This window comes from Vigna angularis, chromosome 9 (assembly GCF_016808095.1).
Source record: "Vigna angularis cultivar LongXiaoDou No.4 chromosome 9, ASM1680809v1, whole genome shotgun sequence".
Lineage (NCBI taxonomy): Eukaryota > Viridiplantae > Streptophyta > Magnoliopsida > Fabales > Fabaceae > Vigna > Vigna angularis.
The window spans coordinates 8669202-8741290 of record NC_068978.1 but is presented as its reverse complement, the minus strand read 5'-3'; the positions used below and the strand labels follow the sequence as shown (position 1 = coordinate 8741290).

General features: G+C 32.4%; 7 protein-coding genes across 11 annotated transcripts in view; 2 read left to right on the top strand and 5 right to left on the bottom strand.

Annotated features, from left to right (window-relative positions):
• Nucleotides 1-299, bottom strand: part of LOC108347403 (F-box protein At4g22280) — a 1677-nt gene extending 1378 nt beyond the window's left edge. The window contains exon 1 of the mRNA XM_017586617.2: nt 1-299. This exon is cut by the window's left edge and continues 1378 nt beyond it. Coding sequence (XP_017442106.1) covers nt 1-236 — 236 coding nt within the window. The 5' untranslated portion in view covers nt 237-299.
• A 2016-nt stretch (nt 300-2315) lies between these two features.
• Nucleotides 2316-9075, bottom strand: LOC108347404 (AT-hook motif nuclear-localized protein 9). 2 transcript variants are annotated; one of them, XM_017586619.2, is made up of 6 exons: nt 8581-9075; nt 7378-7842; nt 4695-4762; nt 3898-4029; nt 3097-3258; nt 2316-2998 (listed from the first exon to the last, which is right to left on the bottom strand). In XM_017586619.2, exons 2-6 carry the CDS (start codon nt 7793-7795, stop codon nt 2759-2761), a joined length of 1020 nt encoding a protein of 339 aa, XP_017442108.1. In that variant the 5' UTR covers nt 7796-7842; nt 8581-9075; the 3' UTR covers nt 2316-2758. The 2 variants fall into 2 exon arrangements, with proteins under 2 accessions (XP_017442108.1, XP_017442107.1); XM_017586618.2 differs by having other exon boundaries at nt 8701-9074.
• A 19208-nt stretch (nt 9076-28283) lies between these two features.
• On the bottom strand, nt 28284-29408 carry LOC108347203 (uncharacterized). The gene is made up of 3 exons (XM_017586364.2): nt 29274-29408; nt 29125-29186; nt 28284-28524 (listed from the first exon to the last, which is right to left on the bottom strand). Exons 1-3 carry the CDS (start codon nt 29389-29391, stop codon nt 28408-28410), a joined length of 297 nt encoding a protein of 98 aa, XP_017441853.1. The 5' UTR covers nt 29392-29408; the 3' UTR covers nt 28284-28407.
• Nucleotides 29409-40527: 11119 nt separating this feature from the next.
• LOC108347587 (serine/threonine-protein kinase BSK3) lies at nt 40528-47139 on the top strand. Of its 4 annotated transcripts, none has more exons than XM_017586934.2 (11): nt 40528-40959; nt 41747-41897; nt 41985-42205; nt 42727-42862; nt 43802-43935; nt 44011-44116; nt 44277-44362; nt 44838-45026; nt 45739-45891; nt 46093-46206; nt 46582-47139. In XM_017586934.2, exons 2-11 carry the CDS (start codon nt 41816-41818, stop codon nt 46834-46836), a joined length of 1476 nt encoding a protein of 491 aa, XP_017442423.1. In that variant the 5' UTR covers nt 40528-40959; nt 41747-41815; the 3' UTR covers nt 46837-47139. The 4 variants fall into 4 exon arrangements, with proteins under 4 accessions (XP_017442423.1, XP_017442420.1, XP_017442421.1 ...); XM_017586931.2 differs by having other exon boundaries at nt 41633-41897; XM_017586932.2 differs by having other exon boundaries at nt 40528-40978.
• A 2412-nt stretch (nt 47140-49551) lies between these two features.
• On the bottom strand, nt 49552-53343 carry LOC108346290 (UPF0187 protein At3g61320, chloroplastic). Its single transcript, XM_017585330.2, has 4 exons — nt 52380-53343; nt 51557-51724; nt 50533-50739; nt 49552-50010 (listed from the first exon to the last, which is right to left on the bottom strand). Exons 1-4 carry the CDS (start codon nt 53061-53063, stop codon nt 49834-49836), a joined length of 1236 nt encoding a protein of 411 aa, XP_017440819.1. The 5' UTR covers nt 53064-53343; the 3' UTR covers nt 49552-49833.
• A 2391-nt stretch (nt 53344-55734) lies between these two features.
• On the top strand, nt 55735-58328 carry LOC108347096 (uncharacterized). Its single transcript, XM_017586222.2, has 2 exons — nt 55735-55959; nt 58057-58328. The coding sequence occupies exons 1-2, from the start codon at nt 55837-55839 to the stop codon at nt 58171-58173; spliced, it is 240 nt and encodes a 79-aa protein (XP_017441711.1). The 5' UTR covers nt 55735-55836; the 3' UTR covers nt 58174-58328.
• Nucleotides 58329-60213: 1885 nt separating this feature from the next.
• On the bottom strand, nt 60214-62609 carry LOC108346856 (riboflavin biosynthesis protein PYRD, chloroplastic). Its single transcript, XM_017585910.2, has 3 exons — nt 62172-62609; nt 61246-61544; nt 60214-61084 (listed from the first exon to the last, which is right to left on the bottom strand). The coding sequence occupies exons 1-3, from the start codon at nt 62532-62534 to the stop codon at nt 60466-60468; spliced, it is 1281 nt and encodes a 426-aa protein (XP_017441399.1). The 5' UTR covers nt 62535-62609; the 3' UTR covers nt 60214-60465.
• Nucleotides 62610-72089: the final 9480 nt, after the last annotated feature.

Genomic DNA, 72089 nt, shown 5'->3' with positions numbered 1-72089 from the left:
AAGAATGTATTAACACTCTTGTGGGATTTTATGATTGGTTTGGAACAGTGAATGTCAAGAAATGGAAGCATTCTCCATAGAAATCTCCACCTGGTAGACAACAAGGATGTAGCTATGGCTTCCTTGGTGATAAGGAACAAAAGGATGTGACACAGTACATCATCTGATAACTGGCTAATTCTATCCTCTCCTGATTTTTCCTCATTCTTCATCACTCCTGTCAAGTGTGCAATCATTTCCTAAGCCAGTGTTCAGAACGAACATAAAGTGTGTCTGAATTCCAAAGGCTTTAATTTTGGTTCACCCATGTGTTATCTTCTTATTTCTTAATACCTTAATCTTTTTCCTACAGAAATATCTTTGGCGTTTTCCTTTTGTTAACTTTTTGTGAAGATTTAGTAAGTAAGATACTCGTTTAGTGTAGAGTAACAGCCACCTCAAATGTGATTCACGACATTCTATAAAATCTAAACTACTTCAGCAGATAATATGGCTCCATTGGAACACTATGAACTCCACTTATCGTTTGCTAGTCATTATAAAAGATGCAAGTTAGTTTATAAATAAATTAATTTTTATTTTTATCGAATATAGATAAAGCGATTTCATAATATATAAATAAATACAAATATTATTTTATTAATTAATTTTATAAGATTGAATTAGACTTAAAATTTACTATTTAATTATATATTACAATTTATCTTAAGATTTGTTGTTTATTCGATCTATTATGTCATTCACTGTCAAAAAATTTATTATTTATTTGATCTATCATTTCACTTGCTAGTACACGCTTGACATGTAGATATCTTAACATAAGAAAAGTGTTAAAAATCTTACTATCAACTAAAAATAAAATGATTATATAATATATAAATAGATACAAATCTTTATAATTGTAAGATTGAATAGGCTTAGAATTTATTTCTTATAAAAAATATATTTCATTTTTTTTTCTATACATACTCATAATAAAAAAAAATTATAACTCTTGTCGGTCGTGGAATTATGTGGACGTGGTAGAGTAATTGATGTGTAGGGAAGCTGTTCTCTTGCTAAAATATCATGGATGGTACAAGGGTCACTCTCTAGCATTTCCCTTCACACACAAAACAAAAGGCATTGCATGATACATGCATCTTGGACAAGTAAAGCAACTGAAGTGCAATGCCACGAACGTACAAATTCAGAGTTTAGGTAAACATCACTTCAGTAGAAATCAAATCAACCACGGCAGAACAACAAAACAACAAAACCATAAAATTTGTATAACGCCATCCAGGACAGACAAACCCTTCTTTCTTTAGCTGGTGATAGTTGGTTTTCAACAATAATAAAGGTTTTAACTCTTGACCAGTGATTCCCAAGCCATTGGGTAAATCAGCACATCAGATAAAAGAACAAATTCTACCATTTTAGTGATGATGCAAGTGGCTCTACAATTCAACTACAAGTATGTTAGCTTTTAGAAGTTCAAGCAATGCAATGTCCAAAATTTTAGTAATTACAAATTACAAATGATACACAATTTAAAACCATTATGACACTTATCTTTCAATCAACACTGGTGCCAGTTACATTGTTGGTCGATGTTTCAGGTTGCTAAGTTGGGCTATGTGGTCATCCTTCACACCAACTAGTTACTTTTATCCTATGCATGTCTTCAATTTAATTCTATGTATTAGAGGGTGGATGTTATGCTGTAATGCAACTGCTAACTTCAGTGTTTTGTCCTCCAACTGTAGCAGTTTCCTGCATATTTCAGAAAACCTTGTTACATCATCTGTGCATGTATAAATTTACATGTTATTTCTTCCCATGGAAGCAAGTTGATCTTGAGAGTAACAACCTATTTGACTGTCTGTTTCAAGGGACTTAAGAGACCAATCTAACAACAATCAGCTAAGTTACCAAAAAAACTATTGCATTGCTGGTTATCTACAACAATCAGCTAAGTTACCTACAACTAGTTTAGGCTCCAAAGACTCCATAAAAGCCATCATTTCAAGGGAAAAACTTAGGTGAAACTTCAATTATGATAGCAGAAAAACATCAAAAACACATAAGGAACTGCATCCATGTTCTGCCCTTTCTCAAAAGCGTTTGGAGCCTAAACTGTTACAGCCTAATCAATGACCATTCCCCAGGGGCATGAATATCAATAGGGGTGAAACGAAAAGGAACAGATTGTTGGAGAAAAGGAGTAAGACGTGAACAGAGAATGTAAATTAGAAAAGTGCAGGATAACTCACTATTGGCAACAAGAATAAGATACACTAGAATTGAGAAGGGAAAAAAAGAATCACCATCCAAAGCATAACATCCACAGCTCTCAGACACAACACTATGCATTCCTAGTAGTAAATCTTCATGCACCCTTTGTCATTGCCTTTCAGGAGACCATAGTTCAATGACAAAAGTCACACTAATTTATATCATAATTTGTGCCTCAAAACCACAAAGCATCTACCTCAATTGCCAATTTCTTTCAAATAGGATATAAACAACAGTCTGTTTTCAACCAATAACGCAAAATCTTCAAATTAAAATTCCTCACAGCTACAAAAATATTGAGTACAACCCTACAGTCAATCATGGGTAGAGATAGGTGACATTTTATCAAATTTCCATAAGTCAGCTGGCTTCTACTCTGCTGTTGGTAGTTCCCATGCTGTAGTTACTACTACAGGAAAATTAGATGAGTGACCATGAATCTGAAATATATACGCAGTACTGGCATATGCTAAATAAATTGTCACCCGCGCATTAAATCAATGTCAATATGAGAGTTGCGCATATCCAATGATCGTGATGCTGGCCACGGACTTAAAGATGAGGTTGGAGTAAGATTTTGATTTGGCGAGAGGCTATTCATTGCAATGGGATTATGAACTGTCTGATGATCAGTCTCTATAGCAACTTCTGCCACTTCTGAAGGTTCTTTTTTCTTGATCTTTGTCTTTGATCCACCCCATGTAAAGCTTCCAACTATCACCTGTGGTAATAAAGCATCCAAATTTAAAAAGTTGCAAGTTTTGACATGATAATGATGATCTTCAACACAATATGATGACAGCAATAAAATGCATTTACCTGAACTGGACTTGCAGCAATAAGCACTCCACCAACTCCTCCGCCAAGGACACGGCCATCAGGACTTGCAAGGGAAACACTTAATCCACCAGTTCGATTGCGGGAGCCACCACCATCGGCAACCAAGTAAGAGCCTGACAGGCACAATATCTCAAAACGCCCCTATTGAATCCAAAGTCCATCAATAATTATAAATAACCAAAGTAAATAACTTCAACAAGATAAAAAGTTGTTAAAGTGGATAGGAAAAAGAAAGCATACTGATGAACCACTTCAAATGGTTCTAAATTTATGGTTGAGTAAAATAAAATTCTTCAAGAAAACACATGTCTAGCACTATGACTCGCAACAAGATAACTCGGTAATAATAGCTATTTCTTATAAAAAGTCTGACACTAGAATAACCAAAACATGTAGAATCATTGCCTTCAACACTTTTTAGCCGAATACTAAATCAAATTGAAATTAAGTAACAGCCAGTGCAGTCATGAATGTGAGTTGATAGCAGACATACATTGGAATGCACCTATGTACATGTTCTGCATACATAAAAAACAAGCTCAAAGTAACTAGAACAAAGTCTTGATTTCCAGGGGCAAAATATTTCTAGCATCCATATGAATAGAATATTTAAACTAAGTCATTCTCCAAAAATAACAAAAGAATCAGAGTATGATGGTGAAATTGTTATGTGATTAAGTAAATTTATTAAGCAAGAAGTGATATCAAGTGAAATTGTTTATTAGCTACAAGTCTATCCTGAACATAAAAGCACAAACACAACACTAGAAAGTTACAAACCTCATATGTGACTGTGCCACCTGATGTTGAAGGCTGGCGAAGAGTCACAGTAGACACAGCACCATTGGCTGACAAAATACATATAGCTCTTGGACCCTGCTGAGAAAATGCCATGATTTTTGTGGCAACGTCCTACAGAGATGGAAAGAGCACAATTTTTTAAAGAGTATTTCTTCATTTTTACAGAAAGAACCACCTTGGAGCACATTATGTTTCAAATGAAATCATTTTTAGAGTATGTATCATCTTACATTCATTGATGAGTAAAAATATAGTACTTTAATAAAACAATGATGACACACAAAAGATGAATTTCAAATGATATCAACATCTACTTAGAAATTACAGACGTCAATTTCCTTTCTCTATGGAGAAATTAATACAAGTAAGTTGATGATTAAGTCAAGAGACCAATTTAATGTAGAATCAATCAATTGATGCTTTATAGATCTTCATTCAAAATGAGAAAACACAAACAGAGTAGGTGTTTCATGTGTTCTCTCTTTTTATTATAGTTGATGCATTTTTACCAATTATAAAAGTGCTATCTAGTTACATTTTATCACCTGTTTTCAAACTTTAGTAAAGAAAGAATAGAAAATAAAAAAAAATAGTTTAACCATTTCCTTCACAAAGTCTAAAGACAGAAAACAAAATGAAAAACAAGATACTGTTGTGTAATTTATTACTGAAGATGAAAACAAATGCAGCCTATAAATATTCAGAACTTCAATTTTTCAACATACACAAAAAGAAGCAGAAAAATTGATACAACATCTTAAAAGTAAAAGGCATACCTCTCCAACTGCTATGGTAATGATATGAGGAGTGAAACCCATCCCAGCTGAACCAGACATCAGTTCGCCTAGCAATAACCACTCAACGTCAAACATGAATCACCCTTTACATTAATTTATAATTAAACAAAATTAATATAATTTATAATTAAACAAAATTAACATAATCACCCCTTACAGACAGAAAACCAAAATGATCCATTTAAAGAACATTTACCATGTATACCCTTGTCATGTAGGGAAAAAAAAATCTTATAAATATTTTATTGAAGTAAAAAAATTACATTTATTGGTTTCTCCCAAAAAAAACAAAACCTTAAAGGACACCTTAAAAAGGAAAGAGAGAGTGTTGCTTTATGGGGAAACCACTGTCAAAACTATCAAATAAGGCTGAATCAGTTTTTTGTAAAATTTTATTCTCAACCTAAACTCACCCAAACCAACTATCATGTAACACAAATATTTAAATTTATTACTATTCAGCATATAGTAAAATAAATAAAAAGTGAAATTCAAGAAAGAGAGAAAAAGGAAAAGTAGGGTCATGTGCAATGATTTTGAAATGTGAGTGTATCAATGAGGTTAGTGTATTCCTAGTTAGTTTTCTAAAGTAACAAAAAATTTGAAACAAACTAAAACTCATAAGTTAAAAATTGATTTGAAATTGACAGAGGAATTCTGCAGCACTTATGGAAAAGTATAAAGCTATAATGATTTCTGTTCATCTTGGATACAATCAGAAGTTTTTGATTCAATAGGATTACTCTACAGAATGAATTGGCAACTATTACCATCACTATTCAATCACTGCATACTTTCCATCCATACATGACTCAATAAACAAAAACTGCTTATCCTTCATAAATAACAATAAAAACATGATTTATTGAAAATAATGTAATGTCCAAAAATACAACTTTTATCTTAGGCATGGTAAAAATATCAACTTGTTGAAATTACGTTATAGGTATATTAGCTCTCACAATACTACCTCCAAATTTATATATAAGACAGAAAAAAAAACATAATTCATCCAGACCAATAGTTAAATTAGTTAATTTCAATTAATATTGCCATAAAATTAAACAGTACTCCAAGAATACCACTAGAGTTAAATAATTTAAGTGGCACTAAATGGCCTTTTTCTATTTCAAAGAATAATACTTTCAACAAGTCTGACTTATAAATTACAAAGGGTGAGTGGGGGAGTGACAAAGGAAGGGTGTATGGCATAGTAAAGGGGATGAGCATAAATTTTTTGAAAAAGCAATAAGAATAATTTAAATTGGAAATAAATTTGAAGGATAATTAAGAAAAACACTGGCAAAAATGCCAAATGAAGGACTATTTATTAAATAGGGGAGATGTAATAATCTTCTGCCTAATAATTTTACTGCAAATTTCACATGCTGCAGTAGACAGCTGCAGTAGATGTGCAATGAAATGCAAATTCAATTTCTGGTCCAATCCAAGCCTAGTTTTAAAACATTGATTTCATGTTTCTTAGAACTAAGATAAAAAAATTTTCCTTTCTTGTATAAATTATATCAGAGTAAAGATAAATAATTATATAATATTTAATTTTAATCATCAAATTAGTGTTAATATAAAAAATAAAAAAGTGATGTAAAGACTGAAGCAGTCAGATTTAACACTCAATAGTTTAATAGGAAAATCCATAATAATTTTTACTTGTACCATAATCTCTCAAGGAAGTAAAACTTTTGAGGGTTCAACTGTCTGCAAACACTGCATGTATCTTGTAATAAAAAAAATTATCTGTGCAAGGAAACTAATAGTTTATTATTATACCCAATTCATTGAAAAGTTGTAAATTTAGTGAGTTTGATATCATAATGTCAGTCTGAAAACAAAAATATAAACCACCAGAGAAAAAGATGAAATGTGTAATTTTGAATGTTGGCATACGCTAGAGCACTTAACACCTTAGCAATGATACTTTAATTTAAAAAGTTGTGTTAATATTAAGTAAAGCAAGTGATGTAACAGAAACAGTCACAAGTTCAACTCTAGAAAATTTAGTAGAAAAAACCCTAAAAAAATTTCACCTATTGCAGTGATCTCAATAAACCAAAACATCTGAAAGCTAAACCATTTACCTTGTAATCAGTAAAATTTTGATTGTAAAGAAATTCATAGGTAATACCAAATCATATGAAAACATAAAAGTTGCTGACTCAATGTTAACTCGGTCCATCTGATATTTCAATTCCAGCATGAAAAAACAAATAAACAGTTGTTATCTCAAAAAATGAAAACAACAGGTGCTGTGCTTGGATAAAAGCAATTTTGATCTTTAAAAATAAGCAAGTAATACAACAACCAAACAATCCAGCCTTTCAATACTCAACAGTTTCGAAGCAAAATCCAGATTTTGCACTAACACAGTAATCTCAATAGACCAAAACGTTTGAGAGCTCAACCATTCAACGCACAAACAGCATATCTTGTACTCAGAAAGAAAATAACAATTTATCCACCGCAAGTCTGCAACACAAAAGTCATTGTAAACTCAGTTTACTGAGATGTTAGAATCAAAAAACATCACTTGGATAAGGATTTAGACAGCCAGCAACATCTCAACTCAACTTCAAACTATCATTACTTTACGTTTATCTTTCACTAAATGCACAACAACACAAAAGCTGAGATGGGGATTTACCAAGAGAAGCCAACTGCTGTTTCTTCCCTGATCCTGGTGGGCGCCCTCTACCTCGTTTCTGGCCTTGTGCCAGGGCTCCAGGATGACTTGCTGGTGTTGGAGTCAATGCCAACGACACAGTTCCGTCCGGCCCGTATTTTCGAGGCCTTCCTCTCTTCCTTTTGGCAGATTCCCCTGGCACAGCACCAGAAGGAGCACTCACATTGACACATGGAGATGAAATTCCTGTAGACTCCAACGGTAATGTGGATCCAATGGTACCACCACCACCAATGCTTGATTGAAATGGTAAATTAGGATTAGACAATGATCTAATATTAGGCGAGTTGTGCAGTTCAGATTGAGTTCCAGCACCAGGTATTCCTCTCTGCATATAGTAAGATGCAGAGCCAGATAACATTTGGTCCCCTCGATCCATGCATTTACTAGACCTTGAAACCCCTCAATATTCAATTCCACCTATCTCTGTTCCCACAGTCCATGGTCACAAATTTTGGAGGAAAGAAAAAAATGCACAGATCAGAAAACCATGAAATCCTATATCATTATGACAATTCTGTCAACAAGGTGCTTAAATTATACTAGCAACAACAATAACATGTCCTTCAAATCAGAAGCATAGGCTTCCCACAGACGAAGTTTCTCAAGGATAACACATTAACAACCTATTGAAATTATACATATGAAGGAAGAGAAAGGGACCCTAGACTCAATTGAAGGTACAAGACAAGCTGAAAACAACCAAAAAGTAGAAAGATAGATCAATGGAAAGAATGGAAAGCCTAGCTAGAAGGTAGTTCACACAAATATTCTAGTAGTAGACCAATTCCAGAGAAGACAAAAAGAGAAGCTAGTTTACATACAGCTTACCAACTTATATAGAAACAACAAAAAGGCTTCACATTGAAGATAAAGGCCGGGTGAACTGTAACAGGTCCACACTCACCAACCCATGATAAAACCTTAAACACCAAGCAAATTTCATGGCAACCAAATAACCATAACCATGTATTATATCAACTTCACTCACCCTCTGATGCCAACACCCAGAAAATCAAAACCCCAAAGATAAATTCCTTTACTTACTTATCATGAAGAACCAACCACTTAACTACTTCAATTCAAAATTATATAAATTTTAACCCAGTTTAGAACTCAAGTAAAGAGTACAAAATGTCACAAACACCACAGAGAAGTAACAACCTTTCTGAAGAGCAGAACAGATTTCACACCAGAAACAAAACTGATAAATGCTATGAATGCAAGATGAAGATCTCTTCAAATCATGGAGAGAAATAAAAAGGGAAACAAAAAAGTACTAACATGTGAGGAGAGAGAATCAAAACTTAAAAGGGTGTGTGTAGTGGTGGTAGAGAATTGGAGGACCCTTATGAAGGCAGAGAGTTGAAAAACGTTCAACGGTTTCATGCGGAATTAAAGAGCGGTGGGTGACAGAAGAGCACAGAAGAGAGAGAGTATGTGTGTGTGCTGTGTTTGTGTGTTGTTGTGTGTGCTGTGTGTGTGAAAGTGAGAAGTGAGAGTGTACAAAAAAAAAAAGAGTGAAGTAGCACAACAACATTAACTGAGAATGAGAAAGAAAAAAGGAAAAAACAAAACATGAGTAATGAACAGTGATGTCTCTCTTTCTCTCTCTTGATGTGTGTCAGCAGCACAAGTCCTTATCTCATTGCAAATATTTTCTAGGGGTGAGTGATGGGAGTTCTTAGATTTCTCTCTCCTAGTTGAGTTGTGGTGATGAACAATGAATGATGGTGAATTATGCTATGGAGCTAGCTAAGGTAGCTATGTGCCCTACTCACTGCATTACACAAACAAACAAAACTTCAATAGAAAAGCACCTTTCTCTTTCTCTTTCAACTTCAACTGGATAACTCCCAATAGTGAATATTTTCTCTTCTTTTACTTTGCTTCTTCTTTCCTTTCTTAATCACAATCTTTCATTTCATTCAGTTAAAAGTGTTACATCGATTAAAGATAAAACTAAATTATAATATATAAGTAAGGTGTAAATCTCATTTTATAAGCCAGTTTTGTAAAGTTAAATTAAGTTTAAACTCACTTTCTAATATATATTTACTTTTTATGCTTCCTAATGTTTAATCTACTTTCATATATTTCAAAAAGTAAAAATACTGATTATTTTAGTATTTGGTTAAGTGTTTCTTAAATAAACACTTTTAAAATAATCACTTATTCAATAAGTGTAAAGGGTTTATTTATTAAAGAATTAAGAAAAAAAACTGTTTATTTCTAAAATTAAGACTTGACAAACACAAAAAAGTTAGATTTTTCTAATTTTATTATAATAAACATAAACAAATTCAAGTTTATCTTTATATGTTAGTATTTTATTCAATATTTAAGTTATTTTATAATTTTTTTTTCTTACAATGATAACAATTTGTAAATATTTATCTTGCGGTAATGATTTGTTCAATTAATAAATTTTAAATGCTAACGTATTTCTTTACAAATACTTTCTTTGTTCTAAAATAAGTTTTTTTTATCTTTTACATATTTACCTTTTAACTTTTTGTAATCTGTTTTTTTCTACAATATTGTCATAAATAATTAAAAATAATTAATACATGTCCACTTACATTCAGGCAAAAATAATGATAGACTTAAAACATTTAAACATTACTCTCTCTTTATTCAAAAAACATTTAATACTATTAACAAAATAATATATTTAGTTTAACATACTCTCATTTAACATTTACATTTATAATTATTAGTTTACTATGTAAGAAAATAGGACTGTTACTATAGAAGATATAAAATAATAGTAATAATAATAATATAAACTATGAAAATTATAAAATATCAAAAATTTGTAAATAAAATTGAAAAAAATTAAACATCAAACAAGTAATGTTTGAAAAATTAAACATTAAACAATATTTCACTTGATATGTTACCTATAATTTCATGAAAATAAAATAAAAAAAATAAATAAAACTGATGAAAGAATAATAAAAATCAACATATTTGTGACGACGTGAATACAAATATGATAATAAGTGTGCACGCGCTAGAGTGGGCGAACATTCCTAAGGAAGTATTATCATTCGAACGTTTAAATGTCATAAATTCAAAATATCTTGGGGTACTAATTATTTAATGATATGTTTAAGCACAGTTAATTAACTCATAGTTAATGTATAATAAATTAATTAACAGTTAATGTATAATAAATTAATTAATAGTCAAGGTATCATAAGTTAAACAAAATATTTAATGTATCATAAATTATTTATTACTAATAATTAATGTATCAAAATTTAATTAATTAAGAGTATTTTGAGAATATTTTACAAAATAACAAAGTATTCCTATTCTTAAAAAAAATCAATTAATAGTCAAGGTATCATAAGTTAAACAAAATATTTAATGTATCATAAATTATTTATTACTAATAATTAATGTATCAAAATTTAATTAATTAAGAGTATTTTGAGAATATTTTACAAAATAACAAAGTATTCCTATTCTTAAAAAAAAATCAACAGTTAAAAATTTTGAATCAAATTTTAATAAAAATTAAATAAATTATTTATTTCATTAAGTTTAATTTATTCTTACAAATCAATATTATATTTAATTGAAACTGAAATTTTTACAACTTATTTAGGTAAGGGCATACATTTGTGTTAGCCATTATATTTTTTAATATATTATATGTTTCAATATATGATAGTTTATATTATTTAAGAATTGAGAACTAAAATAATTTAAATATATATTTTTTAATTATCTGTCTTTTAAAAATAAAATTAAAGTTTCAAAATATTTTAAACATAATAATTTATTTTAATAATCTTATTCTAATTATTTTGAACACTAGTACTAAATGGACGTACAATGCTTAACGCTCAATGTTGGATGACCAAGCAGCGAATGTTAAAAATGATCGGTGGCAATATTGTGAATAAAATCACACATTAGACGCGATTGGTTAAAGGAACAGACCTTAATTATTTTTTGAAGTCTGTTGGAGAAAGAACAGACGTCTTTTAGTTTTCAAAGTCATAAAAAATCGAGTGTGAAAATATTTTAAGAGACCCGTTAAACGTTGATTGGTAAGAGAAACAAACGGTAATTGTCTTTTTGAAGTTTGTTGAAGAAACAACAAACGTCTTTTAGTTTTTAAATTCATGAAAAATTGAGCATAAAATATTTTAAGAGACTCGTTAGACGTCGGTTGGTAAGAGGAACAGACGTTACTTTGAGCGTGAAAATATTTTAAGAACGCGAGAAAGAACATTTGTTTCACTATTTTTGTGTGCACTTTCTTCATTGCGGGTTGAATGTCTTTAGAGAAGCTTTCGGTGATCACCAAAGGTAATTTTTCTTCCAGTTAACACAAATTCGTTGATTGATGACTTCATATGTATGATTTCCTTTCATTTTAACTTATTAGTTTCGTGCATAGACACCATTTGGAACACCCTTGAGTTCTCTTCGGCGACCACCAAAGGTAATGTTTCTTCCGCTTAACACAAAAAATCGTTGATTGATGATTTTATGTATGATTTTCTTTCATTTTAACCTATTAGTTTCGTGCATAGACATCATTTGGAGCACCGTTGAGTTTTTTTTTTCCTCTTTGGCGGTGGTTGTCTTCTCTTCACCCTCACAGCAGCACCTGTCTATTGCCTCACCTTCACGGTCAGTTTCATTTTTAATTTTTTATGTGTATTGGTTGTTGCATTTTTATTAGTTATTGCACTTTTTATTAGTGTTGTTACTACTTCTAAAATTTTGAAAATTTTTGTGGTGTATTCTTGTGTTGTATATTGATTTTTCATGGTTTCAGTGGAAGAAAATATTGACGAATTTTTTTAAAAAAACCCATAAGTTAATGTCAGATATAAAGCAATATCCGACGTTAATTTGCTTTATATCCGACGTTTAATTGTTCTATACCGACGTAATTAACGTCAATTAATGTCAAATTTTTTAAATCTAACGTCAATTTAACGTCTCTCGATATAACGTTAGTCTCGAATTCGACGTAATGGACCAAAAATCACCGATCTTATATACTGTGTTTTTGTACTAGTGAAATGTAATAATTGATTTAAGAAATAAACCTGTAATAGTTATAAACATTAGTGTGATATGTAAAAATAAAGACTTTGTTAATCTTCTATTAGAAAAATTATTTCAGTCAGAATATTGATACCATCAAAATTCCTTAATATTTATCTGAACAAGTTTAAAATCATAAGTTAAATTTATTTGAAGAGAAGTATTTATACATAAATAAAAATTTAATAAATAAAGGAAAATGACACTTGAACAACCATTTTTGACAATATTTAGACACGCGCACACGTGTCTAAATTTGAGTGGTCCATTTTCATTTAATTTTTCCAACTGGACCACTCAAATTTAGATACGTGTGCGCATGTCTAAATGTTGTCAAAAATGGTTGTTCAAGTATCATTTTCCATAAATAAAATAGAAAAAGTGAAAGCATGTACGTTTGTAGGGACGGAAAGAGAGAGTGAAAAAGAGAATAAAGAAAGGCGCGTGAAAAAGAGGAAAAGAAAAAAGTGGTGACAAACAAGTTGTGACAGAGCTGACTCAAAACGGGTTTGGTCTCAGAAAGATGGCTGACTTTGTTTGCATGTGACCTTCTCTCTCTCAATCTGACTTTCTGTCTGTCTCTCTCTGCATCACATTTTCACTCCACTCAACAAAATATCTACTCAAACTTCCATTGCATAATGCATATTTTCCACACTTTCTCTCTCTTTTCTTTTAAATATTAATTTTAAATGAAAAGAAAATTGGAATTTTTAATAAAATATATAAAATTTGATCTTACATTATTTGAATTATTTATTAATTAATATATTGTATTCTTTTGTGTTTCGAATATCATTTTAAATGTAATAAAATTGTATCGGTTCTATACGTATGATCAATAAAATTTAGTAAACAGTTTTGTATGGATGTTTATAACATGTACATGCATATGCATAGATATGTTCAAAAAGTTGAAACTTCATATTAGATAAAACAATAATTTACGTTTAGTGTTGTCATGATCCAAGATATTCAAGATTATTGCATTCATTTATAAACATTGTAAATTTGATGCTTTTATTTTAAATCATATTTATCATCACTAATTAAAAATTCATATATATATATTTTTAACTTCTTAATTTTTTTCAATTACTAAAAAAATCATTCATCTAAAATATAATCTCTTACGTTACATGTGTCAAAACCAGTACTACTAAATTTGAATGATTTGAATATCATTAAAATTCATTTTTGCATATATTTGAAAAGGGCATGTCCAAATGAAATCAAATATTATTTTAATATAATAAGGCATTTTCCTTCCATGTGAATGTCATTATATAATTATGCAATTTTCTTTAGAGAAAATTGAAAGAAAGTTCATGCAGGAGGAAGGTGCAATGCAATTACTGGATATAATATTTGTTACACAAATGTTATGTTATTACCATAATTCATTAGACAAGAACATATTCTTAGGCATTCTTAAAACTGATATTCTAAACTTCTTGTGTTGAAAAAAAAAAATTCACATCATAAAATTTAATTCTAAACATCAATCCACAATTTTAAAATATTTCAATAAATTATTTAAAAATAAGGGATCAATATTTTTTTTTTCAAAATTTGACCCCACAGAAGTACTAAATGCGTTATCTAAATGGTATCTTTTTATTTAAAATTAAAATGTTGACCATGGTATTTATTCATTGGTCAATAATTGCGACACTGCTGCAGTGGTGGTAGGTACTGGGTAAATAAATTACTGAGAAACATGTCACTGAAATCACTGGAATGTATTTTTCAAAACCAAATTAATAAGTTCCTCAACTCAAATCATATACAAAATAGTAATAAAAAGTTATAGTTAATGTATTTTTTAAACATGACATATTTCTTCATGATTAATTTTATGAAGAAAAAAAAAGTTAATTAGCTTATTGTGATAGAGATTCATACTTAATTCAGTTTTACAATATGTATAAAGTAAAGATTATCCTTTTCTTATATATTGTATTTTTTTTATTAACTTTAGATAATATATGTGCATGCATGCTTTTTTTTATTATAAATAACTAGTTTAAATAAAAATCATTTAAAACAATTAAATCATAAATCATAATTTTCTTTTAAATATAATTAAATTTAAATTAACCATATTGTAAAGAATAAAAGGTGATAAAATAATTAATTTAGTTTAAAAAACAGTTATTTGAAAAATAAAATTGAAAAAAAATATTTAAGTTTAAATTAACAATAACTTAAAAGATAATAAGATAATTATTGTAGTTTAAAAAAATAATTACTTAAAACAAATTGTACACGCTATAATAATAATCTCTTAATAAATGGATTTGAATATTATATTAGAATGTATATTTACATCTAAATTAACTTATATAAGCATAGCTTATCTGTATACCATATATATTAGTACCATCTTTGGTAAATGTATAACTAAGATTTATTTTTCCTAATAGTATAGTTTTAATGAAACAACCAAATCAAGTTGGATATCTTAATTATGTAAACTTAACAACTTTTCAGTGAATTAAATATGTATTTACATGATTGCTTTGAAAATATAAGAAATAGTTTTTTTTTTTGTTGGGTTGCAAAAATGGGAAAGCATGAGATTATTTTGAACATGTGATGTGTTTCTCACTCTCCCAAAGGCATTAAGATGAATGATGGAGAATGCAGTGTGTGTGTGTTATTGAGTATATAAGTTGAAGAAGATAGAATTAAAAATGATGAAATGGTTGATATGGCCCACATGGGATCATGGATTAGATTCCTCTATTCCATATATGGAAGTACTTTATATCTGAGTTTATACTATAATGTCCTAACATTGGAACACAACTTTAACGTTTTTATATTGCTTTTCACAACCTCGTCTTCTGTCCACATGCTAATCCAATGTTGTCCTTAGTACTAAGGTTCTTTTACAAATTATAATTCCAAATATATAGTCATTGTCCATATTTATGCTTTCCTCATAACTTTCATGTGTATAATAATAATATATAAGTCTTTTGGGGAATGGTTCTTATTTTCAATTGACAAGGACAAGGCTCTTGTAACTAGCTTTTCTTTTTCTTTCATAATATTATATATGAGAGAGAGATACAATTGCATTTCTCTTTGATGTTTTTCTATCTTCTTCTTTTCAATGTCTCTATTGTTGATTTCTTTTAATATGACAAATGAAACATGGTATACATGTGTCAAATGGTAAGCTTATTTGTGTAAATTAATGGAGACAAACTATAGGATTTTCCTATGGTGAATTATCACTAGATACATATATTAGAGTCGTTAGCAAATACAACCTAAAAATTAACTCTCTTTTTCATATGGTCAAAAACCAAAACAGTATTATATGTACTCTCTTCTTCTTATGACTCATCTATATAATATTTGTTTTAGTTTTTTTATTTTATTGTTTTCTCTCTAACTCATCACTATTACAAACAAAACTTAAAAGAGACATAATTTTATGAGATGTTTGACATATTAATTACTTTATATAATATAAAAAAGTAAATATATTATTTCTGAAATTAATTTTATAAATATTATGAAAATACATTACTTTTTATTAAATTAGTCTCTAATTTAAAATAGAAAATAATTTATAATCAATAATAATGAATAATTAAGACTTTAGTAGTTAGTGTTAGAGACTAATTTAGATTTTAATTTCCAAATCAATTATAATTTTTTTATTAATGATAGAACCTTTCAAAAAATCAATTATAGTGTTGTCAAAACGGGTAACTCGGTCCAACCCGGTCAGGCCTACCACGAGTTGATCATTTAGTGAGTCAACCCAACCCGACTCACTTATTAGCGAGTCAGAAAAATTTGAATCCGGCTCGACCCACTACGGATTGGTGGGTTAAACGGGTTGGCTCACTAGCTCACTTAATTACATTTTTATTTATTTTAAAAAATAATAATTTTTTTTCTAATTCAAATTTAAACTTAAGTGATTGAATTAACAAGTCACTTGAAATTAAGAAAAATACTGCATTTAGAAAGTGATAAAATATGACATCATGCAAAAAATGACACAAAATGAAGGTATCTTGTTGGGTTAACTTTTAACACTGTATTCACCATAAGAAATTAGAGTAAGGTGAAGGGCCATATGTAGAAAGGCAAACAAAGAGTAGGGTTTGCTGCTTGTTACACGAAGTGGGAATGGTGTCTCTACGTTTTTTTTTCTTGAATCCCTTTTTCCATTATGGTTTGTAATGTTTTATTTTATTTAATTTTATTAAAAAAGTTTAGGTGGTGGGCCGGGTCGGCTCACGAGTTTCTGTAAGACCCGTAAATTTTGGGAGTGGTGGGGACATGGTGGGCACCACTTTTTCATTTATTGGGCTGCATTATTGAAGGGGCATGGAGGAAGCTGAGAAAAGGGGGTGTCTTCATTTTGGCATGGGAGAGGGAGCGAGAAAGCAGCCAGAGGAAGGGAGCCTTTCTTCCTCCATTTCCAGCCGTCCAAAGAACACCATGGGAAGCAGTACCGATTTTAGAAGAGCTGAGAGGAGGATCGGAGGTTGGGTCGCGGTGGCTGGTTCAGTGGCGCGGTGGCCGGTTTGGCGGAGATGGAGCAAAAGGGGGTGGTTATGGTGATGGAAGAAGCTGGAAGAGGTGAAGGTGCTAGTCCGGGATATGGGGTTGCGGGTGCTGGACATAGTGCTTGGAGAAAACCAAGTAAGGGGAGCTAGATCTTTTCCTATGGGTTGTATGAACAATACATGTGTTGATTTCTGTATGAACTGTATGCTGGAAATTTGTGACTGTGTATGTGATTGGGCTGAGATGATATTTGAGATTGGTATGTTGATGTATGTTTTCTGTTGGAGGGGTGATCAAGTGGAAGGTAAGGAAAGTATACACTGTTTTGAACAAGCTGATAGAGTTTTGGGCCCATTTGAGAGGAAGTGAGGTAGTGATTTTGGGAAGTAAGGATTGAGAGTACATTTGGGCTATTGGGATATCTTAGGTAAGTCATTTGTGACTTGTTAGAGTCATCAAACTGATCAAAATAGGTGAGAAAGGGTTGCTGTCAACTGGTATGGGGCTGGACGACTTCTGGTTCGCACCCGACGCCCCCGGTGGCGCCCAGGCGTGAGAGTCTCGCAGAAAGTCGCGCCCAAGCGCCCCTTTTTGGCGCCCGGGCGCGAGGTGTTCGGAAAAAGTGACTTTGTATTTGTTTTTGATAGTTTTTGGGGTTCCGGGTGTCCGTTTTGGACGTTTCTTAAGTCGTTTTGGAGGTTTTGGACCCTTCCGGAACTGTTGGTGATGGTTTCAAAGCCATTTTCTTTGTCTAAGTATGAGTTACGGGGTTTTGTGTTGTTTAGTGGTTCTTTTAGGATTGTTATTGTCTCGTAAGGTGTATTGGATTGATTATTGTTGTTTGCTGGTATGAGGAATGTTTGGAATGCATGATATGATATGATTTATGTGGGAAGTATGTGAATAGTACTCGTCCAAATAGTGTTCGACAATAGCTTTCGAGGGATAATGCTCGACAATAGTGTTCGGTGAATAGTGTTCGACAATAGCGTTCGGTGAATAGTGTTCGACAATAGCGTTCGGTAAATAGTGTTCGACAATAGCGTTCGGTGAATAGTATTCGACAATAGCTTTCGGTGAATAGTGCTGGACAATAGCGTTCAATGAATAGAGTTCGATATTAGCGTTCGGTGAATAGTGTTCGACAATAGCTTTCAAGGAATAATGCTCGACAATAGTGTTCGGTGAATAGTGTTCGACAATAGCGTTCGATGAATAGTGTTCGACAATAGCTTTTGGTGAATAGCGTTCGGTGAATAGTGTTCGACAATAGCTTTCGAGGAATAATGCTCGACAATAGTGTTCGGTGAATAGTGTTCGACAATAGCGTTCGGTGAATAGTGTTCGACAATAGCGTTCGGTGAATAGTGTTCGACAATAGCTTTCGGTGAAATAGTGCTGGACAATAGCGTTCGGTGAATAGTGTTCGACAATAGCTTTCGATGAATAGTGGGTACTCGGTTTAGCGTTCGACCTATTGAATCTCATAGCGTCCGTCCAACTAGGATAGTAGTGTTTGGCAGTTATGTTTGGTGAATGGTGTTCGACCAAATAGTGGTCTACAAATAGTAATGGGTTCTAAGTTCACTTTGCTGTTGTTTGAGTTGAATTAATTGTGTACAATGTTTGATATATATATATATATATATATATATATATATATATATATATATATACTCTGATGTGATTTATGTGAATGCATGAGATATAATAAAATTACTGTGATGACTGTATTTTATGATGTTAATGTGAGTTGAGGAGTATGAGTATGGTATGAATCTCATGGAGAGATTATGTAATATTATGTCATTAGTGTGTATGTTGATGTTGAGGGTCCCGTAGTTGGAGGTTATCCTGATACTCTAATAACCATCCAGTCTCATGTAGAGAAGGATGAATTATGTGGTGAGAGGAGCAGGAGGTCCTGGTCTACGTTCCGATTTGAACATAGTGAGGGGACTAACCTTGTGAATGGTATGAAGTATCTTGGAAGGGTATTTGTAAGAAAAAGTAGAAGTCATCACAAGTGCATAACCTCCCGTGACCGCTCATCAACGTATCATCCGGATGAGTGTCTAGTAGGAATTGTGGTATGATAGTATATGAGAATGTCTGACCTAAATATTATATGATGTTTTTATTGAAGCAATTATGCATGTTTTATAATTGTTGTGTTGCATGTTAGCTCACCCTTACTTGTTTGTTTGTGCCGGGAAAATTGTATTTTTGCGATGATCGTATAACGTATTTGTTATACGGGAGCAGAGGAAGAATTGTCGCATGATCTGGTGTATATGAAGGAAGATTTGGAAGAGCAGATTAGAGGGATTCAATGATATCTCTGCAGTCAACTATGAGCTTAGAACTTATGTATAGATTTAAGTTTGAGGTTGCATGGTGTTAATGTAATTGTATTATTACAATATTTTTAAATTTTGAATTTTAAAGGGAGAATTTTTGGGATGTTACAGTTTCAAACCATTTTGATAGCTGTAATCATTTATATACCCACAATGTATCCTTTTGACCTATTCACTCACGAAGTCGAGAGAAACAATTGAACCTCAAATTAGATTTTATTATACTTTCAAAATCAAGCTTGAATAATCCAAGTTAAATTGTACTCCTCTAACTTCTATGGACTTCAATATAGAAAGAATTCTTTGATAAGAACACTTTATGCGTCTAATGGAAGAAAATTCACAAGGAATATTCAACAACAGTAAGACTTAAATCTAAGGATGGAAAGGGGACACGGCGGGAACAAGTTTCACTATCTCATACTCATTCCAAAGAAAAAATTCATCCACATCCCCAAACTCAACAGGTATAAATTTTTTATCTCATTTTCATCTCTACCGAATAATGGGTATAGTCATACTTATACATGTATCCACTTTCTTACTGTTTCAATATCAATTAATTAATTTTTATAAAATAATAAAAAATTATGGAAAAAGTAAATTATCAAATATTTCAATATCAAAACAAGGTATTCTCATTCTTCAATATAAAATATTTAGAAAAAAAAAATATAATTGTATACATTGCACATTAGAGTACCAAATAAAATTTTATGAGAATCAATTATTTAATAAATTTACAAAATGAAACAAACTTGATAAAATAAAAAAAAATTATAAAAAAACATATATTCAAATTAAAAATATTTTAAATGTTTATTTATTCTCGTTTTTTAAATTCTACTGAAATCTCTTTTTTTTATATACTAATAAAAAATATAATTCTCCACTTCAATAAAATTACACAAAGAATAAATATTAAACTAATAATAATTGAAATTTAACATAAATATTTCATCTTTATGTTGAATAGTGATAAACAAGATTCATGATAATTACATTAAATTATTATATTATAGTAAATGAAATTTCTTTATAGAATTGAAGTGATAACATTATTGCACTTATGATAATGAGTCAGAAAATAAAAATAATTATATAAGAAATGTCAAAAGAGTATTCTATATGATAACAATAAACAGCAACTAAAAATATTAAAAGATGATCAAATGTGTTTCTTAGAAACAATTTGATAGACTATTGAAGTAAATTTTTTCTTCAAATAAAACAAAAAATTTCTTCAAATAAAACAAAAATTAAGAATAAGATAATAAAAAAAATCTATATTAACTAGTAAATGAAGAGTTTATGTCATTTGAACTCTTAAATTGTGAGTTAAACATTCTCATATGAAAAAAAAATACAAATATTAAAAAGGAGTAGAAATATTCAAATGAAACATAAAAGTATTTAATTGACATATATTATTTGAACATAATTGCACAAAGACGGTGGTAAAAAGATATCTCTGGCTCTCACTCTCATTTATTTTTTTTATCATTTTATGCTTGGGTTATCTTACCAATCAAAGCCTATTCATGAAGTATAATCAAAACCTAAACCTTCTTCTTTTTTTTCACTTTGCTTGGATATGCTTCGATTGTAAAAATGAAGTATAATGACAAAAAAAACTAATGCCAAAACTCTCTTCACTACAGTGACAATCATTAGTGTAAAAAGAACTTTTTATAACAACTTTTTATACCGGTTGTAATATACCTAATATAAAAAGTGACACGATGACATAATTATAAATATTATAAGACTTTCTATAGCAGTTGGACACAAAACTAGTATAGAAAGTGGTGTGGTGCTATGTAATAAATTAGAAAGCTTTTTTACATTGGTTTGGCACTAAAACAGTATAGAAAATGGTGTTGTGACAAAACTGTAATAAATTACAAAGATTTTTTATACTAGTTAGACCAAGAACCAGTGTAGAAAATGACATTTTTTACTAATTAGTCACTATAATCGGTATAGAATGTTTAATTTCCTTCTTCCAGAATTTCATGTTATGTCATTCACCTATGATCTTCTTCTTTGCACCTCTTCTTTGGCCTCTATGTGTAGTCTGAACCTCTATGTCGCAGTCTGCACCTCTACTTCATCTTCTCCCATTCATCTTCACCTCCTTCTCCACTTCCATTGTTCTCGACATAGTCTCTCCTTCCATCATTCTCGAAGGACGTTGTCGTTGTTGTCCTCCAACGTCATCGTTGTGTTGTTGCCATTGTCCTCCAAGACCATCATTGCATTACCGTCATTGTCCTCCAACACGATTGTCACGTTGTTGTCATTGTCCTCCAACATCATTGTTGCATTTGGTCATTCTCTAATGGTGTGTTGTCGTCACCATCGTGTGGTGTGTTGGGTGTTGTAATTCATTGTATCAACTGTAAGTAGTTAATCTATTAGATTATTGAAATACAATTATACATTTTATAATACTTTATGAATTTAAGTTGTAGTGCTCGTGTCAACTGATTATCTTTTAGTGCGAATATTATGTCATGAGGCACATGCAGAAAAATCATATTTGCAAACATTATTGACTCAGGAAATTTGGCAATATGAAGATTTTATAATTAACATCTTAAGTCATTATCATTATAAGTTGACTCAAATTATTCATTGTATAGATATTTGGTAACACTTCTCCAATTGAGCAAGAGGTCCTAAAGGATGTTCGGGAGTAGTGAGTTGCATTTCTTTTAAGTGTTTATAGATGATGTTAGGAAAACATTAGATGTATTTATTATACATTGAGGTTAGGAAGTATTATTTAATGTGTAAATAATATGAAGTATATTGATTATTTTGTTCCTTGTCTATATATATGGACTGAGACTATCTTGGAATTTTTTTTTATTCAGGTTTGTATGTGGATATAGCACATACAAACCTGGTATTAAAAAAATGCCACTTTTTATACTAATTGTAATACTAAGCAATGTAAAAAGTTAAGTTTTTTTATACTGGTTAGAGTCTTAACTGGTATAAAAAGTCAAACTTTTTATATCGGTTAACACTCCAACAAATATAAAAAGTCTGGATTATATACATATTTATCTCTCTCCTAATGAACTTCGTATATTAATTTTAAAATCGATATAAAAAGTAACTTTTTATACTGATTCTAAAACTGATATGAAAGATCTCGATATAAAAAATCGAATAACTTATTTATATATATATATATATATATATATATAAAGTATTTTTTAAGAGAATTATATCTCCATATTAAACTTTTCGAACATTAAAAAGTTAACATAATGAGGAAAATGACTTACTTTTTTCTCATAGATGCATTGAATAGCTAACTAAACATACCCAAACCGTAATAATCAAGAAATCCAGCATATAAACTAAATAACCAATTCAATAACACTAAGCATTAAAAAAATATAGTGTTGAAGAGTAGATGAAAAAAAGAAAACGATGAGATAATAATTAAAAGAGCAAATATTATGTTGGATGATGAAGCAACCCTCAACCTCTGTCTGTTGGGGGAATAAGTGGTGTCTTTTGGTATAGAAAAAGTTTTTCTAATGAAATATGAGTATTTCTTTGACTATAAAACCCTAATTCTTCTTCCTTAGTATAACTCCATCCACATCTTCATTTTTTCTTCTAAGAACAAAAAAGAAATTGCTTTAAAAGGACAACCTACCACTCCATTCATGAATACCCAACTATAATCCTATGATTACATTAATAATTAGCACAAAGTTCCGAGCAACCAAAGAAAGAAACCTAATGTTTTCTTTAAATGAATGGTTAAATTGATTTATTAAATTCTCCTATGTGTAGAGAAAGAGAGAGTGAGACCAATTATGAGAGCACATAATTACAATTGCACTTTACATAATTAAAACAGCAAAAGAGGAAGGAAAAATAGACTGAAAATGTTTCATAATGATTCAATTGGGTTTTGAGGGTAAAAAACAAAAACAGGAAGAGACAGTTTCCTAACTTTTTCCTTTGGTCCACAAAACAAACCTCTTTCATAATGTTAAGGATAAGTCTATTCCAAAGTGAATGAGATTATTATTTCTGACACAATTCATTTTCAGTTTTAAATATATTTTTAACCAATTTTAATAACAACTATTTTTAATAATAAAATGTGTGTTAAATATGTTGTAGATTTGTTTTATTTGAAAATGTGTTTTTATTTTTTTTTATATTTCACCGGCAAACTAAAAGAAATTATTAAGAGTCATTTAAAAGGATCATTTCATAGCTGTAGAGTGTAGCAAATAAATACATTGATCCCTACTTGTAGTATTTTATAACTCTTGGTTGGGTTTGAATGTTTGTTCATGAAATTTTGGAAAGTGTTTGAATGTTTGTCGGTAGTGAAATGGAATAGCATGTAAAAGAATGAGAACGTGGGGATCAAATTTTGCATTGAATATTTATTTTATATGAAATAAAGAAATATCATTTCCTTAGGTTTGAATTTGATTATTATTTTTTTATTTATCCAGTGATTTAGATTGTAATCTTAACACATAAAATAAAATTTTGATGATACATGAAGTTCTAGAAACTACGATTAAAAGTTGGTTTTACTTTTCATACATTTTAGCCTAAATGTTACTTAATTAAAAAAAAATCAGGATTTTAAATTAATTATCATAAAATTTCAAAATAATATAGTGATTAGATGATGATATTTAACTGAACAATTATTAAAAGTCAAATGTTTATTTTTTTACTTTTTTTGGTTTTCTCGTACGACCTCCTTTTTAAATTTTATCATAGGAAATATTTTATTTTACAATTCAGGCAAACATATTACCGTAAAAGCATTTTTTTTACTACGACGTCCAAATATAAATTTTTATGTGATTAATCAATTATATCAAACAAATTTTAAAATAATTTATTTTCATAACAAGTCCAAATTCATTAAAGTATTTTCTTTATGAAAACTAGCCTACGTCGCGCCTATGTGTTGACATATTAAAATATTTTGTTATTTCTAATTTTTCAAATTCAATTAATTTAATTCATAAATAGTAAAATAAGATGTTAAAAATGTTTTAAAATAAAAAATAATAAAATAATTATTATAAAAATAAAATAATTGATAAAAATTTAAATTAACAAAAGTAATTAACTATAAAACTGAAAATATGGTAATTACATAATTGCTATCAAATAAAATATAAATAATTTTTTAGTAAAAATTTTAATTTTAATTTGAAAGTACAACACCACAAAATATTACCAAATAAAATTTAAACAATTTTTAGTAAAATTTTTAATTCAAATTTGAAAGTACAACAAACTACCATTGTTTATTAGTATTTTTTTGTTTTATTTTGTAATTGTTTTCTGGTTATGGATCTCACAATAATAGTCTTTCGCTTATGAGGTGAATTTTTAATCAAATTGATCACTCTTTTTTTGTTGTATTTTTTTAACTGTCTTATGGTTATCATGTTATTTTGTTTGCAATTCTCGTATTTGGACATCATTTATATGTATTTTACTGTAATTTAATATGATAATGTATGGTTTTTAAATTCTCCTTAAATTACAATAAAATTTAATTTCATTTTTAATTTTAGTTTTGAATTTGTATCTTTCTCTATCTACAAATATTTTTTCTATGTTTTTTTTTATTTACGTAAACAACAACTAAGAATAAAATTAAGAAAAAAAAAACAAAAAATAACTTAGAAAAGAACAAATATAATAAAAACAGTAAAAAGTACCTATAAGTGAAGATTGAAAAAAAAATGAAGAAATAAATCCATTGAATGAATGGATAAAAAAGAAAAGAAAATAAAATTGAAACTTGTAACAATTTTATAATTACTTATATTATTAACAGTAAATTAGGAAAAAGTGTATATATATATATATATATATATATATAATTATATCCTCTATACAATACAAAAATTATAAAACTAAATTCTTTGTATAATTATGTAACATATGCTATTATAGAATTATTACATCGATGACATATAATATCATTGAATTATTGTGTATAATATAATTGAATTATCAAGTATATTACTTTTAACCCCTTTTTGATAAAGGGAAGATATTAGAAAAAAATATAGAAAATATTTAATCATAAAGTAAAAGTGAATAGATGAATTAATTTTAAAAGAATATTTTTAATGTTTTTCTTATATAAAATTAGATAAGTTAGTTAATAAATATAAAATGACATAAAATGATATATCAACATAAGTATTATTATACAAATAAAAACTGTACTTTTTAAATAAAACATGTTATTATGTAATTATATTATAATTTTAAAAAACTTTAATTTTTTATTAAACTTTTTACTGCTTCTATTTTGTTTTAATTTTTTGTTTTTTTTTAATTTAAAAAATAATTGTATTTAAACCACTCATTCTACCAAGTATCAATCAATTTTATTTATTTATAAAAAAGTAATTTGTTTTTTGATTTCCAATTTAAAAATTTCTTTTTTTTTATAATTTTTATAGTGTAATTTTCATATATTTAACTTGTAATATTAAATATTTTTCAATTTAAATTATATAAAAATTAAAAAACAACTAAAAAAACAATTTCAAATAATGATGAATACATTTTTCATCTCTTGGGTACTCTAGCTATGTTCACACAAAAAAAAAAACTCATAATTTTGTATTAACAACAACAAAAATCAAGCATACAAAACTTTTTGAATTACCAACAAGAAACAATTGTGTCTAAACATAGAGATAACTAAGAACATCTATAAGGAGATTGTTGTAAGTATGATTAGGGAAAAAGCATAAGAAGTTTAATATAAAGTGTAAGTGTCCTAATATAGTAGGCATATAGAGTGTGTACTTTCATTGTGACATTGATTATGTGAGGCAAGGCGTGTGATGAATATTGAACACAAGGAAAGAGGAATAACTGGATAACATTGTGTCATGTCATGTCCATGTGGTTTTCACAAATGAGGTTGTCTGCTATGTGTGGTCACAATCTCTTTAATGCAACTTGCCCCTCTTCACATTTGAATTTTGAATCACTCTCCACACAACAAACACTCCAATAATATCAAACCATATGTGTTTGGCTTCTGCTTCATTTCCATCAATTGTTCAAAATAATACAAAGATTGTTTTCCTAGTGTTTCATTTTTTTTTCTTCTTCTAAATTTGAGTCTCCAGAGAGTTTCTTGTGAGAATGTTTTAAAATTTTAACACTTCAGAAAATACCTTTAAATTATGGTCAAATTTTAACTCTCTGAAATGTAAGTTTTCCAAAAAATAAAGTGTTTACATAGAACTGACAAATGGAAATATTAATTGTCTTTATTTCATGGGGAGTTATTGGGTCACTGATGCTTGTGATTCTGGGCTGAGCCTCATTCACCCAAGTCTGGCCCAATACACCAAGCCCCAGACAAGACCAACAACAAGTGTTTGTTTATTGCTTTCAAAAATATTTTTCTTTTCTTTTAAATCTATTTATTTCTTAAGGACACTTGAAAGTATTAATTCCTTGAGCACACTTCTATTTTCCTTGGTCTGAATTTGTTTTGTGAAATGGATTTCAAATGAAAAAGTGAGTTTTCTTATCTTATGCTTAAAAGGCATAAATACGAGGGCCTATACTTTATCCATGAAAAGAAAAAAAAAATAATCTTTCTACAACTTAAAATCAATTTATTAAATAACTTTTATAAATCAATTTATGGATATATTAATTTTAATTAATAAAGAAAATGATTTTATTTTTCTTTCTTTTTCCTTATAAAATTCTCCAGACACAGTTTTAAACTATATATATATATATATATATATATATATATATATATATATATATATATATATATATGTGTGTGTGTGTGTGTGTAAGCTCATCAACCCTTCCACCATGGACAAAGTAGCATGGAGAAGCAACAACACATTTCATTTGGCAGCCAAATTGTCTGATTGAAGCATAAAGACTAGCATTCCACTAAAAGAGATTACAAAATATTTTGAAGTCATATACTATATTGCAAATAGAGAAAATGAAGAGACTAATAGTCTTAGTAAATTTAACTTCTATTCTCAAGTTATTTTCTTTACCAGTTTCTCTCATTTTCTTGCCACACTGCCTTCTGTTTCCACTTTTCTCAGAAAGGAATAAAATCTCAGAAGTCAATCTCCTTCGATGTGTTTTTCGCACGCATTACAAACAGGGCATATTCCAAAAAATGAATAAGCGAGAAATATAATAGAATCTACTGCTTAGAATATGCACATTGCTACCATAGGCATGGCATGAGTTCAGACTTTGAATGGTTTGATAAATTTAGGCAATACCTTTAGTAGTACTCATTAGTTAATTACTAATACTTTCTAACGACAATTTTTATCATTTTAAATAATCGTTACGAGGGAGAGAGAGACACACACGATTTGAACAAGATCTAGTTATGTTCAGATTTTACATGAGAGAATCCATTGCCTTTTCCAGGTATCTTAATAAAGAGTTTAAACCACAATCATACCATTTTGCCTCAAAATCAAATAGAATTGCAGAACTAAGGAGATTTTGTGGACATGAAACCTTTCAGGTGATATCTAAATCCATAAAACTTACATAACTGAAACCAAAAAAATGACATCAATTACACCTCACTAGTTCTTCTACACCATCCAGTGCACACAGAAAGCATAATAACTCATGAAAACAAAATGCCAAACTCTCTTCATCTCGGCAAATTACTTGCAAGACAGACATGCTGTGTAAGCAGCGAGCATAGCATAAAGAAGACACAAGTATAAAATCGTATCAATCAATTAAAAGATGTAGAAGTTGAAGCAAGCAGTTGACTGGACGAAAAATTTGTAAAAGAGAGATAAATATTATAACATAATTTGTCACATAATATACACCTTACACTATCATAGTTATATATATAGCTGAAGAGAACAGAACAGAACAAAGTATTATTAAACCTTAAAACAACACTGTCATCCACCAATTTCAATACATTGTAGAAAACTGCAAATGTAAAACCTCAATTGTCAAGCTCCATTGCCTGGGCAGCCTTAGCTTTAGCAAGGGCAGTCAACTTGACCTTCACTTTTCTCTTCCCCACCTGAAATCCACCCTTTTTCTTGTTTCTACCATCAACCTAAATACTCAGCAAAAACAAAACCAAACAAAAGACATTAATCTTCAAACACAAACACATAAAAAAATACACAATTCAAACTTCCTATACTTTTGGTTTTCCTTCAAGTCCAAAGTTAGAATCTAATATTCAGATCATATAGCATACATTCTGTTTATCGTATTTCAACTTTCAACTCTCTTTTTTCTCTCAACAGGTTTCAACCTTTTTTCCCTCAACAACGTATTCACCTTTGGAGGTAAACCTGGTCGAGTCAAAGTTGGACACTAAATGTGAGTAAAACATCAAACCTCTGTTGGTCACATTAGAAACTAACCCGTTCTGCACTAAACCCTAAATCCAAAAACCAATGGGCAGCCACCATTGGTTACTTCAGCATTCAATCAATTAAGAAGAATGACAGACTTTAAATTTGATCCATTATCTCAGTATTCAACGACCAATTTTTTTCGCATAAAAAAGCTAAAATCTTTTTACATAACAAAATTAAAATCCAAACGAAAAACAGGAAACCCAAAACCAAAAATCTTCAACTCTTTTAACAGTAACTAAATAAAAATCCCAGCGAAAAAAAAAAGGAATTGAGAAGCAAGCACTGACTTTCATACTGTTTTTCTTCGCAAGGAGCTTCTTCTCTTTCTTTTGCTTCTCTTGCTTCTCCCCTGAATGAAAATCAACACAAACACGAAAATCAAAACATGAATATTGAAACTGAGATTGAGTAAGGGAGAAATCGAAGATGAAAGTACTTTGGAGATCGAATTCGTATTGCTTCTTTCTCTTGGCGAGGTTGTTCTTCTTTGACATTGTTCCTCTGCTTCTCAATCTACTCCCAACAATGAAGAAATAAACTACGGTTATGATCATTTAAACCCTAACCCCTATTATGGTACATCAGTTATTTAATATTTTGTTCATGTTTATTTTTTCCTATTTCTAAAAACCGTTTTCTTTTTTAAAATAAAAATATATCCAAAGATTTATTTTTTAAAATTATCTTTGAAACAATATTAAATGTAAAACATTTTTAAAAGTATTTGAAAAACAATTTATGGCTATTTTATAACTATATTATCAATAAGAAAATCATTTTAAGATCAAATTCTCATATTATTTTACAGTAACTACTTTACGAAATAATTTCAATATGACAAAGTAAAAAATGTGGCCTAATATTTGTTTTGTTACGGAAATTTTTTTGGAAAATATTTCAATATTATATAATACAGTATACTTTTATCTAGTATAATTTCATTTAGAAATAAATTCTTTATTTATCATAGATTGCAAAATTATTATTTAAAAAAAATGTATTGACACCAATAGTATTAGAAGAAGAAATATGAATATGAACCTTACATTTCTTACTTACATGTAGATTTAATATTTGTGTTTCCTGCTCTATGACTTTTCGTCAACTTTTTAATTTACGCGTGACTAAATAAAAATTTGCAATTAACTTCAAAATCTTAAAGTAAAAATGTTTAAATAAAAATTTAATTGTATTCTAACTTCTTTTTAATTTAGGTGGACTTGAAAGTTCCAAGTTGATTAAAATTGAATAACAATCGAGATAAATAATATTCAAGCCCAATTCACTTGTAACTTTGGTTTAAAAAAGGCGATTTGAGAGAGTTGGGATTTTATCGAAACAAAGAGAAAATATAAGCAATTTCATTTTTCAATTTTTTTCTCATTTCTATTACTTCTTTACTTTTTTAAATTCATTTCTCAAAATAAAAAATGGAAACAGAATGAAAAATGAAAAAAAAACTAAAAAAATTGAATAATTTGATTGACCGTATAGATAAAATAATTGTTTTAATTGATAAATTTTTAAGATTACTATTTTTCTTGTTGTGTTTAAAATTAATGATAACAAGTTAGTTATATCTATTTGGTCCAATCATTCACGATCTTTGTGATCTCCATAAAATATAAGTCATGCATATATAATAAAGACGTCACACAGTTATAATAATAGAAAGCAGTTGGAAGCATGTAATATAGTATAGGAATTACAATCATCTTTAAACTACTGTGAAGCTAAAATTGAAGTACAAGAGTCTTCCAAAATAACATAAGTTCCACAGACAGAGTTCTAAAACGCATAATTTAAAGTACTAGTATCCTAAGGGAACTAGGATTCGGCATTCTCTTCCTCCAAGACTTGCTCCAATGGCTCCTCCTCGACATCTGCTCCCATCCAAGTGGATGATCATCGCAAGAAGAAACATACCCAAGCAACATACAACACAAAAGCAAGGGTGAGCTAATTATATAAAAAACATACAATAATACAAGATGTACATACAAGCTTTAAATTAAGTCAACCAAGGTAAACACACATCCTAACATGATGAACACTCTAGACTTGACTCGTCCGGACTTTAGAATGATAGTCGAGCTATGGCGGTTCTTGCACTCGTGGTGGCTTATGAAACTTGGGCTCCCCCGCCCTACCACACTCACAAGGTTAGCCTGTTCCGGGCCTTGAGGCATACTAGAAGCCCACAAGACTAAGACCTCCTGCTACTCCTCACCACATGGTCTAATCCTCTCTACATGAGAAGAAAGGTCATTGGAGTTTCAGGATGACCCCCAAGACTAAGCTCCTACTTACATTCTAAACACTAAGAATCTCACCAAGAGATCCTACACGGATGGAACTTGGATTACCACTTTGATCATCTTACCACCACTTATAACCATACACTTTTGATACCAACCACATACTTGTTTGAACATCACAGTACAATACTATTGATGCAGGGAAATACTTCACCAATCAACCATAGAACACATCAGTCAAACACAATAGAAGATGTAATTAATGGACCAGACTCCACACTTGTCGCACAGCGCACCACTCTCGCATGGCGAGACTAGCACAATTCGCATAGCGCACCCACCCAGGTCGCCTTGCGAATTAAGTCTAAACAAGCATCAGACTTGGGTCTCTCGCATAGCGCACCCAGGTCGCTATGCGAGAATCCAGACAGAGACCAACCCTCCCTAAACTCCCGTTATGCGCCCCACTCGCTCTTCGAATTAAATGGGCAGTGGTCCCAGACCACCACTAGTCGCATAGCGACAGGACTCGCTAGGCGAGTCCACAAACAGAGAGCAACACCCTTTGGTAATTCGCATAGTGCACCAGCTCGCACGGCGAATTACCCAAACAGTGAGCATCCTTTGGTAATTCTGCAGAATCACACACTCACACCAGTTCTTACCATTTCTAGACCTCTTGGCCAACTTCTAAGGCCTCCAATTCATATTATATACTTAGTTAGACTTTCCTAGGTGATGAAAAACATTGTTACTACACTTCTAAAGTGACTTAGACTCAATTTCCACTCTAGAACACCAAATTCAATAACTTAAGCACCCAAATCAAATTCTAACCTTTGCAACTCGTTTTGGTCTAGTTTTATGACCATAACAAGTCACAATTGACTTGTCTAAGACGTCCCAACAGCCCCATTGTGCTCCGAACCCCTACTTCTCAAAATCACTACCTCACTTCCTCTCAAGAGACCTAAACCACTACCAATCCATTATGGTGTCTTTCAAAACAAGGTGGTGACTTACTTTACACCACGAACCACTCTCAACTTGATTAATTACAATAAGTTATACTCATCCACCCAGTTCATTACATCACAGCACAGTCCATGGTTCTCACATAACAATACATATAATACAACGTGCTCAAACAAACATACCACTTTAACAACATACCAGTTCAATATTCACATGCATACACATTTATAAAACAGATTTAAAACATACAACTAGCTCCCCTTACCTTGTGGTTACAAGTACAATACATCTCACAACAGTAGCAAGGCTTTGATAACTACACAGTCAACACCCAACAAGACCCTACAATCCACTAAAGTGGAGACAACACAGCTCTTAGAGCTAGAAAAGGCAGAGAATAAAAAGGAGTACTACCAGTTGCATGCAACAGTAAAGTTGCATGCCCTAGGTCCGAGAAGAGAGTAGAAACCAACTTACCCGTCCAAAGGAAAATCTAATCGGATGGATAGGAAGTCCTCAACTCCGTGAGCGAAAGAACACCACCTAATCGAAAATGCAACGGTTCGAATGTGAGTAAGAGTAGAGAGAAGGCAGGGCTGACTTAGAGAAAACTGAGTTTAGAGAGAGGGAAGAATTGGATAATAAGATCAGAGTTCGAAAAGATGAAACCCTCTATAAGGTCATGGTGCCCTTAGTCCTTTGGGCTTGGCTGCCTCAGAAAATAAGGCCCAATAGCCCTTATAGTTTCGAGGACCTTACAATCTTATTTCACATAATTAAAAAGTAAAACACTAATTACATATTAAAATATGCAGATTTTTTTTTTCACATAATTAAAAGTAAAACACTATTATTAATATTTTATGAGTTTATTTTCTTAGTTATTATTTTTAATATTTTTATTATTATAATTATTATTTATGATTTTATTCTTATTTTTGTATGTTATTATTATTTTATGAATTTGTAAGATCATGTAAAATTATAATAATTAAAAGAAAATAGACGAGCTGGTAATTCATTAGTTTTAAAAGGATTTATTTAAAAGTTATTATAAGATATAATGATTTATTATTATTTTTATTTAAAAGATTTTTAAGAGATGAAAATAAATGTAGAAAAAGATATACCGGTATAATTGATATTTTGTTGTTATTAAAAATATTACATAAATTCTTTTAATTTAGGGTGTTAAAGGGTAAAAGTTAAGTTTATAAATATATATATTAAATAAGTGAATAAGTATTACATTTGGTGAGAAACAATGTTACATAGAGAAACTTTGAAGGTTTATGTATTAATTTTAGGTAGATAACAGAAGCTAACTAGTTTTGGTATTTTTTTAGGTGTGGTTTGAGTACATATTATTGTTACGTGGGTTTTTACTATAAAAAGGTTAATTGGGTTTTGGTTTATGTTTGATCATTGTTTATGTACAGCATACTTGTCTAGTAATAGTCGAACTATTAGATCCGAAACATTATGAAGATCAGTTGGTCAAACTAAAACAAATTAATTCTAAAACCATCTCATTAAAGGTTAAATCATGATTAGTCATGTTTGAGTAATAATTAGGCTGATCCTAATCAAAAGCCCATAAAAATTTTTATGAATGGTGGTGTGAGATAAGAAGGAAGATTACACATTAATTACACATTTATTACCTTTATAATCTAAACCATTATGACCTTTAATAGATACTCATCAACCGATGTTTGACGAATAGGACTTAGATTTGTGAGTGATTAGTTGAAGACTAATAACCTAGGCTAGAAGAATCGATCCAACACCCGAAATATTTTGGTGTCCACCGTGGGTTCGAGAGAACAACTTGTTAATCCCATGATGACTACAAGGAACATGACAAACAACATGGTTGTAGAAGAAACAAATAGCCAGCCTAATCTGATAGAAATGATGAGAAACTTGCAAAGACAAATAATGAGATGTAGAGGAATTATGAAGAATAGTTGAGGACCCTTCGTGTTGAAAACACAACTATGAGTTAAGAACAAAGTGCCAAGAATTTTGTGCCTCTTGCATCAACTCAACCCATGCAAACCAAGTAGCATGAGGAGTCTTGCTGACGACCCATGAGGGGAGTTCAGGGGCTAGAAAGGATCACCCGTCTATGGCAACTGTAATATGGTAAGGATGCTTGCATTCACATTAGGAATAATGGAAACGCCTTTGTTGGATAAATGGAGAATGCTTGTTTTTTTATAAGTATAACGACTCTATTGATTAACATCTTAGAATGTTCATGAATCAAATGACATTCTACACCTCGAGTGATCTCGTCTATTATAGATCCTTCTCCATCTCATTGAAGGGATAAGCTTTTACCAAATTCTCTTAGTTGATGCCAAACTCCATAGATAGTTTTGCCACCATCCGCTCTAAGTTTGGGGCATAACTTGCAATCAGCCGATTGCATCATCTTACATCCATTGCTTTGGTGAATGTTAGGTAGGAAAATGATGAATCTCTCTTAATATTCATGGAGAGGTTTGGAAAGGTTCCAAGACAAATCCTTAATCTTAGACATGAAGTGGCTATGAATCATATAATTAAGGCCAGGACCATTCACAGATAGTCTTTGCATGAAGCCTGTAAAAAATATGGATAAGCTAAGACAAAGAGTCACTCAATTCATGCAAGTGGAAGAGATGCATGATTTCAAAAAGAAAATGCGAGCAGAAGCCTTGTCAAGTGATAAAACAATTGTTAAAAAAACTACACAGTAAAAGGAGTGATACTTGATCTAAGAAGCCAATCAAAGCGCCATGGTTTCACTAGTATTCCCCTCTCAACGCACCCTGAGTTAAGATCCTTGAAAAAGCTCTTAGCGCTGAGTTAATACCTACTCCTAGGAGGAAGCCCGTCCCTCCAAATTGTGACAATAATATGCATTACTTATATCATAGAAACTTGGGACATACAATAGAAGAGTGCATCGCCTTGCATGACAAGATCGAGGAGTTGATCTGGAAAGGACATTTGAAGAAGTTGGTTAAAATCCAGTGGGAAGAGAGGAGTCCTCCTCGTAGGAGCAACCCTGAACGAAGATCCCAATGGGAGTCAAGAAGAAAGTGTTACAAAGAAGCATCTCGGTCTAGAAGCCAAAGTAGAAGTACATACCACCCTCTTATAGGGATATTAATGCAATCTTAGGGGGACTCACTGAAGGTAAATCTTCAACAAAAATAAGCAAAAAGCATATATGAGCATTGAAAATCGTGCATCTCATAGAGATGAGACCGAAAACCACACTCTCTATCACTTTTACTAAGGAGGATTTCAAGGTCTGATCCTGATCAAGATGATCCGATAGTGATTACTGCACAAATTACTAGCTATGGCATAAGCAAAGTATTGGTTGACCAAGGCAGTTTGATCAACATTTTATATTGAAAGACATTCTTAAAAATGGATAAATCTAAAGATCTCATTGTGCCTTACAATGAGCAGATTATAGGATTCTCTTACGAGTGGGTGGACAATAGAGAATACCTAGACTTGAGGATAAGAGTTGAATCTGGTTAGAATAGCCAAGAGACTTGTGTTAGATATATTTTTGTCAAGGCCAACATATCTTATAAGGTATTGATTGGACGATTGTGCCTCAATGCCTTCAAAGCCATCATATCTATGTCTCACCTTGTCATGAAGTTTTCTTTTGATAGGCGCACAATTTGCACAATGCATGCTGACCAGAAGATCACATAAGAGTGTTATGCTGCAAATTTGAGGATTACACCTTATGTTCCACCACATAAAACCCATTCTTGCACTAACACCAAAGATCGGATGGAACCACAAGCTGAGGTTAAAGAGTTGATGTTCGAAAAGCTTAACACTCAAAACAAGAAGCTTAGGAATGAGTTAAATACAAAGCAAAAGTGAGTGGTGACAAGGGTTTTGAAAGAAAATAGTGACCTGTTTGCATGGATAACTACTAACATGTCATGCATTCCCATTGAGTCATGTCTTATAAACTCGCAATCTTTAAGGAAGCCTTACTGGTCACTTAGAAAAAGTAGTGACTACGTAAAGAAAGGCGATAGGCTATAGAGGCAAAAGTTAAAAAATTGAAAGAAGCTATCTTTGTTTGGGAAGTCAAATATATCACATGGCTTCGAAATGTGGTTATGGTAAAGAAGTCAAACGACTAGTGGATGAAGTACACACTTCACTTATTTAAATAAGGCATGTTTAATGGACGCGTATCCACTCCTTAATATTGATAGGTTGGTTGATGGTGCATCAGGTCACAAGTTCTTAACGTCTTAAATGTTTATTCTGGGTGTAATTAGATATCCATGTATCATCCGGACAAGCACAAAATCGCTTTCATCACCAAACATCCTAAATATTATTATGCAATTATATCGTTTAACCTCAAGAACGTAGGAGCAACCTATCAATGTCTCATGAATAATATTTTTCATCACCAAATAGGGAGTTATATGGAAGTTTATGTGGATGACATGGTGGCTATATTCCAGTTATTCAATGAACATGTGAAAGACTTAAAAGAGGTGTTCGGCCAGATTGAGTGATACGATATGCGATTAAACTCTTACAAATGCACCTTTAAGGTTGGAGCGAGCAAGTTTTTAGGCTTCATGCTCACCGCTCGGGGCATAGAAGCGAAGCTAGATAAGTGCAACTTCATTTTAGAAAAGAGAAGCCCATAAAGCTTAAAGGAAGTGCAAAGGTTAGTTAGATTTCTGACATTCCTCTTAAGGTTTATTCTTAGATTGATAGAGAAGATCAAACCGATCCTAAAGATAATGAAGAAAAAAACTTCTAAAAAGTGGGACGATAGGAGCGAGCCTACCTTCACTAAAGTGAAGACCATATTGGCCAGCCCTCCAATGATGGTCTGACTTGTCATTGGATATCAACTGCAGTTGTACTTGGAAATAAGGCATAAGCATAACCTTGATTCAAGAAGCTCTCGAGCATAAAGTTTTATATTTCATCAACAAGGAATTGTAGGATGCAAAGACGTATTACCAATAAATTGAAAAGGTAGTATTGGTATTGTTAATAAACACAAGGCGATTAAAGCCTTACGTTTAGAGTTATTAAGTGGTCGTCCAAGATAAACTAATGATAGAATAGATAATTTAAAGAAAAATGATAATTTGAACCATATTTTACGACTATAGATAGAATTTGAATTGTAAATATTGTGTAATTTAATGATGTAATAAAGTTAAATAAAGCGAGAGTAAAAATAAAATCTCATTTTATTATCATAATGGATTTGTGTATGTTCTAAAGTTATAAATGACAAATTAGAGGTGGAAGAAAAAATACATCTAACCAAATAAAAGAACATGTTTTTTTGTTTGTTTTGAAAGGAATAACCTTTTACAAAGCAATGAATTATAATTTGAATTCCTAGCAGAAATGTTTCACATTTAGTTTGATGGTATATCACCTAATAATTATGTTTTCAATACAAGGCATTAGAAAAATACTTAAAGAAACTCCAAGATGATTTTTATCAAAAGGGTAAATGTCCTTGTTGTTTCTAACGTCTATATGGAGTAATTTTACTAATATATTTATAATTTGTTTAGACATATAATTTAAAAAATGTAATTTATAAAAGGTTGAAATATTTTATAATAAAATATATTGTTTGGATGTAAAATTTAATAAAATTGAAAATTTAAATATTTATACAAGTAATTTAATTACTTAATATTAGAAAATTTTAAAAATTTCCTAAAATTTAATAACTTTGAAATTTTTATATTCATATTTTTTCTTATATTCTTTCCCATTAGACCTAAATCATTAGGTGGGTATTGGTTAGGATGTTCCTTATTTTAACATAATTTTTTTTAATATTAATATCATAGAAGTTTCTTTCTAATTAAAATTTATTAGGGTTATTGTTCTTTCACTTTGTACTTTTATTTTTTTTAAAGTTTAATTAATAACATAGTTTATATATTTATATTTATAATTTATTTTAATTTTAATTTTATTTTTACTTAATTGAGTCTCAAATTTGTTAAATAGAATGAATTTAGTCTTTCTATTAAATTGATGTTAATCGAAATCTAGACAGTGTCATGTATCAAATCGTTTGAAATATATCACTTGTAAAAATTTGGAAATATAACATATAAAATTATATAGATATCTATGTAGAAGATGATTTCAATTTTGACAAGCGACGTATTTTAAATGATATTGATGTCAATTTAATGAAAAATGATAAATTAAATGTATATAATAAATATTGAATAAAAAATATAAAAATCAAAGTGAATCATAAACTTAAATATAAAGAAAAAATTACTAATTATATCTATTATTTTAATTTTGTGATTTTTTTAATATATATAGTATTTTTTGTTAAATGTGATTCTTTCTATTAATGTTAAGTGCAATTATTTTAAGTCAACATTGATGGCCTTTCCAATTAACATTAATCAAAAAGTAGGTTAGGACTATTTATTCACTAATTTCAGAAGTTTCTTGATATCATTGACATGACTATTTTAAGGTCGTTGATGGGTAGGATATTCTTTTAATTAATGTCAATAAAATTAATTTTTGTTCAATAAAAATCAAGCTTTTCAGTCAAAATTTAAATACATTACTTCTAATTGACATAATTGAAATTAAGTATTTCAATGTAAATCAATAATTTTCTAAATATTTGTTTTCAGTTGCCGTTTCTTGATATATATATATATATATATATATATATATATATATATATATATATATATTAAATGATAGAATTTTTTTATGTGTGATCTATATTTTTAAATTGAAATTTGTAATTTTTATTTTGAATCAATTGATAATAATTACTTTTCCTATCAATAAAGATGTTATTTAATGATAGTTTTTATATTTTGTAATAATTATTTAAATAAAAATAAATGAAATTTAATAAACTTAAATGATTTTATCTAAATAAAACATTTAAAAAATTTAATAACCCATTTTTTTAATTGTAAAATTCCTTAGGTTAAGGTTTCTTTGTTATAGTTTTGGTTGAAACTTGAGTGCTTATTTGGTATTTGATGTAGATATCAAACCATTTCTTTCAGCTTGTCACTCTGTGTTTGTGAATGATGCCACCCTTCACCACCTGTAATACGCTGTGACATGGTCAACAACATTAATTAAGAACATTGATCTTTGAAATGTCATATATATATATGACAACTGCAATATAATTAATGGTAATAATCAGCCACCTATTAGAATGATTTGAGCATGAGAAATCCTGCTGGAATGGTTAGACTTAAACATAATCATTTGGTGTTTTGGAAAAAGCAAGACAGATACAGGCAAAATTTCTACACTGTTAAATTAAACATCATTAACAATGTGGAAAAGGATACATACCTTCAGCGACATATATAAGAGTCTTTATGGGAACATTTTTCAACCAGTTTCAGTATTGTTCCTCAGTAAACATGGAAAGAAGACATGATGAAAGAACATTATTTTTTCATGATACTTCAGGAATCCACAAATTTAAGCCAAACATACCGTTAAGTTTTCATAGTAAACTAAAAATGTAAAACTCTTTTTAAGTTCAATTATTAACAAATACACCATTACTTGTTAAGTTTTTATATGGTTGCAGTGACAACATTGAAATATATTATTTTGTATGTCTCTTGGCACTGTTTCAATTTTTAGTGGTTGCAGAAATGATGACCATGTTTATTACAATAGTATTATTATTATTTATTTCCATTAACTATGTTACAAATAAAATTGTCCCCCTTAAACTCAATTAGTAGCATTATCCTTTCTCTTTTCTTTAGTTTTTGTAAAATGCACACATTGATTGGTTGATATGTCAGCAATAAATATTTGACTTGATAAGCTTTAGCCATGACAGATAATCCTCCAAAACAATTGGCGGTGGAAATATATATATATATATATATATATATATATATATATATATATATATATATATATATATAAAATCATACTTTGACCAGGTATTTAGTTAATTTCAAAGACTGGGGAGTAAAATTTTAGTTAATAGAAAGAAAATAATTAGTTCTAATTCAATGGCTCGTAATATTATAATTCAGTGGACACATTTAATTTCTGTTTACTGTTACTTATGAGTTCTTAGATTGTAACTATATCTCTGTAAAATTTCATCCAATGATCCTAATCTCAATTATTTATTGATATAGAAAGTAATATTTTATTGCAACCAACCATCTTATAAGAAATTTTAACAATAAAAAGCAAAACTTGAAACACTGGAAATGATAAAATAAAATAAAATGTACAAGCAAATGTGTTATGCCAACAAATTCTTAATAAAAAATTGTTTAAATAACATACAGATTCCTGATCTTGAACATATACTCATGACATACACTCATGATATGTCGGTAATAATTGATTTGTTTATTTATTTATTAAAACTAAAAAGGCTAAAAGAGAAAATGTCAGAAAACCAAAGCCATAGCTCTATCATTCATCACCATCTTCTTATTCTTCTGCTTCTCAACAGATCTTCAGTTCAGCTTTGAGTTCTCAACCAACTACTGTATTTTTCTCCTCTCAAGCTGATTTTGTTCATAAAAAAACTGAATTTTTTATAGTGTGGGGTTTGAGCATTTTACTTGATCTGTTGGAACCGAGAGGGGTGATTTGTAAAATCCTGATTTTCTGAGGAGAAAAGATTATTGGGGTTTGGTTGGATCGAGGGAAAGACTTGAACTTTGCAGTTTGCAAAACGAGGTTCTATGGGAGCGAAAATGTGGATCTTGTAAAAGGTGTTGATTTGGTCGAGAAAGACAAGAAAAGAAGAGAAAAGACACATTTTTTCAGCTCCAGGTGGTTCAACTTTTTCCTCTGCCATTGGAGAAGGTTAGAAGAAGTTTAAAAGGTGAAATAGCCTTTTGAGTAGGTTGAAAAAGTTGGTGCTTTTTGCCCAGCATTTTGTTTATGAAGACTTGAGTGTAACTGAGTTGACTTGAAGCAAAAAAACCAAAAAAGATAGATAGAAAATATAGATGTTAAAATATTATTAGGTAGGCTATCATATGAAGTTAAATCTTCATCATATGCGTGTTTGTGTTTCATTTTAACTTACACATTTTGAGGAATGCAGTAATTCTTCATGTCTGGTGTTCTTTAGCTTTTAATGCTAAGGTGGTAGTAGTTAGACTGTCATACTTAAAGAGCATCTTAATTGGGGTTGTTGCTGTCATTAGTTGTGGTTGTGAGAACATGAACTTGTCTACAAAAGTACTAGTTTTCCATCTTATGCTTAAATGAAGAAGTACTTTTCCGTTTGTTGTGCTTTTATGGATTTTTAATTTTTCTACGCCGCTTATTCCTTCCAAAAGGTTCCTGATGTTCATAAAATCTGGAAAACAAGTACAGAATCTACAGATTATTCATTTTCAATTGCTTGATTGTTTGTATTGAAATATTTGAAGATCATGTTGATAAATAATTTGTGCTATAGTCAAATGATTTTTGTTCACTTGAGGAAAGCTTTTGAAGTGATTCACAGACAATTCTGGCTTTGTTACAGATACATAAGCTGTGGTATCAAAGCCAAATATGAATGTGGCTTGTGACAGTGCATAGGGTTGATAAGGTCCAGGTGGATCTGAGTGGACTGATTGTCATTTTCAAATATTTTCAGTCAAGACTGCTTCGTCATTGAAAGTGGAAGAGGTTTTCATTACTTCAAGTTTGATTTCAGCCTGTCAAAATGGGTATTCAGTGTTCCAGACTCATGCCATGCTGTGTGGATTCACAAGTTAAGGCATCTGTTATTGAAACTCCAGATGCTGGTGGGTAAAGTGACACTCTAGTGCCTTATATAGTTCCAGATGATTATAAGGAGATATGATATATGCTTATTTGAACATTTGTTCCAGAAATTGAGGATAGTAGTGAGGTCAGTAACTGGCCTACATTCCGGGAATTTACACTCGAGCAACTCAAGAATGCAACATCTGGTTTTGCTGTTGAGAACATTGTATCTGAACATGGAGAGAAGGCTCCCAATGTTGTTTATAAAGGAAAACTGGAGAATCAAATGAGGATTGCTGTTAAGCGGTTTAACAGGAATGCTTGGCCGGATGCTCGACAGTTTTTGGTAAATTCATATGCTTCATTTGGTTTCATCTTCAACCTTGCTTTTAACTGTATATTCTCCTGGTCATGACCTTGCATTGCACAAATGCATTATTTATGTGCTCTGCATTACTCAAATGAGCGTATAGATATGGACTAGTGCCAGTGAACCATATGTGAAAATGATAAATAAATCATAGTAAGTATTCTGAGTTCTTTTGGCCATAATCAAGTTTTCAAATGGGTAATAAGCTATCCTATATATTCTTCCCATGTTGCCTGGTCAATTTTGCTGTTTTGGTCACATGCAAGTGTGCCTGATGCTTAACACTGTATCTGTATTTACCAATTTTCAATGGGCTGAGCCTGATGCTTAACACTGTATCTGTATTTACCAATTTTCAATGGGCTGAATAATCCCAGATTCCTAGGTTTCAGTGTGTTTGAGTTATTGGTGTGCATTTGGTTGTTCTACTAGACCTTCCTTTTTGTTTTTCATTTTCACTTTCAGTTAATCAAAACAGATTTATTTCATAACTGCAGGAGGAAGCAAGATCAGTGGGTCAGCTTCGTAACCAAAGATTGGCAAATTTGCTTGGTTGTTTTTGTGAAGGAGATGAGAGGTTGCTTGTGGCAGAATATATGCCCAATGAAACACTGGCAAAACACCTTTTCCATTGTAAGAGCTCCTTTCATGCATTTTTTTAAACTCTGAAGTATTGAAAATCTAATCAGTGCTAAAGTTATGGTTTATGGTTTTGTTGTTTTTGTGCTTTTCTGTGCGGTTAATGCTCTGCTTTGTTGGTGCAACATACTTGATTGGTACATAAGCTACCAAACTTCTAACATTTTATTTTTTGATTTTCATGATGTTGCCCACTTTTTTTAAATGTGTTTGTTGATTATCATGTGGGCGTGGACAAACTGAACACATTATAAACCACTGAACACATTATAAAAGATGCTAGTACAGTATGTTATGATTATAATAACTTGAGTAACTTTTGTTTGATAATTACATTTCTTTCCTTTTCTCTTTAGAAGTCACTTATATAAATCAATATGCTTTTAATTAGTTAGTAATTTTTTTTTGTGATAAGTAATGAAGTGTAAACAAATTTCAGTCTTGGTTTCTTTCTGAATTGTGATTTAGGTTGTAGAGGACAACTGCTTTGATAATATTTGACTGACTACAACTTGTTGGAATATTGTTGTTTACAAAACTTTGTTTTAACTGTCAAATTTTGAAGAAGAGCGCGTGCAAAATGAATGTCAATATCTATGAAGACTTCTTTATAAATATACTGTATTGGGAAGTGTCTAAAGTTATGCTAGATGATGGAAGCAATGTCTTTTTTAATACCAATTTTCTAGAGTCAGTCTTTACATGGTTTCCCAAACAGTGTATATTTTAGTCCTTCAAAGTCTGATAAAAACATTGTAAGGTAGATCTTATACTAAGCTTATGTGGCATACATCTATATTTCATGAGGTTTGCTCCCCTTACTCTTCTAATCTCGTATTTGTTTTTGTATGTTGTTATGATTGTGTTGTTGGAATGATACTTTAAACACCAGATCCCTCAAGTTATTAATAATGTGGTCATGTGTCTAATCAGGGGAAACACAACCCATGAAATGGGCAATGCGACTAAGAGTTGTTCTACATCTTGCACAAGCTCTAGAGTACTGCACAAGCAAAGGGCGCGCTCTCTATCATGACCTTAATGCATATAGAGTTCTTTTTGATGAGGTAAGTTTTTGTGTATCCCCTTTTTGTACACATCCCAATAATTATATTAATAAAAAATGTGTTAGAACTTTGCAGGATGGTAATCCCAGGCTTTCGAGTTTTGGTCTTATGAAAAACAGCAGGGATGGGAAAAGTTATAGCACAAATCTGGCATTTACTCCTCCAGAGTATCTCAGAACTGGTATGCCATATAATAGCTTTTCTTTTTTATTAATTGGGTCTTCTTGCTCATGTTTTTATGATATTGAAATGAGTATCTGTTTTGCATTTGTAAATTTACAACTGTTTTTGTTAAGTAGAGATGAGCAATACATGATTTCTTGTATGTCTTTGTTTTGTAGGGAGAGTAACACCAGAGAGTGTAATATATAGCTTTGGCACTCTTCTGCTTGACCTTCTCAGTGGGAAGCATATCCCCCCAAGTCATGTAAGTAATTCTTACCAATGGGTAAAGAATATGAGTGCAGGTTGATTACAATGACTTGTGAGTTTAGTTTAGGTCCTAAAAAGTCCACAGTGAGTCTTATTTGTTTGGTTGGTAGACTCAATTTTTTAATGTTCATGAATTTTCCTTTTCCCTTTTTTCCTAATAAAACAAATGTGCCAATGCCAACAATTCCAGAAGTTTAAGTTTAATCATGGAAATTTAACAGGTTTCTTTTCTTGTTTTGATGCTAAAATCCTTGAACAAAATGTGTTTTAAAAAAAAGGTTGTGGTGGTCACAAGATCATCCCCAATTTTCCTTCCCTGATTTGAAAATTTCTTAACAAGAATGAAGTCTATTCAAATCCTTATTCTCCCCTCCCATATCTTCCATCTACAACATACCATTATTAGCTAATTATATATTACTATGTTGTATGTAAACTTGCATATGTGATTATTAGAAAATTTGGTGCAGGCACTCGATGTCATTCGTGGAAGAAACATTCAAATGCTGACAGATTCTTGTTTGGAAGGACAATTTTCTGATGATGATGGAACTGAGTTAGTACGCTTGGCGTCTCGATGTTTACAATATGAACCTAGAGAACGGCCTAATCCAAAGTCATTGGCAGCTGCTTTGGCTCCTCTTCAGAAGGAAACAGAGGTTGGTTTAGTATTTTTATGTAATAGTTAGGAATCATGTACCAGTAGTAATCAACCAGTATTTTGTTTGAAATCTTGTTTGCTTATTGCAAATAGCTTTGTAGGGAATATTCATAAATTGGTCTAATTCAATGCAAACTGCAGAAACTAAACTGAGCAAACTGAAAACTAAATAAACTATAAACTGAAAGAATTGAGAGAAAGAAATACTAGATTGAACCAGATTTCAAATATAATTTTAAACACTGAATTTATATATCAAGATATAATTCGATCTGATACCACTTTTAAGTAGTCTGTATTAGAGATCATATTAAATCAATCTAAATGGAAACAGAGCTTATTTTTATGGTTATATTAGATGAATTTTTGCTTAGAAACCGATCAAAACTGATGAATAAACACTGTATTTGTTTATATGTTTTAAGTGACCTCAAATGGTTGTGTGGAGAAAAACCAGATTTTTGTTTATATCTGTTCTCTTGTAACATACGCACATCATCTCAAGCAATTAAACTAACATTTATTTAGGCTCTATCTTATACTTAAGGCATATATCTTTCTTAGCATATCTTTATTATTCATTCAGGTTATCATATATTTGTACACTATCCATTACATACAGATCACAACAGCTTGGTTAATCAATTTGGAAGTTCAAGTTGTGATTATTTTTTTCTTAACAATATTCATTTATTCTCATTTATTTCTAGGTTCCTTCACATGTCTTGATGGGCATCCAGCACAGTACTAATTTTGCCTCATTATCTCCACTTGGTGAAGCATGCTCAAGGAAGGACTTGACTGCCATACATGAAGTTCTGGAAAATATTGGCTATAAAGATGATGAAGGAGTGGCAAATGAGGTTCTCTTTCTAAATTATATTTTACTGAGTTACTGCATATCTTTTAATTGTTGGGGTTATCTTTTTCCACAAACCATGAACCTAATAACAAATATATATACATACATCCACACATACACACGACACAAACACACACACATATACATGTTCTTTAAAAGAAGATAACTTATGTATTTTCTCTACTTTTTTGTGGTATTGCAGTTATCATTTCAGATGTGGACTGATCAGATGCAGGAGACATTAAATTGCAAGAAAAAGGGGGATGTTGCTTTCCGGCAGAAAGATTTTAGACTGGCAATTGAGTGCTATACGCAGGTAGATTACTGATGTTGATAAGTTGGACTTGTCTGAATTGGCTTGCACTTTTTTTATTCAGAGATTGCTGATTAGTTAAATTAGATTGCATATCACAAAATAGATCTCTACTTGATTTTTAAAATAAAACTGAATCTGGTAGTGACCCGATCCTCCAGATCCACTACATGGGAGATTTTCATAATTATGAATAATGCTTTAGATTTCTTGGTAGAGATGCACACTATACCTTATGTTTAGTAAGACTATTGGTCAAGAATAAAGGTTTTTTTTTCACTGATAGTGACCAGATCTTTCATATTGATCTGTTCTGCTCAATGTTTTATTTGGATTCTAATGCTAGTTTAGTCATTATGAGCTCGTTGTTCTTTGCAGTTCATTGATGGTGGAACAATGGTTTCTCCAACAGTCTATGCAAGGCGTAGTATATGTTATCTAATCAGTGACATGCCTCAGGAAGCGCTGAACGATGCAATGCAGGTGCAAGTTGTTTCCCCTGTTTGGCACATAGCATCATATCTTCAATCTGTTGCCCTCACTGCACTTGGGATGGAGAATGAAGCTCAAGCAGCACTTAAAGATGGCACAACTCTGGAATCCAAGCGAAGTGCAACTACCAAGCAAAAATGAAAAAGTGTTGTACATAGACAATTTATTGCTGATTCTGTTCCGCCTGATAACTGCTCCCACAACTATGGTTATAAAGATCATCTTGGATACCAATAGATCCACAAAAAGTTGCATGTGTTCGAAGATTTCTTCAAGAAACAAGGATTGGTTAAGTGTTTGTAACACCCCCTCCCCCTTTTTGTTGGGTCGGCTAGGATGTTCATTTAGTTCTATGATTTGATTGATTGAGCAAGCATGAATCTAAACTCTAGTAATTTTTTTTTGTTATTTATAAATGGTCAAAATGTGAAGAGTTAAAAGCTGTTGTTCAAATTGTGTACTTAGTGTTCGAGTGCCAAGCAAGAGTTGCCTTTTGTCTGGTGCAAACCATTGGGTTTAGGACACCAAAATAGTGTTCATTTCCTACTGTCTTGCATCATCACCCGAAAATATTGTGAACCATGATACTACTATCTATCTTGAATTTTTCATGTCTCAATTTCTACGTCAACTTTATATCTTTGTCTGTTTCTCTATTCCCTTATCACTTTCTTTTATTCCTTAGCTATCTCTTCTTTCTCAAGGTATATATATACATCATAATTCCTGAGCAATTAAGAAAAAAACCTGTTTTCTTTAGCATGAATAGATCTGCCTCAATTAAACATTTAAGATTCATGTGGTGGAACTTGTCCAAATTAAGTCCTCTTCGTTTCACTGACAATAGATACCTTTCCAAAATTGACACTTCAAGGATGACATTATTGATACTTTAATTACAGAAACAAGTGTTCTATTTTAAGTTCATGTATGCAACAGTCGCATAACCCATTTTAACTTTAGTTGTTCCCTACTCAAAGTTTGCATACCCTGATGTTGCACTCAGTCGATGAATCATCATTAGACCAGTCAATAATAGATATTAACACAGCTTTTGAATGCTCAGATTTGACTAATGCAACTTCTTATTTGATGCTCAAAACACCTTTTTAAATTACAATTTTGGTAGCTCAAATTCAGATAAAAGTAAAACAGAAAACATACAGATGCAGATCCATATATGGTGTAATGGTCTTATTCATGGCATTGATAGTGCTGAGGAGTGAATCTACAGTTTATTCAGTCTCAACCTCTGTTCATAGCATCATTCTATCACACTACAGTTCCTACACAAGACTACCATAAATCTATGGTTGATCCTTGTTTCTGTCGAATTTGCCTACCTAGTTTTCTTGATATTCTCCCTTTGATCCAAAAATATACTCTTTCACCGTTCTGGGTGCTGAAAGTGTATGCTTCTTAATCTGCCATTAAGAAAATATACCATCGGAAACAAGAAAAGAAAAAGGAGTTTCCCGTAGAATTCAATTACAAGGTAGAATTCAAATTGAAGTTAAATCATCTGAACCAAAACATATAAGGAAAATAAGAAATCAATGTCAAGTATAAATGATTAAGTAACTCAGCAAATAGCAGAAAGCTACTCCATTGCATTAGATTCTGCTTTCCTCTCTTCAGATTCAGAAGTCTGAAGCTATCCTACCATCCCTTTCATTTTTATGGAATAATCGACTCAAAACTTAAAATGATAATGAAAGAACCAAACTGTTGTGAACTTGTGACAACTTTCAAGAGGTCAATATCCCGATGAACCAATATGCACTATAATACAACTAATTGTGACAGTGAAGGGAAGCTGTAGATAGCAGCAGTGCCAGAAACAAAGTTAGAATGGTCTCTTCTTGGGCCATGAGGTCAATACACACTCGTGAAAGTGAAGCAGGAGCTACAAGTTTATAACCTCTAAGCTGTCCTTCAAGGTTAGAGATTATTATTCAATGTTACTTTAGACGGTATAAAGATCCTGATTACTACTGGGGAAGAGATTCTATGTAGTATTTAGAACCTTTCTAATTTGGAAGGGCACCTATATTTAATTGCAAGGCTATAGGTTCTAAATCCGCCAAGGCAACTCCCACTTGGGACATATCTTACGGCTCACAATTCTGCCATACAGGAATGCAACTCCAGGAAACCCTTTTGTATCATTTCTCTACATCTAATTGCAAATTTATAAGAGGCAAACTAATATAAATTTATTGATATCAGAAATGAGAAAAACCTTATAAATCTTTTGTTTCATCACATCTTACATGAAAAAATAGAGTTGGTACCTAAACCATCATGAACAGCACCATAAAGGTAAATAAATATGTTAGGATATTGTTCTCTTCTTCTGTGACCATAGTCATATACCTATCTATTCAACTTGATCTGACAGAAAAATGAATATACTAATTAATGCCTTTAGATGCAATCGCCAAAGTAAACAATTCTGATAGCATCCTAGCAGCTGCTGCAGTCTGTTTTTTCTAAAAGACTTTAATGGACTGTTTGGTTTGAGAAATGTTTTTTCTTTTCATTCTCTGTTCTTCACCTTTTTCTTATAAAAATGTCACATTATTTTCACTCTATTTCCTATTTTCAAAAGTTTGTATAGGAAACGGTAGAAACATCTTTTTCTCAAACAGAAACGAAAACAATGTAGTGATTTATGATTAAAAGTGAAAAATTGAAAAAACATTTTCTCCAAACAAATGGTTCTTAAGCTTTTCAAAAGCTTTCAATTTTGTTTACGAATCAAATGGTCCACTCGCGATTCATATTCATTGAACAGTGTTTTATGCACTTGTGGTAGAAAAAGCTAACTTCTGGTTCGTCCTAAAATCAGATATGTAAAAGTAAAAGCCCGAATATGAATATACATTATATTTACATGATTATGATTATGAATTCATGATATATACAGACCAGTTCATAAGCAACAAACATTCCAAAAGCACCATTCTGGCCGATTTGAGGTACACTCTGTCGAGCTGGTGCAGATGTTGCACAATTATAATTAGTGATTACATAACAGAACTCCTAACTACAATTAATTTGGTTAAACAAGCAGGACGTACAGAGCCACCTCCAGCAAAAATTGAAGACATTCATAGCAAAGTTCCCCCTTTCCATTTAGGAGTTGGGCCAGCCATTTGGTGAATGCTCTTCAGAGTGGCTATTTTTCTTAGCAACAAAGCGTGCATGGATTAAATTCCCGGTTGCAATTGCTTCTTGGATGTCATTCTGTGCCTTTTGGCATAGTTCATCAAGTGCAAGCATTGGAAATGGCTCCTCAATGAGAACTCCAACCTACATCAATCAATTTCACATTTTTGGATTAGCTTTCCTCAAAACCAGAAATTTATTATATTTAAGAGAAAATCCATCAATACTTCTTCAGGTGTTCAATCAATTTAGATTTGAGGCAAACCCAAATCTCATCAAACTTTGGCAACGCTCTAACAATAATGAGTGGTTGAAACTAAATTTCTAACAGTGCAAATTCAAAAGCTACTCAAAGGTGCAGTCCAACAGTCCTCCAAAACAGAAAAAAAAAACATTTTGTTTGTACACCCCCATAAATACTTCCAAATTTTTACACAAATCAATTCTCTAAAATACAGCTGATGGGAAGAAAAGCATTGACACAATTACTCAGAAGAAAGGAAAACCTAAACCTGTTTACATAGTGGATTACTCAGAAGAAAGGAAAACCCCAATAATGTACAATAGCCTAAAATTAATGGTCGCATCCCAATTCTGTTGGCTGCAGTGCAATAAATTATATAACAATATATTTGATAAATAGTCAGGGTAAGGAGAAGAACATACTTCTTCAATGCAAAACAAAGAGGCAGCGCTAATAAAAGTTGCAGGAACCACAATCCAATGACAATCGTCCCAAAGTATGATAGGTAGTGTCAGATGCCACAGGACAAGGAACCTTGATGTCAAACGAGTATATGATAATGGAATGGGAATGCCCATAAGTTGTTCACATATGCCAATTCCTTCATGGAAACAAGAGATCTTTGATTCCTGTGCCGCAATGAGGGAAGTGTTAATTGAGTCATACGGACCAGGAATTACCACATAGTGAAGTGTTAGTTAACAAATCCAAATCTAAAATACAACTTCGCTACCAAATTACTGAGGAGTAAAAAATTTACATTCTTGACGAGTTCACATGCAACAATGCTGCCTAATTCAACATGTGCAAACATGCCTACAATCAAAGGTTTTAAAAATTGGTCTGCCTCATGATGGTTTCTGAGTCACATCATGACTATAATTGTGGCCACATCAACTGCATTTGACTGCAAGATTTGTTGTATCTGTTGATAATATTTTGAAAGATTAGAGTATCATATCATTTTTTTAAAAGAATATTTTTAAGTTCATGTTTATCTGAAAAAAGGATATTTCTTGTTTCTATCTTTTTGCTTGGTTCTTGTGTATAAATCTCATATATCTACTCCTAATTTCCATGTTTTCTAACTTCTAAGTGACCTACTATTTTTTTCAACTCAACATTTTTTCTCACATTTTTCAGCATTCTCTTTCTCTGAGTTCCTAGGTTTACATCAAGATATCTTACTGGTTTTAATGCCTCAACCAACATCAAGAGGAGCTTGTTAAATCTTGTAGGAGTTGTGGACCAAGCGGATAAGTCTTAATTCCGGGAGTATTATCTCACATATCCTGTTTCTGTTTATGACCAATTCAATTTGTGGGATTGCGATGCATTCATGAGATCCTGATTTTGGCCAACTATAAGAAGAAAACGCTATCAACCAGGACATTTCCAACATTTAATTTAAAACCTTGCCAACAATTTCAATTACTGCATACTTACCAGCACATTTCTTCTAGACTCCTCCAATTTCAGCAACCGAATGCTCTGCGATATAAACTCAATAATGCAGCGTGGCTGGTGCTTTGAATTCATTACCACTGCTAGATCATCCACTTCCAGCAAATGCTGAAGATCTCTCCTAATATCCGAACCATACAGCACGTGGCACTGCATTCAAACAGCAAGTTTCACCATCAACCACAACTAACTACCAACCTAAAAGTCCAATCACAAACACCATTCACATTAACATTATAAAAGGCCCAAATAGATAGAACCCTAACACGTTAGACTATGTTTGAATTAAGTTTAAAAAGTACTTCTGCAAATTCGAATGCACCAAATGAAGAAGAAATTGTTGTCTTCAGGTTAAAAATTGATCTAAAATTGTTCTCTTCAGATTTAGCTTTTGGGCCTGTTGTATTAACAAAACGATTCCAAATAAATTTAAAATCAGATTTTAGAGAAACTAATGGAAAATATCTTCTATGAATTAACTCAGACAAGCTAATTTCAGTTAAGGGAGAAACTGTTTCATTTTTCCATCCTACAAGTTCTAATCGAGAAATTTCTCCAAGCAAATCTATTGCTTAAATTAAAGTTGAAAAAATACTTTTGCCATTGAAATGCATCAAACGAAGATAGAACTTGTTGCATCTAAAAACCTCTTTTGAGCTCTCCCAACTGATTCAAACACAAACTTAGATCTAGGTTTTAGAAAACAGTCATCTAGGCTGCAATCTGCCACACGAATTGCATTGGTCTGCACTTTTCCACAATACGAAAAATTGCGATTAGAATTGAAAGGCTCAGAAAGAGAGACCTTAAGCGCAATGGGGAAGGCGATGATGTACTGCAAAAGCGCGTGCTTGACGGAGAAGTCGGCGTTATCGACGTCGTCAAGGAAGGCGGCGGCTTGTCTGGCGAAATCGTGGGTACCGGCGATGACGTTGGTCCAGGCCTTCTTGCCGTCGACGAAACGAGCGTAAGAGGCTTCGGTGCGGAACACAAGGAGGAGGGCGAGGGCGGGGGCGGTGAGCTGGTAGGGGAGGGAGGAGGAGTGGAGGAGGGGGAGGAAGTCGGGGAGGATGTGGTGGATTAGGGCTTGGTTGTAGGAGGCGATGGCGGCGGCGAAGCCGGTGAAGAAGAGGACAGGGGGTACGAGGGAGAGGATGACGCGGGAGGAGAGGCTAGAGAGGAGGTGACGGAGGTGGCGGATAGAGCTGCGGTGGTCGCGCCAGTTCAGGTGGGTGTAGAGGGAGCGCTTCTTCTGCATGCCGCGCTCCTGCACCGTGTCGGCCCAGTCCGGGATGGAGCGGAGGAGGGAGATTAGGGCCTGGTCGGGCCCGGAGGCGGGCCCGGTAGGCAGAGAGGCGGAGATGGTGGGCTTTTTGCTGGGCTTGGGAAGGAGAAGAAGGAGGTTGTGGTTGAGAGGGCATTTTGGGCAGAAGAGAGAAGAGAAGAAGGTAGTGGGTTTGAGTTGTCGGGTTCTGGGTTGGTGGTACATTGAGTTGGAGAAGAAGAGGAAGAAGAAATATAATCGAAAAACATGGAACACTTGTACGTTGATTATGTTAAGGTTTGGTTTTAGTATGTGGGAAATTATTATTGGGTGGCTCTGTTTCCAACCAACTCTGTTTCAGACCAAGGCAAAGTTAATCCTACGTTTCAGAAAGACTGTGAACCAAACATGGTATGTGTTGGTTGGTGGGGATGAGGGGCGTTTTAATTTCAAAGAACCGTTGATGGCATGGTTGGTAGGTTTGTTCGAAGGTGTTGGTGATGGCTTGGTGGATAATGCACCACGTTTTTAGACCTTTTTAATTCACCTACTAAATATCTACCCATACTCAAAAATATCTTCTAAAAGGTGTTCATAGATTAAATAAACTACTTTGGAACTAGTTTACAAACTTAATTTGATGGCTTAAGAGATTTGATAATATAAAACATGGTTATTAACTCTATACATTGATTTGATTGTGCATTTTTGTCTTTACCTTCTGCATTGTGTGTTGTCATATATAGTTTTTGTGATTTGTTGCATTTTTTTGTCATTTGCAATGAAAGAAATTCATGTGTTTCCAGACCACAAGATTAACTTTTTGTTATAGCAACAAGCCACAACTCCAGGAGGTTTTTCATATTCCATATTTTGCTAGTTCTACAAGCCATGTCTCAGTTAGCCATTTGATTATGTTTTCGTAAATAGCTAAACTTGTGTGGAAAGCTATTTACAAGGAGAATTAGCACGCGCATACCACCAAGGAAAACAATAGAACACTAGGGATTTGATTCTCACGTGTAATACGAGAGATTCTCCTTATATTAGGTGAAAAGATAATCGATTCTTGGATGTAGAGGAAGAGAAGAGAATCGATTATCTAGCTATTAGGTGATGACAAAATTGATTCTAACTGCAAAATGAAATAAGATAATTAATTATTTTGACGTTTGAGTTCTCCTTCATGTGCCATGAAATTTCTCATCCAACACCTTTTGTCGAAGGTTGCGCTCAGCAATAATCTTAATGCTCAACGTTATTTTTCTCACAAAACGTTGAACGACACACTTCTACCGCTCAACTCCCTAAAACCAAAATGGCTTCAAACTTGTAGTGAAAATTGATGCTCACAATGCCCTTCTACCTTAGCGTCAAAGCATTCATATTTTTCGGTGCTTAGTGGTACAAGACTGGGAGTCAGTGGTATGGAGCTAAAATGCTCTCAAACTTGCACAATGAATTAGCGTTCAATGTTATTTTTCCACCGCTCAATGGTGTATAAGATTTCAACAAATTAAAATATATGATTTAAGAAAAAAGAACTTATTCAAATGGTCAAATCAGTATTCCTTAATACTTTAGTAAAAAATAACTTTTAATGTTAGGGCACATACCGACTTGTTCAATTGATTACATTCTAAATTCCTCAATTCAACATGAATTCAATTTATGCAAACAACATATAAAAATCTAACAAAAACAAAATTCTAGCAAATTTAACATCATTATATCACCAAATCATGCAAAACATAAATTGCAAGACATCTATAACTTAGAAACAAATGTCATTGACTTCCATTACTTGCAAGACAATCAAACAGCTTGAGAAACCTATAAACATATCTTAATGCATAGAAAACGTTATTTTCCCCTAAGAACAACACAAACATGATTATGGTATACCATTATAACCATTTATCAGCAAAAAATCTTATAGAAGACTCAAACACTACATGCGAACTAAAATAGTCCACATGCACAGAAAATCATTCAGACTAAAAAATGACAAAAAACTAACTTACTCTATTAAAGAAATCAATTGGATAGAAATGGAGAACTTGTCTCAAAAATCACCTTAGCAATATCTAATCTCCAAACAAATGAGTTGACAATTTAAAACTATAAAAAAAAGAAAAGAACTCTAAAAAAAATAAGTTCAAAGAGAGTGTGATTTTAAGATAATAAAAATTGTATATAAAAGTTTTTTTTATATTTTAAACTTTTATTAATAAAATAATTGAATCTCATTATTTTAAAACACACTATAATTCTAAAATACGATTCTGTAACCTTCTACATATCTTACTAATGAAAATTTAAAAGAATATTTTACACTCTATTAATTATTTTTTCTATTTTAATTTAAATTGATATTTCAAAAATTAATAATTATAAATTGATTATTATAAATTTGTAGAGTTAATTAAAATTAAAATTTATCATAAATATGAATACTTTTATTGTGATTTTATCCCATGATTTTTTTTACATATTAAAAAATTGTGAGATATTATAATTAATATAAAATAATAAATAACTAACTTTTGTTTACTCTCCTTTAAGGGATCGTTATATGAGAATCGATAAAAAGATAATGATAATAATAATAATATTTATTTTATCATAAGATATGATATGACCACATAAAAATCATAAAATATATGGCTATCTTTTATACGATATATTTTACATTAGATAATATCGTCCTATATTTTAAACATTAAATTTTTTACATGAACACTATATCAAAATAAAATAGCAACGAAATCATTCAGTAATAAATATTAAATAATATAACTAAAAAATATAAATAAAAAAGAAAATAATTTGAAATTTAATTGAACCTGAATTTAATCTTGAATGAAGTAAAATATTATGTTTTTTCTTAAAAGAAACCCTGACAGAAGAAACTCTTAATTGAAATAGGTTTGGGGAAACTTGAAGCTTCAACCTATAAATAATTGTAGTGTTAGATTTGAAGTGAAGATCATCAGTGATGAGTCTCATGAATCCGAGAACAGAGAAACTGGTGAGAAGGCTAACGATTGTGGCCACTGTTACTGCTTCCTATTTTCTCCTAACAGCTGATTACGGTCCTCAACCCAATGCTCTCGACCCTGTAAGTCTCTTCCTTTTATCTCAAGCTATTTTTTTTTTTAATGATTTCTTCGATGTCCAACATGATTTTTCCATTATATTTTTAAATTCCTTGGTGGGTTTTCTCCTTATCGATTTACCATTTTTAATTTGCTTATGTTTTTAGTATCTGTTGCAATGTTCAATTACCGTCCTTCATTGTTTGGAGTTGGTTTATAGGTTCAAATTAGATTAGTTTATGCAAACTAATATGGTAGATCTAATCTGCTGATGAAAAAACATAATAATTTTTCCTTCTTAGAAAGTTACGACTTTTGTTGTTGTGAATTCGAAGGTGTCATAAAACCTTGTGTAGGAAGGGGATGATAGGCTAAACTGTAAGCAAAGTAGCTTGGGTTGGATTTAACAGAGGGAAGTGGGAACAAACAGCCCTCAGAAAGACTTTGTGGCCACTTTAGTTGTAATTCTTAGGCAATTTTGAATCCATTGGTAGCATTTGTAAGACATGTTGAATCTATATGGAACATAACATAAGTTTCCTTCTATGATGCTTTTCAAAATAGAACTGCTTGAGGAGTTAAAAGTTGTACATTTGGGTTTCACTGAAAAGGGTGGAACTAATGAGTGCAGAACATCATTGTTTTACTGTGTTCAGTTCTATTTGATCTGTTCCTCTAAAGCTATTTACTATGACAAGAACAGTTTAAAGAAACACAAATCCAATACAGCCTTGTGTCCTCCAGAAATTGTGTCAGGAAATAAGAATATGGCACAGTACTTGGTCTGCTATTGCATTGGCTTTACTGTAACAACGCCAAAGGTATAAAATTGAAAGCTTTTGAAAAGCTTATGAGCTATTTTTGTTTTGAGAAAATGCTTTTCCGTTTTTCACTTTTAATTACAAAAGCACCACGTTATTTTCATTTGTTTTCTATTTTCAAATAATTTTCCTTTTGTTCGAGAAAAAAGTTGTTTTCACTGTTTCGTATTCAAGCTTTTGAAAATGGGAAATAGAGTGGAAATAACGTGACATTTTTATAATAAAAAGTGAAAAACAAAAATTTGAAACAAAAACATTTTCTCAAGTTAAACAATCCATAGCATTCTTATAGGAAAACACAGACTTAGCTGATAGGATGCTATAAGAAGTATGCAAATTGTATTTACTTAGATGATAACAGCTGGGGCATTAATTAGTATATTTATTTCTTAGGTCTCAGATCAAGTTGATTAGGTAAGTGAATGACTATGGTGGGAGAAGTAGAGAACAATATCCTAATATGTTTATTTACCTTTATAGTCCTGTTCACAGTGGTTTCGTGCCTTGGTACCAACTCTATTTTTTTATGTTAAATGTGATGAGACAAAAGATTTATAAGATTTTTCTCATTTGTGACGAGTAAATTTACATTAGTTTGCCTCTTGTAAAATTGCAATTAGATGTAGACAAATGACAAAAAGGGGCGTTCCTGAACTTGCATTCCTGTATGGCATAATCATGAGCCGTAAGATAATGTCCTAAGTAGGAGTTTCTTTGATGGATTAGAAGCTATAGCCTTGCAGTTAAATATATAGGTGCCCTTCAAAACTAGAGAGGTTCTACATACTACGTAGAATATCTTCACCAGTAGTAGTAATCAGGATGTTGATACCGTCTAAAGTATCATTGAATAATCTCTAACCTTGATGGACAGCTTTGAGGTTACAAACTTTGTAGCTCCTGCCTCACTTTCAGGTCTGTCTGAATGATTGGCCTAATGGACACAAGCAGAGACCAATTTAACTTTGTTTTTGGCACTGCTACTGTCTAAAGTTTTCCTTAACTACCACAGTTAGTTGCGTTATACGACAGTCCTTTTCTGGGGGCTTCTACTCCAATTTAATATCTACTGACCGTCTGATAGATGTTCTATTCTCATTGTAAAGCAGACAATACAGATTGGTTCATTGGGATATTTGGGAATTCATTTATACTTGATATTGGTTCTTTGTTTTCCTTCTATATTTTGGTTCAGATGATTTAATTTTAATTTAATTTTCTTGATGGAAGATGTTGTATTTGATTTCTACAGGAAGCTCCTTTTCTATTGTTTCTGATGCTATATTTTCTTAATGGCAGATCAAGAAGCAAATACTTTCAGCACAGAGCATGGTGAAAGGGTATATTTTGGGATCAAAGATAGAATCTCAAGAAAACCAGCTGGGCAAATTGGACAGCAACAAGGATCAACCATAAATTTTTGGGTAGTCTTGTATAGGAACATCATGCTGAGTCAGTTTTCTTTTAGCGGTTTGAACTGTAGTGTAATAGAATGACATGAGGATGAATAAACGGTGGATTCACTTGTCAGCACTATCAATGACATGAATATGACCATTACTCCATAATAATGTTTCGGCTGCTACTCTCTCCCCCACAACCTTTTGTCTTATTATGGATCTGCATCTGAAGTGTTTCTTTGTTTTCTTTTATCTGAAATTGAGAAACCAAAATTGTAATCGAGAAGGGTGTTTTGCACATCAAATAAGTTGAATTAGTCAAATTCGAGCATATAAAAGCCGTGTTAATATCTATTGACTGGTCTAATGATTATTCATCGATTGAGTGTGCAACTACAGGGTATGCAAACTTTGAGCGATAACAAAATTTTAATTAGGTTATGCGACTGTTGCATAGGTTACATGGACATAAAATAGAACACTTGTTTGTGGTAATTAAAAGTGCAAACGTCTTTCTATTCCAAATCAATAAAATTCTTAAAATCATAATATTTTATCTTATAGATAACCTACCAGTAAAAGATCAACGGCAAGAACCTGAACAAACTCTTCTGAAATTGATTATAATTTGTTTAAAAGTAACTTACCTTCAAAATTGAAAGCTAAAATGAAAGCTCAATGTATATACATTGAGAAAGAAGAGATAGCTAAGGCATAGAAGAAAGTGATGAGGGATTGATTAACAGATATGGATATAAAGTGGATGCAGAAATTGAGACATGAAAAATTCAAGATTAATAGTAGTATCATGGTCCATAATATTTTGGGTTGATGATACAAGCAGTAGGAAATAAATAGTTATCAGGCAGAACAGAATCAGCACGAAATTGTCTCTGTACAACATTTTTTATTTTTGGTTGGTAGTTGCACACCGCTTGGATTCCGGAGTTGTCCATCTTTAAGTGCTACTTGGGCTTCCACCAGTTTTGTGAAAGTAATTGTGACAGTGCTTTTCTTTCCATCATTTATATTTTAGAGTATTGATTTATGTAAAAGTTTGGAAGTAATTATGTTATGGGTGTCAATGTGTACATACAAAATATTTTGTTTATTTTGGTGGACCGTTGGAATGCACCTTGAATTAGCTTCAGAATTTGCACTTTAACAGTTTAGTTTCAACCACTCATTATTGAATCTTGGAAATTTACACTGTTTATGAATCAGGACAGTGTCTTTTCTGCCAAAGTTGTGTATTTGATTTGTAGACTTTGAAGGGCTGTCTTCTCTTTTGTTGTTGCTCGCTGGCATCCCATTATTATTTGGTTGGAAAAGCAGTTGTGTAAGAATCTTTAAAAGACATACAAATTCAGCAGGTTCACTTCAGACTAATAATAGGAGAATTTTTTACTTTTAAAGCTTCTGCAATATTTTCATGGGCTTCCCTTGGTTCCCTTTTCGTGTAGGCCTCTGCAATACAAATCATTTCCTCAATCAAACAGTATTTAGAAGGCACCAAGTGAAGCTCTTGCAGCCATCACTAGCATCGATAATCTCAGATGAAATAATCACATTCCTACGATTGCATACGTGCGTGAAAAGAAACATTGGAGCCTCCTCTAAACCGAATTTACCCATGCCCAATTTTTCACCAACACAGCTCAATCATAAATTCACAATAGAACAACTTGATCGTTTTGAATACAACTTAAATCATAAACTCATTACAGAATGAAACAGTGAGGCAACTTTATCATTGCACTAAGATCCAAAAATAAAATTAATCCCTGCAGAAATAGTCATTTTACAGAACCACAACAAACAAATTTTACTCCATTCTCCCAAAAGATTAGTGTCGATCCAGATTTCTATATCTTCATTCATGATAACAATTTATCAAAGTTAATTTGAATCACATAAAGTGTTATTTTAGTCTCAGAGAAACAATGCACAACAAAGCTCAAACCAAATAATCTACTTTCTTATGTTAAAATCTGCCACGTCCACATTATTTCAAAGTGCTTATATTGCACATGAAACACGCAGACCAACTTCAAGGTAACATAAGACTGGCAAAATCTCTTTTAAATTTCAAGTCAATGTATTTGCATACATGCAAAAACTGGGAAGCTAAACAAAATGTTAGCCTAGAAATAAATGAAAACAAAAATCATTGGTTACAATATCCTCGAGTTTCCGCCAGAAAAATACATTAAATGCTTTTTTATGTTAGCCTACAGCAAACAATGCCTTGGAAAAACCATGACACTGAAATATTGCTAAATGGAAGTTGTAGCACCTATGGCTCCATTTACTCAGATTTAAAATATCCCTCAATTACAATACTCTGATCAGAGGTTTTTGACTTCAAATTTAGCACTTTCATTCCTTGCTCTAAGCTCTTCAATGTCTGTAGAGGATCTGGCTCAGTACGTTTGTTCCAAACAGGCAAAATTTCTGTGATAAATTTATTAATATAGTTCTTCTCCATAGCCTCCATAACAAGCACTTCAAACTCACTGAAATTCCCTCTAATATCTAATAGAACACTGCATAATCCTTGACGATTACAATAATCCAAGATCACATCCAGATTTATTTGATCCAGAGCTACAGTTTCAATTCCTTGTTGAGCCACTTCTGGAGCTGTTCCCGCTTTATTTTCAGTAAAGATTATGATTTTGCTTGTGATGTCATTGATGGATGATAGAATTTGATTTAAAGAACTAGGATCTTTATGTATTACAATCCGAATTGGTTGGTTGGCTCCAGGTTCTTGAGATGCAGGTACTTTAAAGTTTTCAGTGAAAAAGGAAGAAGACATTACCACTGCATCATATTCCTGTAATAGCCTTGAATAGTAACCACCACAGTCTGCAGCTCCGTTCCCAAGCAAGTTCAAAAAGTTTCCATTGACAGAAAGAGAATATCTGCAATGCAAGTACAGGCAAGGCTCTGAAGTGATGTTTATGAAAGAATTAAAACACATGCGGATCAACTAAACTCCAAAATGCATCCAAAGAACAGTCATACACGAATTGTTAGGAAAAGCATGTGAAAGTGTCAAAAGACAAAGGGAGAGTTGAATTACCTCAAAGTAAGGAAAGGCTTTCCCGTCAACATGCGATGAATGTAAGGCTCATTGAGGCTCTTGCACAACTCTTCCTCTACACCCACAACAACTTCAATTCCTGCATCTCTCAATCTTTCCACCCCTTTGAAGGCAACTATGGGATTTGGATCCACCATCCCAACAACAACCTTTTTCACTTTGGCTTTAATTAGAGCTTCAGTACAAGGTGGAGTCCTACCAAAATGATTACAAGGTTCCAAGCTCACATAAGCAGTCGCATTTTGTGCCAAATCACCAGCATCTCTCAGAGCAAACACCTGACAATCTCATCTCCCCAACTCAACATACTCACAAACACAAGGTCTTTATCTAAAGTCTAAGAAACAGTAACATCTCACAATCAAAACTTGTTCACCAGAATATCTCCTGTTTTTTATTCTTACAAAAACTACCATTTGTATTCAACTAAGGTTCAAGGTTTCAAACAGTTGTTCAAGACAGCAATTTCGCCCAAAACATTAAGGTTTTTGGGATCTCTGCAACCGTTGTGGCAACATCAGCCCCAATGTCCATAGTTTCCAGTAAATATCAAAGGACCAACGTTTTGAAAAACAGTCGGTCACCGACTACCATAATTTTGGCCGCAACCTCAAGGTTTATGTCCTCAACTGCAATGCTATCTCAATACAATACCCTTTGTTCGAAATTTCTCACAATATGAATAAACACAACAAAACCATGATCAAATGTACAATTTAAAACCTTGTTTGGGCTAATTCGTTATCACCAGTTTGAAATACCAAATCAATGAAACCAATAAGGAATAAGACCACAAAAGAGCACAGTCTAACGTGTCTTTAATGAACATACATTTTTTTTTTTCATTTTATCTTACATAGAATAATTTAGATAGACAAAAAGTGGAAGAGAGGGAAGGTAGGTACCTCAGCATGTGGTCGCCCTGCTTTAGGGTGGAACCCTTCTCCAACAACTATCCCATTCTTTACAATAACACACCCCACCAATGGATTGGGGCTGGTATACCCAATAGCGTTCCTTGCAAGCTCCACACATCTTCTCATGTAAAACCCATCACCACTTTCTCCTTCGGAGGATGCACACTGCACCCCAAACCCATCCCACCTACTCCTAATGGGTTTGTAACTCCCACAACCAAAAGGCAAACACAACCTAGTTCCAGCCTTGGAGGGGCTTAGGGTGGACACAAAAGATGCAAACTTTGGAGGAGTTGCAGTAATCGAGAACCTGGGCACCTGAAGACTGCAATCTGAACACAGTGCTTGCATAGTGTTTGTTGATATAACCAAAAGAGAACAGCAATTGTTTTATTCTTTGCTCTCCCCTTGTACCCACCTTTGTCCAAACAAGATTGTCCAGAAAACAATTAAATATTTTTTTATTTAATTAATTTCTAATTCAGTATGCATATGATTTGGTTCATTCAAAATTAGAAAAATAATTTATTTTCTCACATTAAAAAATTATAGTTTCAATTCTATAAATACTAGATTTGAGAAAGTAATAACAAGTTGAAAAACTTATTTCGATTTCTTAACTGTATTTAAAGACTAAAATATTTTTTTTCTTCTAACATTTAATCTTTTTAATATTTAGAAGACTAAAATCAAACTTATATTAAATTTCAGGATAACATGATTAAATCATATTTTAAAAAGGTATTCTTTCTATCCATATAACATTAAATGTTCCTAGATTAGCATAAGTTTATGGTGATCCTTGTTAAGAATACTTACCATCACAATATTTTTATTGCTCGTCCTCTTTTTATCCTTGTGCTTTACAGTAGAGTAAATTTGAAGAAGTGGAAAAGAACGAAGATGAAGAAAAAAGTTAATGTAAATTGAATTTGTTTAAATTAAAAAAAAAGGAGTGGATTTAAGTAGATAGTGAAATCAAAGTTTATAGTAATTATGATTGATGTTAGTAAAGAAAGGTGATAAAAATATCAAAGTTATATTTTACAATAAAAGTATATCAAAATAAATGATCAAAATTTAAATAAATTAAAGTTATTTTATTATTATTTTAATTTAAAGCTTGTATTGGTAAAATATTATTTTTATTTTATTAATTATTTTAATTATTCATTTTATTATAATATAACAAAATACTTATTATTTTATTATTAAAGTTAATTATTTATTTATAAAATATAATTATTAATAAAATATGACTGTCTTAAAAAAATTAATTATTATTCACTTTTATTATAACATTATTCTTCACTATTTTAAAGTTATTATTTATTATCTATATTTATCTTTTTACTCTTCGTTTACCACACTTTCTTTTCATTTCTCCTGTAATACAGTATATATGCACTTTTTATTTTTCATTTTTAGAAGGAAACACAGGATAAGTTTAACAATATTTCTTTTTATGTAAAATGTGATAAATAAATAATGATTTAATTAAATTCCTCGGTATAAATAATGGTTTAATTAAATTTTAAATCTTTGATTGAGTTTTTATTAATTTTGTTTTTTGTTTATTTGAGTATTAAAAATATTTATATTTTTTAATTAAATGTTGATTTTTTGTCATTTGATTTTTTTGTTAATTTCATGGCATAAACATGATTTATGTCATGTTTGTTGCATACTTTGGAGGAGTTGCAGTAATGCTGGGCACTTGAAGAGTGCAATCTGAACACAGTGCTTGCATAGTGTACTAATGGGTTTGTCGGATTTGTGGTGGTCTCAGAAGTTTACAAACATAATAAAATATTTATCTATAAAACTTACTCGATTAATAAATAAAATATTTAATATAAGTTATTTTTGTTTTATATTTTTACTTCATATTTAATATTACGAACAAGATACTTGATCAACGTAATAACATCTAATCTTACAAAGCTTTCTATTAAAATATATTAATAGACATAAAAAAAAAACTTGAAATCATAAAATAATATTACACAGATTTCACCTTCACTTTTTTTAATCAATTAATAAATAACAAATACTATCAACATTTTCCGTAAACAAATATCATAAACATAAAAAAAGCATAATTTTAAAATGATGAAAGCATTTGATATAAAATTAAAAGTTGTTTTTTTATTCTATAAAACATAAATGTACTTTTATATGTTTTCTAATATATTTTTTAATCATATTCTTAGTGGTTAGAATATATTTGAGAAAAATGTTTGGTACTAGAAAATTGTATTTTAAAAGTGTAACATCCCAAAAATACAGTATAAAATCATATAAGAGAATCATCCCATATTAATAACAGATCAGTGTTACAAAGGGTAGGGAGTACAACTATGGCCGAACGACCTTACAAAATAGAGGAGAAATTAAACTATACAAAAGTTCAATCTGGACTGAACGGTTTAAAAAATACGCTTACACCGATCGGTCCTGTGAAAGAAAAAGTAAACAAATGACCGAACGGTTTAGGGTTCAGTCTTAACTTCTACCTCTACCGAAGCTTCTTCCAGTGCTTCTTCCAGCAAGCACTCCTCTCCTTCTGCTCACATCCAAAGGATGATCATTGCAATAGGAACAAAGACAACAAGAATAGACAAACAAACAAGACAAGAAACATGGTAAGCTTATGTAATTTAATTCATGGATCAAACATATTCATATCACATAGATTTCACTCTAATCAATTACACAAGATCAATCATCCATTATTGCATGCAAAGACCAACCACTTGACTCTGACCGTCCGGACTGTATGAATTATGTGTAGCTACGACGTTTTTGCACCCGGGTGATGTAGTAACTGGGATACCCTCAACAGTTGCCACCCGAGGTTAATTTGTTTCGTCCAGTTAATCTTATGGACTAGGACCTCCTGCCATTCCCACACATGACTACTCCTCTCTGCGTGAGAATGAGTAATCACGGAATATCAGGATAAACGCCAACTAAGCCTTGTCCACATTCATACTTTACCATTCCAATATCAAATCATGAGATATTCTTCCCTAGAATACTCTTACATATCCATACTCATTTTATCCATAACACATTCCATCATATTTCATTGTCAAAACATCAAACTGAACTAATTGGAACAGAAATCCCATATGATACCGAATACTGAACAAAAATCTTTAACCCAGAAAAAAGACCGAACACTTAGAGTGAGACCGAGAGGTCTTCAGCTCACAAACGTATCAGAACTGAAAGAGATATTATTTGGGTTATGAAAGAGACCAAATGGAATAATACTCCTCAGAGACTAATAGGACCGAACGCTATTTACCAAGTGGGCCACTTCAATGAACTGATCCCTAAGAGTTCATACCGAGCACTACAAAGCCTAGGACGAACATTAAGACTCTAGGCCGAACACCATTTTAATAAGACCAAATGCTATTTTACACCAAATACTAAGAACAAACCGAATGCTATGAAGAAACCGAGAGATAGGAAGATACTGAGTACTCACAATACTTAGTTTTAGTTTGAAACAGAACACTGAAAAGGCTGAGTGCTAGTTTGAGACCGAGCACTGTAGAAACCGAATGATATTGAGTTTGGCCGAATACTATTATTCCAAAATAATAATAATAGACTACCATGACGAGACCGAACGCTTGGTTTAAGACCGAGCACTATTGAGAGAGAACCCGGTCTATGACCGAGCACTAATAAGCTTATAATTGAAAGGATATACTCTGAATTTAATTACATATAAGTTGTTTCCAACAAAGGTGAGACATAAGATTTAAGAACTTTAAAGAGTTATTGAATACCTTGATTGCACTGATTGTAAGATATAAGATGGAAAACTAAACATAGACCGAACACTTTATTCACAAGTCTACTAAGATAAACCGATCGGTCATCAACTGATCTTTCCCAAGGAAAGGATCCAGTCCAGACCGAATGATCAAAGGAAACAAAACGGTCAATGATGACCTTCAGTGACAAACATCATATTTCACAGAAAGCAACAGACCTAAGATTCAACATTATATAGATCCAGTTCCTCACCATTTATCATCGTACATTCATACAACCAAAAGGCAGTAACAATCATACTTCATATTCATCCAATAAGCAAACAAACATGCCAACATTCAAAGCAAGAATAAAAATCAAATTATATAAGCTTCCCTTACCTCTAAGGCTTAACCGAGAGCTCACAGCTTGCAAAGAATAGCTCACCACCAAATTTCTTAGGAGATTATTGTTCACGCTTTAAGAAACTACCCAAATAATAACCCAGAAATGTATTCAGAAGGTGATAAGAAACCCATGCAACCAGAACTTGGTTTGCATGTACAGGAAACCACACGGTTGAGTGAGGGAGGAACTTACCAGCTCAGAATAAAAAACTGATCGGTGGAAAAGAGAGCTCTTAACACCAGGAATGCTCAGGTGTGGTTTGAAAGAAGAAAAGGATGAGATTTTGTAGAGAGAAGATGAAGATTGTAGAGAGAAGGAGGAGAAAATGAAAGTTCAGAACTTTGGGAAAGAAGGGTGCATGCAGAAGGTGGCATGAAATTTTGAAAACTTTGAGTTTTACTCTTACCGTCAAAACTGAAAGGCCACTCAGCTGCTCACACCTGTCTTCCACTTTCTGATTTTCAGATCCCCTTTCATTGACACATGTAATCCACTAAGCTGGGGTTTTCAGAGTTTTTAAGGGTCTGACATTCCCCCTAACTACAAAAAGTTTCGTCCTCGAAAATTAAAACTTACCAGAAAATAGACGAGGATACAACTCTTTTATGGCATCTTCCAACTCCCATGTAGAGTCACCTGTCTTCTTATCCCAGACTACTCTCACTAAACTGATGGCTTTTCCCTTGAGTTGTTTGGTTCGGCTATCCTCAATGCTTACTGGTTGCATCTCCATCGAACGGTCTTCTCAAATATGAATGTCTTCTATCTCCAGCGCATGAGAAGTATCAGCTATGTACTTCCAGAGTTGAGAAACATGGAAAACTGGATGAAGGTTTGCCAGTTGAGGAGACAGGGTTATCTCGTATGCAACAGGTCCTATGCGCCTTAGAATCTGGTAAGGACCAATAAACTTGGGAGACAACTTCTTAGGCCGAACGACTCTGCCCATGCTAGTAGTTGGATTCAGCCTTAGGAAAACATGATCTCCTGCAGCGAATTCCAGAGGCCTTCTTCTCTTGTCAGCATATGACTTCTGCTTACTCTGAGACACTTTTAACCTTTCTTGAATCAACTTCACCTTTTATGTAGTTTGCTGAATCACTTCAGGTCCAGTCAACACCTTTTCTCCTTCCTGGAACCAGCAGAGAGGAGTTTTGCACTTCCTTCCATAAAGAGCTTCAAAGGGTGTCATTCTAATACTGGACTGAAAGCTGTTATTGTAGGTGAATTCAACTAAAGGTAACACTTCATCCCATACTCCCAAATAGTCTAGTACACACGTTCTCAACAAGTCTTCAAGTGTTTGGATTGTCCTCTCAAATTGACTGTCTGTTTGGGGATGATAGGCTGAGCTCATTTGTAATTTGCTGCCCAATTCACTCTGCAGGGACTGCCAAAACTGAGAAGTAAATCTTGTATCTCGGTCAGAGATGATACTGTACGACACTCCATGCAACCGAACGATCTCATTGATGTAGAGTTGTGCCAGCTTTGTCATGACATCTTTAGGTTGACAGCTAGGAAGTGTGCACTCTTTGTTAGCCGGTCAACTATAACCCAGATTGAATCATGGTTCCTGACCGTACGGGGTAAGTGGGTCATGAAATCCATAGAGATGTTATCCCACTTCTACTCAGGAATCTCTAGCTGCTGTAGTAGACCACCCAGTCTTTGATGTTCTGCCTTTGCTATTTGACAAGTTAAGCAAGAAGATACAAACCGAGCCACGTCATTCTTCATACCTGACCACCAAAAAGATTTCTTGAGATCTTGATACATTTTAGTCATGCCTGGATGCATGCTAAAACGACTTTGGTGCCCTTCCTCAAGAATCAGTCTCTTCAGTTCTCCATCATTTGGAATACAAGTCCTGCCTCTGAAGCGTAAGAGACCGTCCGTCCCGGTATTAAAATCCTTTGCTTTATCCGTACCGATCAGTTCTAAGGTCTTCTTCAGTTCTTCATCAACCAACTGCTTCTCTTTGATTCGGTCAAACACATCACTTGATATTCTAAGAGTACAACACCTTATACCGCTCGATTTCATCTCAAACTGCAACCTTAAGTCTCTAAAACTCTCAACCAGACTTAATTCTCGAACCATCATTGCCGAGACATGGACTGCTTTTCTGCTTAAGGCATCGGCTACCACATTGGCCTTCCCTGGATGATAAAGCAGCTCAAAATCGTAATCTTTTAAGAACTCTAACCATCTTCTCTGCCTCATATTTAATTCTTTCTGATCAAAGAGATATTTGAGGCTCTTGTGATCACTGAACACTTGAAATGTAGCCCTATACAAGTAATGCCTCCATATCTTCAATGCAAAGACCACCGCTGCCAATTCAAGATCATGGGTAGGGTAGTTCTTCTCATGTACCTTCAACTACCGAGAAGCATATGCCACTACTCTCTTTTCCTGCATCAGAACACACCCCAAACCTTGATGAGAAGCATCACAATAGACTTCGAATGGCTTGCTAGTGTCAGGAATAACTAGCACTGAAGCACTTGTTAACTTTTGCTTCAGTTCTTGGAAACTGTATTCACACCGATCGATCCAAGGAAAAGGACGATCTTTCCTAGTCAACTAAGTTAATGGTGCTACTATCTTTGAAAATCTTTCAATAAACCTTCTATAGTAGTCTGCCAACCCTACAAAACTCCTTACTTCAGTGACCGAACGAGGCCTTTCCCATTGAAGCACAACTTGCACCTTAGCTGGATCCACCGAGATACCACCTGCTGATATAACGTGTCCCAAAACCTACACTTCTTCCATCCAGAATTCACACTTGGATAACTTAGCATATAGCTTCTTCTCCCTTAGTACACCGAGCACTATCCTCAAGTGTTCTTCATGCTCTGCTTGGTCTTTGGAATAGACAAGGATATCATCAATGAAGACCACTACAAACTTGTTCAAGTAAGGTCTGAAGATGTGATTCATATAGTCCATGAATATAGCTGGAGCATTAGTAACACTGAACAACATTACTACATACTCATAATGACCATAACGAGACCTGAAGGCAGTCTTCTGGACATCTCCTTCCTTAACCAGAATCTGGTGATATCCTGATCTTAAGTCAATCTTTGAAAATACAGTAGCCCCATGCAATTGATCCAACAAATCATCAATCCTTAGAAATGGGTACTTGTTTTTGATTGTCAGCTTGTTCAATTGTCGGTAGTCCACACATAGCCGAGAGCTACCATCTTTCTTCTTAACAAGCAACATGGGGGCTCCCCAAGGTGATGCACTTGGCTGAATGAATTGCTTATCCATTAACTCTTCTATTTGATTCTTGAGTTCGGCCAACTCTGATGGGGACATTCGGTATGGTGCAATAGAAATTGGTCCTGCTCCTGACACCAGATCTATGGAGAACTCCACTTCCCTTGGAAGAGGCAATCCTGGCACTTCTTCAGGAAAAACATCCCGAAACTCCATTATAACCGAACGATTTTCACTCTCCACCTCTTGTACCGAACGATTTAAACTTTGCTCTCCTTCAATTACTGACAAATGAAACAAAATCAAGAAACAGCTAGCGCCTTCCATGATATCTTCCCTTAGTTGACCGATTGTTACAGAAAACTCTTCCTCTTCATTTGGGAATACTAATCTCTTCTCACCACAATCTATGAGAATGCGATTGAAATCCAACCAATCCATTCCTAAAATTATTTCTAAGCCTTAGAGGGGTAAGCAAATCAGATTAACTTTAAACCGACACCCCTCAACTTCAATTGGACATCTAATACATACAGTAGATGTCCTAATCTCTTCAGCTACTGGGGTTGACACCACCAGGTCAAACTGCATCTCACTCTCGGTCAATCCCAATTTTTCAACACATGCCTTCGAGATGAAGGAATGTGTTACCCCCGAATCAAACAACACATTACATAGCACACCACACAATATACAAGAACTGGTGATAAGATTACTTGATTTGGCTACTTTAGCACCAATTATAGCATATACCCTTCCAACTGCTTGTGCTCTGCCACCACCTCTCGGTTGAACTCTTCCAGCATTCGGTGGCCTCATCACCGCTCTCCTCCCCATATTGCATTCACTCTCCACATACCTGTTCCTCCTGCACCGATTACAAAATTTTCCTCCCACCAATTGAGAACATGAAGACTTGTAGTGAGGTCCCCCACAATTAAAACAAGCCACTGCTCCTTGTTGTCTAGACTGACCGACAACAACTAAGGACTGAGAAGGAGACCCACTAGAGCTGGTGGGTAGTGTAGGTCGAGTATAAGGGGTCTTCCTCTGACCCAAAGTGTTTCTTGAGGGAATGAGTCCTCTATTAGATTGTTGTTGCTGCTTCTTATGCTGTTCCACCTCCAGAATGTTCTTAATACTTTAGCCCTCTTAACCATGACAGGAAAAGACTTGATGCATAAACTGGAGATCAGCAACTTCAAATCACTCCTTAACCCATTCTCAAACTTTCCACATTGCCACTCTTCACTTGTGGCCATGGTATTGAATCTCACCAAATGCTTGAACTTGTTGGTGTATTCAGATACCGACATCCTTCCTTGCTTCAGCTAAAGAAACTCAACTTCTTTAGTGAACCGAACGCTATAAGGGAAGAACTTTTCATAGAACTTGCTTCTAAAAACCTCCCAAGAGATGGGATTTTGACCTTCTTCTAGCATCGTCTTCACGCTACTCCACCAGTGACTGGCCTCTCCAGTCAAGAGGTATTCAGTTAATGCCAACCTATTCTCATCCGAACACCTTTTGGCATTATAAAGCCTCTCCATATCACACAGCCACTGATCGACCTCACAAGGAAGGCACTTCCCATTGGATTTGGCTGGGTGATGTTGGAGAAAACTCTCCAAACTCCATTCAGCTTGATGAGTTCCAGAGGAAGTGGATGGTCCGGCGACATTTCTAGTGGCCGATAGTATCTCCATTAACTGCCTTTGAGTCACCTTTGAATTTGCTCTAGCAGCCTCTAAACTTTGCAACGCCACCGTATTTTGTTGTACTAGAGCAGCATTTTGTTGTTGTAGAACCTCTATCATTGACTCTAGCAATCTGGTGTTGTCAGATGAAGTCCGGTCGGTAGGTTGAGGAGGAGGTCTAGGAGCCATCTCTTCTCTGATAAGCAGAGAAAAAGAACCATCAGTTTAATTCAAAGAGTGAGAAATTAACTAATAGAACACTAAGTACACAACAAAAGCACAGTATACTCATAACCTACAGTATTCCTAAGGAACAAAACTGCTCTGATACAACTAAATGTAACATTCTAAAAATACAGTGTAAAACCATATAAGAGAATAATCACATATTAATAATATAACAGATCAGTATTACAAAGGGTAGCGAGTACATCTATGGTCGAACTGCCTTACAAAATAGAGGGGAAATTAAACTGTACAAAAGTTCAATCTGGACTGAACAGTTTACAAAATACGCTTATATCGATCGGTCCTGTGAAAGAAAAAGTAAACAAATGACCGAACGGTCTAGGGTTTAGTCTTAACTTCTACCTCTACCGAAGCCTCTTCCAGTGCTTCTTCCAGCAATCACTCCTCTCCTTCTGCTCACATCCAAAGGATGATCATTGCAACAGGAACAAAGACAACAAGAATAGACAAACAAACAAGACAAGAAACAGGGTAAGCTTATGTAATTTAATTCATGGATCAAACATATTCATATCACATAGATTTCACTCAAATCAATTAC

Coding starts and splice junctions, on each gene's coding strand:
- LOC108347404 (XM_017586619.2), bottom strand. CDS start 7,795: ATGGATCGAGGGGACCAAATGTTATCTGGCTCTGCATCTTACTATATG. Junction 3,259..3,897: donor GTGGCACAGTCACATATGAG/GTTTGTAACTTT, acceptor TGGATTCAATAG/GGGCGTTTTGAGATATTGTG. Junction 2,999..3,096: donor TTGCTGCAAGTCCAGTTCAG/GTAAATGCATTT, acceptor TTATTACCACAG/GTGATAGTTGGAAGCTTTAC.
- LOC108347203 (XM_017586364.2), bottom strand. CDS start 29,391: ATGATCATAACCGTAGTTTATTTCTTCATTGTTGGGAGTAGATTGAGA. Junction 29,187..29,273: donor ATACGAATTCGATCTCCAAA/GTACTTTCATCT, acceptor ATTTTCATTCAG/GGGAGAAGCAAGAGAAGCAA. Junction 28,525..29,124: donor CGAAGAAAAACAGTATGAAA/GTCAGTGCTTGC, acceptor CTGAGTATTTAG/GTTGATGGTAGAAACAAGAA.
- LOC108347587 (XM_017586934.2), top strand. CDS start 41,816: ATGGGTATTCAGTGTTCCAGACTCATGCCATGCTGTGTGGATTCACAA. Junction 42,863..43,801: donor GGCAAAACACCTTTTCCATT/GTAAGAGCTCCT, acceptor GTGTCTAATCAG/GGGAAACACAACCCATGAAA. Junction 46,207..46,581: donor CAATTGAGTGCTATACGCAG/GTAGATTACTGA, acceptor TGTTCTTTGCAG/TTCATTGATGGTGGAACAAT.
- LOC108346290 (XM_017585330.2), bottom strand. CDS start 53,063: ATGTACCACCAACCCAGAACCCGACAACTCAAACCCACTACCTTCTTC. Junction 50,740..51,556: donor AGTCTAGAAGAAATGTGCTG/GTAAGTATGCAG, acceptor ATTGCGGCACAG/GAATCAAAGATCTCTTGTTT. Junction 50,011..50,532: donor CTTTGTTTTGCATTGAAGAA/GTATGTTCTTCT, acceptor TGATTGATGTAG/GTTGGAGTTCTCATTGAGGA.
- LOC108347096 (XM_017586222.2), top strand. CDS start 55,837: ATGAGTCTCATGAATCCGAGAACAGAGAAACTGGTGAGAAGGCTAACG. Junction 55,960..58,056: donor AACCCAATGCTCTCGACCCT/GTAAGTCTCTTC, acceptor TCTTAATGGCAG/ATCAAGAAGCAAATACTTTC.
- LOC108346856 (XM_017585910.2), bottom strand. CDS start 62,534: ATGCAAGCACTGTGTTCAGATTGCAGTCTTCAGGTGCCCAGGTTCTCG. Junction 61,545..62,171: donor CAGGGCGACCACATGCTGAG/GTACCTACCTTC, acceptor TGAGATTGTCAG/GTGTTTGCTCTGAGAGATGC. Junction 61,085..61,245: donor AAGCCTTTCCTTACTTTGAG/GTAATTCAACTC, acceptor CTTGCATTGCAG/ATATTCTCTTTCTGTCAATG.